Source organism: Xenopus laevis, chromosome 8S (assembly GCF_017654675.1).
Source record: "Xenopus laevis strain J_2021 chromosome 8S, Xenopus_laevis_v10.1, whole genome shotgun sequence".
Classification (NCBI taxonomy): Eukaryota; Metazoa; Chordata; class Amphibia; order Anura; family Pipidae; genus Xenopus; species Xenopus laevis.
Window position 1 is genome coordinate 1,506,754 of NC_054386.1, and position 72,089 is coordinate 1,578,842.

Here is a 72,089-nt window from a genome sequence, read left to right on the forward strand (position 1 = left end):
CTATTATCTATCTATCATCTATCTGTCTATCTATCTATCTATCTATCTATCTATCTATCTATCTATCTATCTATCTATCTATCTATCTATCTATCTATCATCTATCTATCTATCCATCCATCTATCCATCTGTCCATCTGTCTATCTGTCTATCTGTCTGTCTGTCTGTATGTCTAGTAACTTGCCCAGGGACAACAACAGGTGTAGCATATAATGGAATGGCCAGAGAGCAAGGCATTTTGTTCATGGAGACACCAGTACCTTGCAATCCATATTATCACACCAAACATTATTATAGAGAAGCCAGAAGGGGGACCACAGGTTTAACTAGGCCATTGGTTTTGTACAAATATAGAAGGCATTCGTTGTTTAATTAAGCCCTCCAACCCAAGCTAAGTGTTTGGCAACAGCCAGCAGATAAAATGAGTAAGCAAGGTGAGGTCTTCCAATTTTTTTGGGCTCGGGACATGGAACAACTTACAGGTCTTTCACTCCTCATTGCAGAGGCCTTCAGATCTCTTGTATTCAAGCATCTGTCCTTCAACATTTGGTTGGGCTCATTTTATCTCATACCAAGGTTAAATATCTATAAACACATAGTTGCAACAGTCAAGCTTCTAGAGTGTACTGGGCACAAGATATGTTTTTGTCTCAGATCAAACCCTCTTGTGCTTTATGAAACATGTGCCTTATGGTGATAACTGTATATGAAAGGTGGACTGTTGAGATCTAAGTTGTGCATACTAGTGATGTGTGGGTTAGGAAAAACTCAACTTGCACCCAAACCTAACCCTAACCCTAACCTACAAAATGTTGTGATTGTAGGACCTGCTCCCAACCCATACCCACATCTTCTCATGCTGTACTCTACCTCTGGTCACCACAGGTTTAAGGTCAACCTATAAAATGAAATAATCAAAACCTATCAATGACTTTGATTCCATTCACTGATGTCACACTACTTATCTATTCTGGGTTCTGTTCACTGCATTGTTTGTGGAAGTGTTCAGAACCTTGAAAATGATCCATACACCCTGTGAAAATGTGCTCTGTCCCCAATATTTAACATGCTGTGTTTATCTGCAAAGTTGGTCCTGGGCACTGACCAGCCCATCTGTGATTCACTATAGACTGCACTTAGTCCTGTCAATCTCATGAACTGTGGACATCAGTATGTGGGAAGGCCATTGCACTTATAAAGGGCAGGGAATCAAGGGAAACAAGCTCTATGAGCAGAGACAAGTCATCCATCATTATCTGCATTGGCTTTGGGGCAGAAATCCACATTGGTGTGTCAAAATAAATGAATTTATCAGCGCACAGGCAGCAGGTTCATAGCGACACACTAAACTAACATGAAATTCATGTATGTGAAGATGTCGCATTGCAAGGCTTTAAAAGCAGCAATGTAATGTAATATCCATTGGCTACTCAATGGAGTATACCTAGCATGCGGCTTTATGTCAATGTGCATTTCTGTCTTTTTATGTTACCAAATTTTGTCTGGGTGGATCCCCTAGAAATATTCAAGGCCATAAATGAAGGAGAAAAAAGGAGAAAACAGGCTGACTAGGATTGTGGTTAGTTTCACTCGCTCTACTCTACATGGAGATGCACTTGCACCTACGCCCAATATAATGTGTCATCACATTTTCTCCTCAGCTAATCAGTAGCTTAAAGGAACAGCAATGGTGGGCAATGCAGAGCCAGAGTGATATAACTATAGCTTAATACCAATCAGTCTACAACATTTTTCTTGTCAAGGAGCCATAAAGTTAAAGGTCGGACATAAGTACCTTCTTCACATGCAATTATTTTTATAGAATTAGAAGAAGAGCGGAACATATTCAGATAGATCAGCTGACTGCTCATTATATCATGATCTGGCCCTTGTTCGACCATATTACTACTTGAGGCAGTGGTTCCCAAATTGTGAGAGGATAATGGGTGATGCGAGACTGAGATAATAGGATTTGAATGAGGGACAATGTCTATTTGCTTCCCAAAATCAGGCCCGGATTTGTGGTGAGGCCACAAAAGCCCAGGCCTTGGGCGGCAAAATTTCAACGGTGGATGCCATCCAGGCACATTCTAGTGAGCACTAGGGGGTTGCAGCAATCAAATGCATGCTCAGATGCGGTGGGGGAGGGGTGCGTGCAAAAGCAAGCAGGTGCTAGGACCTGGCGGTCTAGAGGTGCCTATTATGGAAAGCTGGGCCTGCCTAAAATACATCAGAACTGGAGTCCTCTGCTTGATATTCTCTGAGCTACGGCCAAAATTAATTATACACCAATGTTCTCCTACATCTGTAGCCTTGTTATGAGCAAAGGGGGCCCTCACCAAAGGTGAGAATTTCAAAAGTGATCTGAACTGATAAAGTCCAACTACTACTGCATTTGTAGTCAGGAAAGATAATGTTGTACCAAAATTACCCCAGAAAAAATTTACGTTCTTTTGCAGCCTATCACCCTGAAAAATGAAAAGTCGCCCAGCGTTTTTTGGGAACTCCTATCTACTCGATTGCACTTCGCCTGGTCTGAGGTGGTGAAGGCAAGTCTGGCACAAGAGATAACGATCAGTAAAACCCGCATCTTGCGTAGTTATGTCCATTCGCCAAAGCACAAATTAGCCAGGCGTTATGGAGCGAAGTACCGCTACAGTCTATCTCCTTTGCTAGCGAAGTTACACCAACGACCGTTAGTAAATCGGCAAAGTACCGAAATTAGTCACTTCACCCTTTAGTAAATCTGCCCCTAAAGGTCTTCTTGCCCATTGATTTATTTCATCTTTAAAGCAGCCACAACAGTAATATTCTGTACTAATGCTGTCCAATATACAGTATATTCTCCAAACATCTCCCTTCTTCATCCCTTCACCCATCGAAAAGGATCAGTAGAGCTTCTATCTCCTGGGCCCTACGTTATAATATCAGTACAGCTTCTTTCCTCTGCATATTATATAATGTAGATGAACTACACATTCAAGCAATTAACATAGACATTTCTGCATTCAGCAGCTGCTTTGTTTTATCATTTGCTTTATCATCCAAGGGAAAAGGGTTATACGTGGACTGAACAGCCTGCAGGCCAAATGGATGGATAACGAACAAGCTTTACACGATCTGTCCAACTTTCTCTTTTGGGACAACAGCACAGATGGTAGAACCTGTTTATTAATTAGGAACATCCAGCCAACATACATGTACCAAAGTGACAGTTTATCAGTATATGTATGACCAGTTTCAGACTTCTTCCCAATAAAGACTTCTGTCCATCTGCTTTTGTCTGACTTCATCTGCACGGAGTCTGATCTCACTGAGAGTCAGGGTTGGAACATTTGTCTGATCCTAATCTAAAATAGAATGATAATTTAAACTCTTAGTACTTAAAATGACATTAGCTTCTCCTCAGTCACATGCAAATCCAATGTTCATCCAGTTTCCATGCAACTCAAAACAGGATTATTGGTTTCCCTGTTTAGGACATTCCATCATTCTCAATATGACACCAAAATGGTTTTTTGTTGACAACATTCATTTTGTATAGACAAACTTAATGCTGAAGTCCAGAGCATTTCTAGTCTAATAGTTGGAGTTCTGCTTAAAATTGTGTGGGATCCCAATAAAATTATGATGAACAAATATTAGTAATTAGTTTGTACAGGATTTGCTTTAATGGGCTCACAGTTGAGGGAAATATATACAAGTGTGTGGGCAAGATTTTGGCACTTACGCACAACTGTGTCTGTTTAACAAGCACATTCGTTATTACTGGAATAAATATTTTATATAAAGTGGGGGTGTAACAAGGGTGTGATCACACATTACAAGCTGATGCTCCGCACCCACCATTACTACTACATTAACCTTCTTCTGAATCTGAATCTGAATATACTGGAACTTATTTTCTAAACAGGCACAGTCACAGGCGCAATTCTTTTTTTTTTTTGCCCTGTTGGTGTCCATATTGTAAATAAGCTTTAGATATCTGATCTGCCTGTCATATGAAAAACACAGCCCATTAATAAGATTCCCAGTTGTGGCCTGACTGTACCGGGGTTTTTTTAAGGAGTTGGCACCATTTAGATGACTGCTCGCTAGTAGTGATGGGCGAACTTGGGTCGTTTCAGTTCGCCCGTTTTTGGCGTCGAATTTTCGCGGGCGTTTCGCGAATTTGTTCGCTGGCAGCGAAACGCGCAAATTCGTGTCTGCCGAATAAATTCGCCCATCACTACTCGCTAGGATAAAAAACACTCAGGGAACAACAAAATGAATGGCAATGTAACGTTTCTCTTTGAATCATGGCATTGGCTTATGTGCTTGATTACATAAACATGTAGGGGAGTATAGAGTTACTTTATCCTCAAAGTGTCATGTCTCTATGTGCGGCAGTTTATAGTGCACAAAACAAGGATCTGTGTCATATTTACATAAAAGATAGAAATACAGTGTATTATGCTGGAGTCGTCTCTTCATTCAATATCTAACTGCTACATTAATGAAATGTTCACTGATGTGATTTTCGCTCAGTTTAACGCCGCCAACATGTAATCTACTTGTGACTTTGTGTACAGGAGAGCAGAACACTAAATCCTTTGATCAAGGTTCTGCCATTTCCACTGTTGATATCCAAGGCTGTGACGCAAGGTCATGAAACCAGAAACAAGATCCCAGTAATGTTCAGAGGAAGCATCACATGATTTATGGCAATCAAATTAGATCTACTGTCAGGAAGTCAGGCCTTTTGGGGATTTGCCTGTGACTTGGCTGATGAGCACGAGGCATTAATAAGGCCGAATGCCGAGAGCTGCCATATATAGCAGAGACAGGGAGTATCTTCTGGAGTATCTTCTCTTTTGATAAGTATCTTAGGGGACATGCAGTAATACCTGCCTGCAGGGACATGGGGATATATCAAACAAGGTGCTCACCACTAATTTTTAAAACCATTAGGCGGGGGTGCAATGAGGCTGTGACCACAAAATACATATAGACAAATACAAGAGTCCTCTGCACTCAACCCATTATCAATATATTTAAGACAACAAGGAGCTGGACACTGCTCCTGTATAAACTATTACAAAGATATTGATAATGGGTTGAGTGCAGAGGACTCTTGTATTTGTACATAGGGATATTTGCCACAGCACAGAATTGTGAACAGCACTCCTGCTCCTACTTGAATGTATGATGAAGGGGAGCATATACTGACCAGGTTCCCTTTGAGGCAGATAACAGGGTCTTTTGCTCCAATGAGGGCATCAGAGTATTAAAAGGGGGACAGAGTAGTAATGTGGAACTACAGAGGAAGCAGAACCTGGAGCTGTAGGGGGTCCAGAAGGTATAGGGGCTCCACGAGGCCCTAATTCATATACAATTTCAATAAATATTGGTAAAACAATGTCAAACTCTAAACATTTTGGAGGCCTGAAAAATAATTTCCTGTGGGGCCCAGTCAGTTTCGGACTGTGTCACCGGGGGTCCACCCAAAAACCTTTGACCAGGGGCCCACCAAGTAACCTTAGACAAGGGGCCCACTCTCACTACTATTATTCTTCCTCTCCTCACTCAACTTCTATTCTCCTAGTCTCTTTTCTTTACATACTATAATCAATTATTCCATCTATTTAGCCACTTAGTTCTCATTGAAATAGGGAATGACCATGAAATAGGCCAAATGTTTAGCAGCACGAGGGGCCACTGACACCTGGGCCCACCTGGTATCCTTGTGGGCCAGTCCGACACTGGGCCCAGTAATATCTAGTTATGGCACTGCTAGAGATGTCCAACCTATAACTATCCTCCCAGAGCTCCCTGTCCTAATGGATGTTCCAAGTTGTAGTACAACAACACCTGGGGCAGCTGTGTGAAATGATACAGGCATGTGAAATGCTTGGGACCTGGCGATTTTCATATAAGGGATCTTTCTATAATGTGGAACACTCTTTCTTAAGGTTATTCAAACATAAAAACATTTCATTGAATACAGTTACTGCCATACTAAAGTGTTAATGCAAAATGAAATACTGCAAATACTCAGAAATATGTCTGGGTATTATTACATGCTTATACATACTGCAGAGATTGCAATAGAGTGTTGCTGTAGGATCATCCCCTCCCTGAGTGTATATATACATAATGCTGCCAGTCTCCCAGCCCTGCAGCCTCCTAATGATTCACTGGGGAGCTAGTTAAGGACAAGTGCTCCCTGCCTTCCCATTGCACCAACTCATTCTCATCAACATATAACCTTTCATTTATTTAAAGCTGGACATGCACCTCAAGGTGCCCATTAAAATAAAGGGCTGTACTAGACTGATCCAGATATGTTCATAAATCAGACCTAAGGTCAAATCAAATGGGAGGGCAGATTCATTAGCCTTGGACTATAGTATTTTGCATCCAGCCCAATTAATATATAATTAGGCCTTGTACATACATCAGTCAGACCAACACACAAGGGCCCATAGGCTGCTGACTGAGCCATGAATGATCACAGTGGCACCTTCATTTACCGATGATTATTAAGTTCCATTTTGCTGCTGCTCTCACAGCCAACCATCTAAGTGCCCATAGCAGTGCCAACAAGCACAATATGAGTTGTTTGCCACAGCAGTGCCTATAGTAAGTCAATGTACCTTTAAATTTGATATATATGATGTTAGAGCCCACTGCACTGGGAAATACCCATACTGTAGACCTGTGCTCTCCAGGTGACCCAAATATTCACTATACTCAATATTCAGTAATGATATTATATATATATATAAAATGATGATGTTTTCCAAAGAGGACAGTGAAGCTTGTGAGCAGTCTGGGGGCCATATGGACCTCTAGTAGATGACAAGACATTCAGAGTTCTATATCATATATAAAAGCAATTGGTCTGGGGCCTAATGCCTTTTTTATGGTCATTTAAAGCTTTGGCACTTCATATATCTGTATCTTTGACAGCATCCCTTGTACTCCATAATAGAAATGTGCTTTATGTTCATGTACATGGATACGATCTATAAAACCTAATATTTAGAAAGCTCCAAAATGCAGAGCAGGTCATTGGACAATGGTTCATTTTTTAATCATTTGCTTTTACCCTGTACCTTGTGATTATTAAATATCACTTGTCTGTGAATTCACTAGAGCAGGGATGAGCAATGTGAGGCTTCAGATGTTGATCAATAAAGATGGCCCTGGCTGTGGCGCACTGAGAAGCCCTTAGACAGTATCTTCAACCATTGACACTTAGTGTCTCCCAATGATGTGTCCCACTGAATAATTTGTGTACACACACAAAAAGAAGAGCAGAGCTACAAAAGAAGGCAGGAACTTTATTATTATAATTCTTATAATTCTTATCATTCTTATTATATCTCCTGAATGTTACATTGTTGCTTTATTGTATGAAACAATTCAATATACAATATACAAAGGTGAGTATAAAATGTCCTGTGACACTGATACTGGATGGAGCTGAGTGTGAAAGCTATGGCACTTAACCCTTTGTCTGCTCAAGGGCATGCAATGCTGTCCATGACAAAGCATACCATGCCCCTTTCAGCAGCCAAGGGATTAAAGAAGATCAAAGATGCAACCAGAGTGCTGGTGATTTTGTTTTTTTTCCCAGAGAAGAGCTTTAAGACTTGGCTGTTCTACAACAAAAGCCTAGACAAATCAATGGCTCTTTCGCCACCTTGGTGGCCAGTGGCTTAGCACCGGTTATTGGAAACGGCCCTACACACAGTATACTTCACAATCAAGTTCACAACAATGACAATATCCCAAAACTGGAGGACAAATAATATTTTACTCCTGATATCAACAGGCATTTAAACAACCACTTCATTCACCCCAGAACCTCCACTGGACCTCCACTAGATACTGACAGACAGGGTGTGATGTATGCTGGGGAGGACCCATCTCACAAACAATAACCAACCAGTACATCATGGTATCATGGTACCTAAGTGAGGTGGAGGCTTACTTACAGTGATTTGATGTTTCTTTGGGGTTCATTAGCTAAAGTGCAATTTATAAGGAAATTCCAACGCCAAGGTGCTCAAGTTCCAAGGCAATGGAAGGCAACCTTTTAGTAGATGCTCAACAGCATCTACCAACATCCTAGATGCTGTCATTAATCAACAAGAGGAAGAGGGACAGTTTGTTTATTCTCATGCCAAGGCATCCGAGCTGAACCCAAGAATCTTTAATGAGAATAAGTCTAATGGTTGTCTTACTGAATCACAGTATGTTTTAGCAACCTATCTGTTCTTGAGCCTACTTCTGTCTATAACGTGTGTCATCTTATCCTTGATTTTACCCTTGGGCTTGCTTCACTTCTGTGTTACTGAGGCAACATTTTGTTCAGCAGAATCTGTCCAGAACTGAAATCATTTATCTTGACATAGGACAGAAACTAGTCTGACCACATGTGCCATCCTGTGCAAGACCACCACAACATGGGAGGATGGGTACACTAAGAGGAAGAGCATATTAATGGTACTTTTTGTTTACAGGCTAATTGTTTTCTCTATCCTGAAAATTTCTCTAGAACATAAAGTGGTACTTGCCATTCCTTGGAGTAAAGACACTTGTGTTTTCACAAAGGCAACACTAACACACACACAAAAAGGGTGACCTTTAGTGATGATGCACAAAATCATCTTACGCCCTCTGTGCTTTGCACATTCCAACTCAAGTCAAGTACTAAATGGCTTTTACATATGTTTTCTGTAATTCCTCCCTTTGTTCTCTGGGTCCTGACTTAAAGTGGCAGCATCAATGTGAGCAGTCATCTATGAGCTAATGGTGCCATAAAAAGACACATTGCAGTTGGGACAATTTGATACAGTAAGAATGTTTTCATATTCATTCATAACTCCTTCTTGTTCCCCCATTTGTATTCAGTGAGTGTTGTCCTATCCATACCATTTCTTCATCAACAATGAGAACAGACAAAAACAAATTCCTGCCCTTATTATTACTGCAGGATTCACACTTATCAGACAGTTGTGCTCAATCTGAGGGTCTTGCATTTCTCCGTTTTCAGCTGGTTGTACCTAATTGTTTCCCTGCCGGTACTAGGTTTCAGGTCATTTTTTCTAGGTCAACAAAGTGGTAGGATTATTACATAGTACAAAAACAGAAATAATAATCCCTGCTAGCCAGTTCCGTGATTCTTGGATGTCGAGGCAGATGTAACAGATTCCAAATAACATTATATGTATACCACAGGACAATTCGCAATAGGATAGGATAAGGGTGATATGATATTTGCTAAAAGTTCAGTCAAGTCAAGCAGTTCATCTGCAAATAAAAAAACATACACTGCTTCTATTAAGATCACTGTCCAAATTCCATTCTTTCTAACCACATAACCAAGCATGGTATAAGACTTCGATGTCTTGTTGACCCCAAAGGTGTCATAGAATTTAGACCTTAGACCTAGAACATAATGTGGTGGTGGAAGAGGCAAAAGTGGATAAAGTCTTATGCATATGCTTGCTAGAGCATGACAAACTATGGCTCATGTTCCTAAATATTTTGCTTCATTTCAAGATGAGATACATATTCACAGTGACTCATAGATATCACGCAATGCCCCCAGCATTGTATAAAGATTTTAGTTCTGCTGGGCATTTTTATCAAAGGATATAAGGATAATGTGCTGGAGGAGAACTCCGCAGCCTGTGGAGAACTGTCCCTTCAGCCTTAATGCATGTAGCAGTGGGTGGGGACATCTCAGCTTCAGGAGATAAACTTTCAATTGCATTTTGGGACCAACAATGTGCCATGCAAAGTTAATAATCAAGATAAAACAACAGACTGCAGGTTTTCCATGTTTGGTTCCCCCAGGCAACAATTGTCCAGAATCCCCAGCACAAGAGGCTACAGCACAAGGTGCATCTTCTATAATTACAATATCACTAATGTTAATAAAAATTAATTGACCTCACTTGGTCTTATTATCAAAAGGCAAAGCTGAACATCTGTTTCCCCCCTTTATGTTGGTTGTATCATCAATGAAACCCATGCAAATCAGTAGACTTCCATCAGACCCTATTAAGCCACTGCTCACTTGGGATACTTTACTAAACAACATTCTTTAGAGCTAAATAAATCTACCAAGATACTCGCATTATATTAAAACTATAACACTTCATCTAAACCAGTCCAAACTGCAGCTTGAACATAAAGTCACAGTCACAGAATTATCTTCAAACTTTTCAGCTTTCAGACTGCTGGAAGCTCTAACTGAAATTGTATAGTGGCTGTAGTTTGACCTTCCCCATTCCAGACAGCCATCATGTGAGTACATGGTACTTACATATTGGTAAAAAAGTAATAATTTCATGTTCTCTATCCATTATGTTACACAAATGTTCCATTTTGTGGGCCCCCAGAAGCAAAAATGGGGTTCAAACATGTCATCTATTCACACCTAGGGGCACATTTACTTAGTTCAAGTGAAGGAATAGAATTAAAAAAACTTCGAATGGTTTTTTTGGCTACTTCGACCATCTAATTGGCTACTTTGACCTTCCACTACGACTTCGACTTTGAATCGAACGATTTGAACTAAAAATCGTTCGACTATTCGACCAATCGATAGTCGAAGTACTGTCTCTTTAAAAAAAACTTCAACCCCCTACTTCGCCATCTATAACCTACCGAACCTCAATGTTAGCCTATGGGGAAGGTCCCCATAGGCTTTGGAAGCTTTTTTTGGTAGAAGAAAAATCGTTCGATCGATGGATTAAAATCCTTCGAATCTAACGATTTAATCGGATCGAACGAATTGTGGTAAATCCTTCATCTTCGATATTCGGAGTCGAAGGATTTAACTTCGGCAGTCGAATATCGAGGGTTAATTAACCCTCGATATTCGACCCTATGTAAATCTGCCCCTTAGAGTCTCAAAGTCCAACTCATCACCCTTTATACTGAGATTTTGACCTCAAGAATATGTATATAAAAAAATAAAACCACAAAGTAAACCAATTTTGAAAGATCTGTAGAAGATCTCATGAGATATGTATACATGTAAGAGGCATGTTTTCATGAAGAAGCCTATGCTAGAGGTCAGATCAACTGTAGTTAAGAGAAGAGCAAAAAACAAGGGGTGTTTAAAAAGATTAACAAAAAAAAATAAGAAGAAATGCGGCAAGGCAGATACCCCTTGATGGTGGAGGGTGGGACAGTGTAGAATAGGAAGAAAAGGTGAGCAAGCATTTCTAAGATAAGGTTGGCTTGTAACCAACGTGTTTGCAATAGATCCCTATGGGAAGTAGTGACAAGCAAATGATGGAATTTGGTCACCCCTTCGGTCTGATTATAGGGGCGATCAAGATGCAACCTGTGTCATTAGCCTAAAAACAGTAGAGGGGTAAGGGGGTGGGACAGAGAAAAAGGAGAGACATATTGGGGGCAGGAATAATAGGGGTAACGGGAATGTTGATGTAATAAATACATTTGTGGCTACTCAAAGATGACTGTCTCCTATAATAAGATATGCCACCCTTTTGTTTTAGTATTCTTTTCTTTAAAATGTGGTTATGGAGAAAGAATTCGTAAGAATTGTTATGTCCTAGTCCCCGGATATCTATAAACCTGTCAGGTTAAAAGATGCGTGGGGTTTATTTTCATGGCCATTGTGCAGAGTGAAGGATGCTGGGAGATGACGTTCAAACCAGCAGGAGAGCCACGGGCTTCAAAGTCAGTTCCACATCTCAGCCAGTCAAAAGAAAGGGATACTGTCATCATATACTTACACCCTTTTATTATAATATATATATATTTTTTTTTACAAAATAATTTTCTTTTATTTCCATTAGAGATTGAGATATGTATAGATATATACATGAATTCAGTGCATTCATTTACTTTGCCTTATACCAACCTGTTTAACTCATTTACTCTCATGTTTCAATCAGCCACAGGCATTAGAAAGGCAGTAAATGTTCAGATAAAGGGTATATGATGCTGAATTGTCCTGTGGGGCACCCTGGCACTGATCCTAAGAGTATATTTAGAATCCCAGCCGCAAAAGCAAGACAGGGCTTCTGTTTTTTGGCAGAAGGTACCTAGAATTAATCACATTAATACCAGTTTCCTCCTCCAAATTGGACAATATTGCACACTGATTTGAGACTTTGTCGACAGTATCCCTTTTAGTCTCCAGCAAGATAGTAGAATGTTGGGACAATTGAATGAACAGTTTAGAAATGAATCAGCAGGTTGTGTCAATATGATAAATACAGTCACAGCATAACTATACTACCATACCATACTAACAGGACACGGTCCTTCCCCATCAGGCTCCTTGACTATTGTCTCGTATAAAAATATACTTTTCATTTCCAATAGCAACAGATTTAATGAAACCCATTGGACCATTGCTGACTATGTAGGTCATACCATAGTTATGTAGCGGAGGCAACTGGGCAATATTCTTGATTTCTTTTTTTAACTAAGGGAGAAGACAAAAGGAACGCCTGGAGACATGTCTAGTCCTCAGCACATATCTTATAAGCATGAAACACGAGATCTCATTTAGCAACCCGTATGTCAAGGTCAACGAAACTTGTGCCATTAAACTGATGCCATTAGAGGTATTTTGAATAGACATCTTTTAGCACCAATTATTAAATCATCCTGCCTTGCATTAGTAAGCAACTAGAAAATATCAGTTTAAACAAGAGCTGCATTAGTCAAGTGGCCCTGCCAATTCCTGACCCTTGGGCTACATTGTTGTCTCTGTCAAAAAAAAAAAAAAGCCATTGCTTTCAGGTCAAGACAGGAACATATTAAATGGTAAATGGATTTCTACATTTAGTGCAATTGCAAGCAGAAAGAAGGATAAGAGTTTAACATGCAACAGAACACGTGCTTAAGGAACCTTATAAACATCTTCCAATATGCCCTTTATTACATTTTATTTTACTTTTTTAACAGTGCATATATGGTCCAGACCAAAAGGCGACAAGAGGATCTAGGGAAGAATGTATTTTGGTTGAGGCTTCTTCTTCTCAATCACCCTGAAGCCAGGAAAAACATTCACCTTTGGCCTGGGAGGTGTTGGCAGGAGCTTTACAAGAGAGAGTCCTGGATGAAAAATGGTTCAGAAAGGGGAAATCTGATTGAAAAAAATAACTCTGCCAGCTTCTCTATAAATATAGGGCATAGATGGCGTCAGTAGGAATTCACCAACAGTTGGATATATTATAATGAAAGACGTCAGACTTTATTTAACTGTATTCCATGTGGACATTTTATAAATAATCACTTTTTGGGGTGCCAGTGCAGTTGCACGTTTGTGAATGTGTCAGCCCCAGTCTTTGCCAGTTTGCCTTTAAACAATATAAAGCTGATTACGTACGTAAAAAAAAAGACACGGAATCTGCAATTTCTAGCCTTGTGCACATGCCATTAACATTTGGGGATTAAAGGATATTTCTGTTTGAGGTCTGATGGGGTAATCACATGCAGTGTGATCGTGAGCTACTCAGCCCATTCTGTGCTCAGGTCTGATCTGTTCATGGAACACGAGGACAAAGCAAAGCCTTAAGGTCTGAGGTTGTATGTCCCACACCACATACTTGTCAACCCATAATCCCTTACTTTTGTATTATTACAGGCAGGCTGTTTAAAGCAACCCCATTGGGCCAGACTGTAACTTTCTGCAAGGACCACGTTTTCTTGGATTTTTTTTTTTGCCATAGTACAATGTATTTCTCAGTGTCATGGAGATAAGCAAGGTTGCTGTAGTTGGTGACACCCTAAATGGCTTATACCTGTTATTCTGTACAAAGTAGATAGGATAGCCCTCAGATTTCCTTACAACTGGATCCGGAATCAAAAGGCATTACCAAACACTGGTCTCCTTATATATTGTGCTCTTCCTATATACAGTGACTCGGCCGTAACAGGAAGTTTTTTTAGGAAAGTAATACTTTCCACAATGCGGTACAAAAGGATCCAATAATAAAAAAAGTTATATTCACAAACATGATATGAGCTACTAGAGCCAGAGATTTTAGCCAATTAAATCACTGGCAGCTACTGCTGATTGATATTAACTATACCAGCCAGCTCATTTCTGCAATGCAATGGCAATCAGGTCCAAGGGCATTCCATTAATCAGACCCCCTCCCTCTCCCCATCATGCTGCACAAGCCCAGTTCTCAGCTGTTGTATTTAAAATGTCCTCAAACATAGGCTGAGTCACTGGACTGAGTCCTGCCAAAGTTGGGCACCCCCATTCTGGGCAAATCCTTATTCCTGATCTCATATATGGATTTCCTTTTCGCCTGTACTCCCCTGACTGCCGTCTTGATCTTTCGCCAGCCCAAGTGGTTCAGCTCTGCCAAATTGAGCACAACGCATAGGCCGCTAACCGCAAACATAAAAACCAGAAATACTGTCTTCTCCGTCGGCCTAGACACATAACACTCCACCTCTTTGATACAAGGATATCTGTCACATTCATACATGGATGGGACATTAAAGCCATACAGGAAATATTGTCCCACTAGGAAACCAATCTCCAGAGCATTTCTGAAGACCACCTGGATGATATAATATCTGGAGATTCCTTCTTGGCGCCTCATCTTGGATTTGGTGGTTCGAATGGATGGGTTTGGGATTTCCTTGATCTCTAAGCAGTCAGGCTCAGCCTCCTTGGTGGAGTTCTCTGTGTTTTGCAGGACACCATTAACCAAGGTGTTCTTAATCTTCTTGCTGTCCTCTCGTTTTACAGTGTCCTCTCTGTCTATCGTTAAGAAGACTGTAGAGTACCGCCTCTCCTTCTGCTTGGCCGACTGGTGGACGGAGTAAGTAATAAAGCAGAGACTTGGTGTACAGACCATAATAATTTGGAATACCCAGTATCTTATATGAGAGATTGGGAAAGCCCTGTCGTAACATGCCTGATTGCATCCTGGCTGAAGAGTGTTGCACACAAACATAGTTTGCTCATCATCATAAACAGTCTCTCCAACAATGGCCACAATAAGGATCCGGAAGATGACAACCACTGTCAGCAGAATCCTAAAGGCAAAAAAAGCATTTTTAATATACAGAAGAAACCATACATATAGGTGGGGATATCGATATTGAGTATTTTGAGAAATATCATTATTTTATGTTTATCCCTTGGGTTTGAATATATTCAGTTATTATATTGTTCTAAAGCAGACAATTTTACACTGTGCCATTAAATTCCAGGTAATGTGCCGCAAAAAAAAAAAACAAAAAACAAAACTGTAAGCTCTGCATATAAATATAATAAAAATATGTTGTGTCTGTCAGCAGAAAAAGGCTAAGGCAGAATATTGATCTCGGCTCAACTTGGAAACAATCGGCATGCTGCACACACGGGGAGAATGCCAAAAATAAACTCAGCAGTTGTAGGGACTGCAAATTTGCATGCAAATTGTCTTTCAACCCGGTCCCCAGTGACACAAATAGGATGAATAAAGGGAAACAGGATCAACGTAAGGCAATTACTTTCTCAGTATTTAAGATTCATTCCTGCAGGAGAGAGAAACTAGGCGCTGTGCTATCCATGCATCTATTCTGCATTTATTTTGTCTTCTTAAAAAATGTCTTCTTAAAAACTAGTATTACTATTTTACATTACAATTCTACTGTACCCACTGTGGGACCCCTGAACCGTTACTAAAACAGCAAAGCGATTCTGAAAAGCCCCCATAATTAATCTATTGTATTGGGCAAGTTAAAAACAAAGACTAAAGAATTTGTGGCTACTGATGGGCGAATTTGTCCCGTTTCACTTCACCAAAAAAGTCAATGGGTGTCAAAATTATTTTTGAGACAATTTTTAGCACCACTATTCTAATGCGCACCCAAATTTTTTTTGACGCAGTGGATTTTTCGCCTAGGAATTTCCCCCGCAGTTTCACGGATTTAATCGCAGAGAATTCGCGCCTGCCAAATTTATTCGCCCATCGCTATTTGTGGCAGTAAAAAAAGGCCAAGAAATTGATGTTATAGTGCAAATTCTTTTAGAAAGATAAACTTTCCAAATTGTCCGACGCCAAATGATATGCAATTCTATTTATGAAACTTGTCATCTTTCCAAAGTTACATTCAGGATAGCTGCAATGATATTTGATATCTCTGGCTTAGACAAAAAAATCAATAATATATTTAGTTTTTTTAGTATAGGAGGTTAATGTCTAACACATACAGGCCCCGTTTCTGCGCTAGTTCAGCTCTGGCAAAGGGATTTTCTCCATTCTTTGCACATTGAAGTCTGTTTCTCTGAACATTTCTTCCTCAGATCAGCTTGATCTCATCATGCCAGAAAGAAACAGAACAGCATTCCATTACAGATACTGTTTGGCAGCATAAGGGTGTGAGGGTTTGGATGGCATTGATCTGGAGGGAAGGGTTTAGTGAGGACACGGGTCCAAGGGGAATGGATTGCCAACATCCTGCCCAGAAAGCTTCTCCTTCCTTATTGATGTCTATGAGGAGCTGTCCAGTGCTGAAACTGACCCTGCAGGGGACTGTATACTGGCGGCACATCCATTCCTACAGCCTGGCAGCCATACATGAGCAAGCTACACTTTTTTAGTTATATTATAAATACTATATATATTATAAAAAAAACTTGGTCTGCTCCCATAAAATTTCAAGGCTTCACAGGCATCTGTATTATATGAGTTGTAATGCATCGCTTTGCACTGTTAGAGCTGTGTATGTGTAAATGTGATGTGTGAGCCCCATGAACTCTCTTATTAGTGCTATAATATTGTTACTGGATGTCTTGGCTTGCTCCGGCTCTGTACAATGTAGAACTCAGCAGCTGAGCTCTTGGTTCTACTGGACAAAAAAAGCACTTCTGCAATACAAGTTGTGAGTCTGCCTTTCCTGAAATATATGTATATGGGTCTTTGCATTGTATTTATGTATGTAACAAACTATTTTTAAATATTCTTAAAAACTCTGCATCTGTTTATGCATGTATGCCTGTGTGGGTTTGTGTATGTCTGTGGGTCTATCAGTACTTGTGTATTATTTATGTGTGCGAAAGAATGTGTATGTCCATGTGACTGTGTATGTGTGTTTTTGCTCGAATGTATTTTTATTTGTTTTACTTGTGTGTTTGGACGCCCATGTGTTTGTTAGTGTCTGTGTCACTATGTGCTGCTAATATATGTGTATATTTAAACCTGTACCACTGAGTAATTGTATTGCATGTGTGTGTTTTTCTGCATCTGTTTCTCAATGGAATACAGTTTGTGTGTGGTTTTGTCCACTTATTTCTCTGTATCATTGTGTGTGTTTTTACAATATATGTGTGTGCATTAACATATGTGTGTTTGTATTTGTGTGTATATATACCTGTATATATATATACTGTATATATGTATAAGAAAAACACACACACACACATACTGTATATTTTTATATACATGAGTACATTTTTGCAGATATATTGCTGTTAATGCTATTATGGATCAGTAAGCCAGAAATGAGAACAGAAGGTGTATGGCCATATATTTTACTGTGGTCATGACAAGTGTTCCCTTGTGGAGCAAAATGCTGATAATTAAATGGGTAATTCATCAATCACCGCCTTTGCTTGTATCAGTTATATCAGGCAGAAACCAATCTGCAAGACTCTCAAGAACACAACAATCAGTTTAATTATCTTGTGCATTTTTGCAAAAGCTGGGGTGTATGATGAATTTCTTACCTATGCGTAGGGCGATGGGTTATAGAGTGTATGAGCAGTGTGGGAATACAGCGTGTGTGTGTTTGTGTGTTTGTAGTAAGAAAGAGCCTTTAGTAACAACTCGCTGCAGAATAAAGGAACATACAGGCGCAAGGCACTTAAGTTAATAGGAAACATGCTCTTCGGCAGTACAGTAATTGCATAGCGTTCGCTACCAGTAAACTCCATTGGTACCCGGCACAGAGCAGCGAAGGTTCCATCTCGTGATCTCAGGGACAAGCCATTTGGAAGTTGTACTGTAATTAGGCTTGACAGGTAAGGGAGATTTCATTCTAAGCCCAGTGTATTGTAGGTCACCAGCAAAAGCCCTACATGTGGGCAGCAACACAATGACCTACACTACAAAACAAACAACACCAAGCAAACCTTAGCTCTAAACAAAGTGTAATGCTTCCATGTCTTACTTTGTGATTAACAATAATCAATGACACTGTATAAAATACACCAGCACACACACACACACACACACACACACACACACACAGCTCATTTTCTGACTCTGCTCGTTGTGATTGCGATGCTTCATTGCACACCAGTATATGCACACACAGTAGCAGCAACATAACCATTGAGATAAAGTAGAAACCAGAATTCCCTGCATTATTCCCCTGCCAGTTTGTAGACTTTGCAGGCGCATTCTCAACTCCATATCCAAGCAGATAGAAATGAGAAAAGACTGCTTTGCCAGACCCCAGTTATAGACCTTATTTCTCTCCTGATCATTTGGTATCAGAAACTCTTAGAAGGGAACATGATGCAAAATCACATAGAATATATGACTTACCTTCCTATCATAGTACTGTGCTGCTGCACAGCAGCCTCCAAAAGTCTTTCTAAGATAGTCCATTCTCCCATCGCTGTACATCGGAGACCTGGTTCTGCGGGGAGGCTTTACACCTTCTGCTGGGGAAGCCACCAGGGGAGGTGACTGGTGCTCAGAATAATCTGTGGCTGAGTAATGAAAGGTGCCCCTACACGAGTAGGCTGCTAGCACTGTCTTACTGCCGGTAATCTCCCTTTAAGTAGTCTCTGCTTGCGTCATGCACACAGGTCCCTGGACAGGAGCCAGAGACAGCCAGTGGGATTCTGCTAAATGTTATTATTGCAAAGAAGGGGGAATCAAAGAAAAAAAGGAGAGCTGCTGTAATGCATAGATGACAGATTAATTTGTCATCAAGTTATTCTCTTTAATCTGTTCCACAGACTGAAAATCCCGAAATGAGAAGAGCAGACAGAGAGATAACAGAAACCTGCCAATGGGTTGGACAGGGGCTGGACTGTGTGTTTGGGAGGCAGGTGAGCAGTGCACTTCTTAACCCTTTGCTTGCAGCCTGGTACTTGCTGTTTGATAGAATCTCTTTTTAACAAGGCTGGTGCTAAGCTGAAGGCACACACACAATCACACACACACACACAATCACACACACACACACACATATATATATATATTACAAGCACACAAAAATAGAGGCAATTACAAGTACATAAAACAGATATACATAGAGACAGTCATATGGTCAAACTCACAGGCACATATACAGTCACATGGGCATAAACACGTTTCACACAATCACACACACACCCATACAGAATAAACACAGACAGACCTAAAAACATAAACAGTCACACACACACACAGGCATCCATAGACAGACACAGAAACATACATTGCCTTGAAAGTGCCCTACAACACACAAGTCTGCAGATCAGATCATCTAGACTCACAAATTGTAGTGCATTTTGTCGCACAAGAACTAGGAGCTGAGATATCCATTCTATAGGGACGGAACAAGCCAAGACACGGAGTAACAACATTATAGAACTAATAAAAGAGTGTGTGGGTCTCACACGTCACAGCTGGAGTCAAAGCAATGCATTATAACTCATATAATACAGATACCTGTGAACCTATCTACTGCTGTAAGATTGCTATGTTTAGAAGTCCAGTTTAAGCATTGGGTGTCAATGAATAACCTAACCAGAGAAGAAGTGGGTGTATGGGTGCCAGGCTGTAGGAATGGATGTGCCGCCAGTATACAGTCCCCTGCAGGGTCAGTTTCAGCACTGGACAGCTCCTCATAGACATCAATAAGAAAGGAGAAGCTTTCTGGGCAGGATGTTGGCAAACTATTCCCCTTTGACCTGTGTCCTCAGTAAATGTAACCCCTTCCCTTCAGTGCCTTGTATTCATGACTATGCCATCAACCCCTTTCATCCCTATGTTATCCCTTTGTTTCTGGTATGATGAGATCAGGCAGAGCAAGTGTTTCCGAGGAACACAATTCCAAATCAATGTGTAGAGAATGGAGAACTTCCCTTTGGCACTGACACGGGAATCGGTCTGTATGTGTCAGAATTAAACTTCATATACTAACAGAACACAATATAAAGCAGCTGTTTTATCTAAAGCAGGAATTTCAAATTTTATTGTCCTGCAGCTGTCATGAATGTTACCCCCCACTGTATAATATTTTCAAGGCTCCGGAAAAGATGACAGCAGATTCCTCAGACACACCAAGTTTGAACATCATCCTGGGCCATAGGATTTGGAAATTTTTGGAGAGGATTCTGGGAGTAGTAGTTTAGCATTAGTTCTTTAATTTGCAGATTAACAGCCCACTAAATACCAATACCACGGACAGAAGTGAACCTTTGAGTTTACATAAGGAGCATTTCTGCCTCTTATTGTATGACCAACTTGTGTATCATGCATGAACGTTTGCAGTCCCCACAACGGCTGAGTTTATTTTTGTCATTCTCCCAGTGTGTGTAGCATGTTGTTTGTTTGCAAGTTGGGCTGAGATCAATACTCCTCATTATAACAGGAAACTATTTATTCAGGATGGAGTGGCATCTTAATGAGCATAATGAGGTGCTATTCTGCATGGCCAGCCCCCACAGGAATGGTATATTAGGGTGATCCCCAACACCTCCCTATGATGATATTATGTATAAAAAATAACATAAACTATTATAGTGATAGAAAATGACTGTAAAATTGGTAGAAAAGCAATAACCATTAATAGTTACGAGAGAAAAGTTAGTAAAAGCCACTGATACTTTTGCAGACAAATAGGATTCATGCACACTAGAAGTCCAGATGGCCACCTTCCGGTCAGCCAGTCATTAAAATGTTGAACACTGCAAATCTACTGAAGAGAAATGCTGCGTCTGCTAGTTAGCCGGGACCAATATATTTTGGGACTTGTTGTAGGCATTGCTGACCCTAGTGTTTCCAAACATGCCACCTGGCACATACATAGGCATACAGTATAAAACAACAGCAAGCATTGTGATGTTCCATAAGAAGTTGAGCTCTTTAATGAGTGTAGGTAGCACTATTTTGGTGTTAAATTACCCAGAATCCCTCATGGACATGTCACAAATTGGTATATGTTTAGAGCATGTTAGAGCATGCATAGCATAGTAATTGTTAGAGGTGACACAATCCCAACAATATCTTTGTTCCATGCATATAGGTTACATACTGTACTTAAGTTGGGTTGAAAAAAGACCAAAATCCATCAAGGTCAACCCCTCCAAGAACCTTTATTTTTTTTCATCTCCTGCTGTTGAAATCTTCAGACTGTTGACCCGAACGAAAGGAACAATTAGAAAGGTGGCCATAGATATAAGTATTAGCCAGTGTATGGCCGCTGTTTCTGCACTGATGCTGGAGGCATTTGGTGATAGAGTTGGAATAACAGGAGGAGAAACCAAACATTGAGGCCAGTGGTGCATGGAATGTTTTGATTCCTGGGGGTAATAAATGCCCTTCATGCAAGCATTTCCCATTCTCTTGAAATTCGCCATTAATTCAGTATCATTTGAGAATGCAGGATTCAGCACTCTTAAGGGACTCTCTCTTAATGGCACTATAGTGCTCCATTGAGCAGCATCTTCCACATTCATAAAACCTAATGGTGCAATTTTAATTTAATACTGTAATTGTTGCATTTCACACCAGTGTGTCAATCACAAGGATGCCATACCATAGCCCTTCTACAGCTGATGGTAATTAATCAAGGAAACTATCTTATTGTCATTTATTTCCCATCTCTATGAGAATGAATAAGCAGCTCATCTGCTGGAATTGTTATTTGCTTTCCTCTGGATAAATGTGTTCAGTGTTTTGGAAAGGCTACAGTTTACGGGCTTATCTTTTTGAACCCAACTTACTCTGTTGCTGTACTACAAAAATAATATTATGGAGTACAGGAGTTTCTTGAGTCTGACTGGGCTGTGCCCTGAACCATGCAAGACTATTTTTATTCTAGTAAAAGGTACAAGAGTGCAGCCATTGCCTGGGCCACAAGTGCCCTGTACATGATCACTAAGTACCACTATTTTGCATCTTTAGTTCACTTGTACTTGAGTTTGTAGCAGTAATAAATAGACTCATATTGCTTCCTAATTTGGGCCATTTTTCAACAAGTTATTTTCCCTTGGCTGATACACCATTAAGTAGAGGCTGCTCGCTTCAAGATTTTCTTGAAAGCCGTTATTCTGCAGGACAGCAACTGAACAGCAACATTTCACACGATACTCTGCTCTTCACCAGGCAAATATGCTAGATGCTGCTCAAAATCTTGCCCTTAAATTGCTGCCATGTGGATTAAAGGATTTTTTGGAGAATCGTCAGGAGTCTTGTCCTCTAATAAAGGTGCACTGAAAGTAATGGAAAAGTGGACAAGTCATGGAAGGGCACCCTGTGAAGTATGAAGACACCAGCACCCAAATGGAGTTCATTCCATGAGTATATGTGGCTATATAACCCCAACGTATTTGTTGTTCCTTGCATATACGTTGGACCTTTGATCAGATACTGGCCTTTGACATTAATAAGTAAAAAAATATCCAGGCTTGGACAGATAACTGGAATTGTAGGAGCTACTTTGTGAATTTTGATCAATGAAGACAGAGTGGGCATCAGTTTCTCTAAATAATAATGAAAGGAATAAAGTTTGTTTTGCTTTCCCCTTAGGAAGACATTGCTGTGTATTGGGCATGGCCAGTTGAAGGGGGTAGGGAGGGCTTTTGTCTTGGTCCACCAGCACCAGAGTGGGTTTACAATGGTGCTGGTGGACCCAAATAATGCTAAAACATATAGGAGGCATCAGTGATGCCACCAGGCAGAAGATTTTTAAGAATAAAGACTATTAATCTAAGGAATATATAAGGGCTAATAGGAAGCAAAGTAAATAAGGCTATGAGGCAGATTTTTTCAACTCTTGAAATGGGTCAGGGCCCCATTTGGCTTCCAACAAGATTCCATAATATTGTAAAAATTGGCATACCAGCCATTCAGTCACAGTTCCAGAATATCTAGCACAGCAAATACATTATCACCACAAATCTCAGCCAAACTTCAAGCTGCCTTTCCCATGAGGGATGGAATTTCAGTGAGAACCAGATTCAGGTTCTGACAATTATTGGGGGGGGGGGGTCTGAACCACAGAAGCATAAACTGTTCAACAAGTTATTATTTATATTGATTTGGGTCAAATCCTGAATACTGCAAAAAACTTTAAGAATTCAGCCAGATCTTGAACATAATCCTGGATTATATGCATCCTTAATGCTGATATATATGGAGATTGTATATGAAATATGTAACAGAAGAGTGTTCTCAAATTGTATTTAATTAAAAAAACAACATTCAATTTGAAGCAGCAATAGATATTTTTTCTGATTTTCTGTTAATTCCATACGAGCTTGTCCCCCCCTCCCCTTTCTCTCTCAAACCAGCAGTTGTGTCTTGGTTTATGCTTGAGATTTTATCTTTCTAACAGATATTCTGTCATGGTGTTCACAGTGTTCACATATCCCACATAAGCCAATTGTTTCCATCACTCAAGTATATAGAGCCCTTGCTTGTATGCGCTAAAAGAGGGCTATTTATTAGCAGCAGATATTGTATATCACATACAAGCAGTGTTGAAACTAGGAGATTTGGTACCCAAGGCAAATACTGCAGATGGTGCATTCATTCCCATGTCTTGTCTGCCCTGAATCTAGAGCCATCTTTAATAGTTTTTATTAAACATTAATAAGTATGCCCATGTGTCCATATACAATACATTGTTCTTCTAACATAATTATTTCATGCTGAGACTACATTTATAGGAAAAGTATCTTACCTCTCAACCTGTCCTCCTCTAAGTCTTCCTCGGTGAACATTCTTCTTCTTTTTACCCTTGTTCCATTCTGCTTTTCACTTCCACTTCCCCAACTGTGTCATTTCACTTTCTTTCCCATTTTCTCTCCTCCTTCTCCATTTCATTAGCCCTCTCCCCCCCCCCCATTCCTCTCTCTCACATTGTCTAACCCCATTGCCACTGTGGTACACTCCATGTGAATCTTAGTATAGGGGAAGGAGATTCAACTTTGCAAGTACTGTCTAAAGGTCCCCATGGATGCAACGATTTTACTTTGATGAACGACAGATTTTAGTGCAATCCAACCAATCCGTCAAATTATCGTGAGGTTAGTGGGAATCAAACGATCATGCATCTAACGGTTTTTCATCGGTCAGAAAATTGATTGGCCAGGTTAGAAAATTTTTATTGGTTGTAGTGAAATCTATCTATTGTCCAATTGTTTGCAGGGCCAAGCAGGCAGCTCCCCTCAGTTTTCCTGGCTTCAACCAGACAACATCACTTGAAATGGTCTTTTTAGTTCAATGGTCTTTCTCCAGTCCATAATGAACACTGCTGCGAGGCTCATACACCTCAGCAACCGCTCCTCCTCTGCCTCACCATTCTGTCAATCCCTGCACTGACTTCCGCTACCTTTCAGAATCAAATTCAAATTAATGACCCTGACTTTCAAAGCACTTCATAACCCCACCCTACATCTCTGAACTCATCTCTATATACTCACCCAACCGCTTACTTCGCTTTTCTCTCATTACCTCCTCACATGCTCACATTCAAGACTTTGCAAGGGCTGAACCCCTCCTCTTCTGCTTTCAAGAAATATCTTAAAACGCACTTCTTTCGAGAAGCCTCCCCTCACTCTGCTTGACTACCAAACGCAACACCACATACAGTACCACATTTCTCACCCACTTAAATTCAATCTTGCCCACTCCCACACCTTGTGTATTACTTCCTTCCCTTTAGAGTGTAAGCTCTTTTGCATAGGGCCTTCCTCACCTTTTGTACAGGTATTGATTGTGATGTATGTAACTCCATATGTTCATGTGATTTAGTTGAATAATCACATTTACTTTACAGTGCTACGCAATATGTTGGTGCTATATAAATACATGTTAATAATAATAAATAATAATGGACAATTCGTACAGAAGAGCTTTTAAAAATCTTTACATCGGTGGGCAGCTTTACTCAGGCCAAACATGCATCAACACTCACTACAGATGTGGAGTGCATCATAGCATTGGTACTGGTCGACAGGGGGAAAAGGTTAAAAGGAAAACCCTGTTAAAGTTGTATTTTCTAGCATGGCATTAGGCAGGCAGAATACACCTCAGGTTTGTATATAGATTCCCCCAGCTTTTCAATGCATAAAGTCCGGAGATGTCATCTCTGGGTGCTCCTACCAGTTGAATCTTAGTAGTAGGATAGAAACAGAAGTTGTGCAGGAGGCCCGATTTGAGGTGACCCATACTTCAGCTCTATCAAATCAAGTGTAATTAGACTTAACTGGGACCTGCAGTTTAATCGTAATTGTATAACTAAAGATATGAATTTGTATGATAATTAATACACCACAGACTCCTGTATAGTTCTAAGACCACCACTAGGCACTGCAAACCCCTTGACAACAGTCAACAGTCCATTCTTTCCGAAACAATGCTGTCTGATTAATTGGGCATGGGTGGGAGTAAGTTAAAGGGGGCCCTATTTTTTTATTATTTTGCAGGGGGACCCAGGAAAGTGAAGTCATCATGATTAGAATAATTGATATCACACACATTGATATCCAGCTTTCCCTTTGATGACTTGCATGTTAGGGAAGTACAATCAAACCAGTTATACAATGACCCTGTAGCTATGGCTCAGCTTGTTGGGGCATCACAGTTCACACTGACAGGAACATTTTCTATTACCATGTGAATAAAATAAACCAAAGCAAACTGACCGGCAAGATATTTTAACATTGATGTACAGAATTCAGAGACAACGCTCTTTGCATCATATATAACAACACCTTTCACCATCCATCTTAAATGAGAACCTTTCTGAATGTCTATTAATTGCATTTAGTCCATGACTATATACATACATGTTTTGCTCTTTATCTAAATGAACATTAGTCAGTGGATCCCAGTGCATCGTGGGAACAGATTTCTGCCCCTCAGGACAGCTCCAATGTCACCTTTGGTTTAAACATACGATCCAGCGTTGGCTTAAAACCTACTGCCGAGAGAGGAGCAGAAATGGCTCAGTAATGCTGTTCCGAAACTCATCTGATTCCATCTACTTTTCATTCGTGGGTCTGGAGGATTAAGGGAGGTTTATCCAGTCTGCCCTACATAAGTGACAATATTGTTTTCTAACAGGGTCACATAAAAAGGAGAAAGTGAGATTATAGAGAAAAATACTAGAGCTCAGTCCAGCACACCGCACATACCATCCCTCTGCTTTTTTGATCCCAATTCAAGCACTGGATACTTTATTGTCCTCACTGGAAGAGATTAAGTATGGGCAACAATATGTCCCTTGTAGCATAGCCCATTAATGGAGAGGTTTATTGGATCAAACAAATTATAAATATGTTCACCAGAAAATTAGACGGGGTCATTTACTTGTGCATTAGTAATAAGGAGCACAAAAGCCACCCCTGCCCACTCCTTATGAATACAGCAGTGTCAAATGCAAGCGTTGATGTATTCATGGGGCAAACGAAGATCTCTGTACTCTGTCTTGTACCACAGAGACCTGCAGCAAGTGCCAAAAACATTGCAGATTGCAAACATTCTTTTCAGTTTTCACCCTGTAAGTTAGTAATTGCCCCCCACAATCTCTTCCACCGTGTCCACTGCACCAAACTACACACCAGAACAACAAGAGATACAAAAGAGCCACCTCTGTTCTCTCAACTTTCATGGAATCTTTTAGGGGGTTATTTATTAAAGCCCAAATGCCAAAAACTCCAAAAATGCAAGGTTTTTTTAACTATAAAATCCGAATTTTTAGTGGAAAAAAACCTAGAATTTTTGAGATTTATTATACCCCGTTGATGCAAAAAATCAGAATCCAAAAATCCGGCATCTCAGGCCTGCCCGCCCTAGCGCCTGGCCATGCAGTCCTAGCACCTGTCCGCACATGCTGCCCCTAATATTTTGCCACCCTTTGTGGCCTCACCACAAATCTGGGCCTGGTTGTATATAAGTCAGTGGACGAGGACCCTATCCTATTTGGAAGTTTCTGTAGTTTACGCTGGAATTAGCTTGAAAACCTGACTATTTCAGGCTTTTAGGGCAAAAATCTGAAAAAATCTGGGCTTTTTGGGAACAAGCCTAAAAAATAAAGCAATTTGGCAAAAACCTCAGAAAAAAAGAATCTGGCTGGAGTTAGATATGGAATGGCAGAATTTGGCTGGTGGTATAGACCTATTGCTAACAATCAAATGCTTCTATGATGTATAATATAAATAATGCAACATTTAGCTGGGTTACTGGAACTCAGACGTTAGATGGGACTGAATTAGTGATGGGCGAATAAATTCGCCAGACACAAATTCCACAAGCGAATTAATTCACAAAACTGTGGTGACAATTTGCCGGTGAAAAATCTGCCGAGCATTTGGACCAAATAGTCACACGTATAAAGATTGTCGCTTGCGGCAAAATTGACAGGCAGCAAAATTATTTTGACGCCCATTGACCTCAATGTGTTTGCGAATTTTTCGGCGAAGCGAAACGCCACAGATGCGCCCATTACTAATCTGTCTGAAGTTAGGGGTAAAATTCCACAATCTGGCTTGTGTTATGGGTATAATGCCAACATTTAGCTGGAGTTTGGGGTGTAATACCAGAATTTGGCTGGTTGTAGGGCATTTATGCAAGAATCTGGCTGAAGTTTGGAGTGTAATGCCAGAATTTGGCTAATGATGAGGATATATTGCTAACAATGTGCTGCTGTTAGGATGTACGTATAATACAGACATTGAGATGAAGTTAAAAGGTACAGTGACAACATGTTGGGTTTAGTTGAACTAATGGATCCCATTTATAGTGTATTGAAACGATCCCCAATAAGACAACCATTACATAAACCATCTGGAATATAAAAGAAAGTCACACTAAATAGTGAGGGTGCAACATCTGTAGGTTTATTATATCTGTCCCAGTTGTATTTGTGTTGCCTACAATGGGTATGGTAATATATATCAATACTATTATATAGCAGCCCTCTAAGTTCAACATAAACCTCTACAAACAAATAATTCTAAGTACATGCTAATAAAACAAGAAAACCGGTCCCATTTGTATAAACTGTAAAAAGATGCTCAGGGTTCTTTTTTTATTCAAGTGAAACATTTGGCCACCTCCAGCTTCAGCTTAATCAGATGATTTGTGGAGAATTCTCCGTGCAGTTAATTCCAGGAGTATTTCAGGCCAGGAATCATTCACTGTTGTTTATCTTCTGATTTGACCCCCAGCCACAGTTTAGAAGCCTGAGGATAAAATCAATTGTTCAGGCTTTTCCGGGTTCCGAATTCAACGTTAGAAATGCATAAAATGACATTATAACAGTCAGATTCCTCAAGTATTCAAGCAGTGAGCAAGACAACAAAGTAGCCTTCACCCCAAATCTCATATTTATTTCTGTTCAAGTTGGTCCCCAGCCACAGGGCTACCTACGGATCATACATCACATTAGTAGTTTTGGGCATGAGACATGAGTGTTTTTTTGTACAGTATACTGCTCTATATAATTGTAAAGTGTCATTATATAACTTGCCAACATACATGGGATCTTGGATTAACCACAGCTGGAACTGCAGGTTTGCTAATCCCCAATATAGATAACCATCACTATTTCCATGATGCATTTTAGGAACCAGTTTATTGATGACAGTTTTCATTGTTTAATTGCAAATAAGGCATTTCCTTGTGCAAATAGGATGTATCTAGGGAGGTGCAGAACTGAGGGCACAGATCTTTAGGGCCAATCCATTAATAAGAGCTAAGAGCATAGACATCCCATAGCACATTGCAGATAGGAGTATGATTAAGAACTCATTATATACAGACAGGATGATAGATATAAATATAATAAATTCACATATTAATAAATTAATGTGTCACATATACATAAATATAATTTTTCACATCAAAGTCATCCCATATCTGGCCAGTCCTACACTCAAATTGCATCTGATTCATTAGGGCAGGGGTCCCCAACCTTTTTTTACCCGGGAGCCACATTCAAATGTAAAAAGAGTTGGGGAGCAACACAAGCATAAAATAGTCCCTTGGGTGCCAAATAAGGGCTGTGATTGGCTATTTGGTTGCCCCTATGTGGACTGGCAGCCTACAAGAGGCTCTACTTGGTACTATACTTCGTTTTTATGCAATTAAAACTTGCTTCCAAGCCTGGAATTCAAAAATAAGCATCTGCTCTGAGGACCCAGAGAGCAACATCCAAGGGGTTGGAGAGCAACATGTTGCTCGCGAGCTACTGGTTGGGGATCACTGCATTAGGGTTTTAGGGTTTTACCCTAAACTTACTTGCTGCTTTCAAAGTTAAAACTCCCAAACATGGTTGCCCTTTTATTGGTCACCAGTGGGATCACCTGACTATAGCTGGGTAAGGAGGAGGCTACAACATGGAGCTGGTCACTGCTCCTGTATAAACTAGAACGAACAAGGGAAAGTTGTGCTCACCACTTATTTTTAAAGACATTTTTTAGTAAATATATTGATAATAGGTTGAGTGCAGAGGATCTCTTTGTACACCCATCTTCACTTTTGTGGGGGGCTTTATCATATCCATCAAGCCTGGAATGCGTTTGTGCCCCATGAACACGGACCATGAAACCGGGAGTGGTGCCATGAGCAGAGACTATTAATCTGTGGAAGGTCTTCTTACAGAATACAAGATCTGTCGAGGGATCTGTGTAAAAGTGGCCATACACGGAGAGATCCAAGAGATGTCGCCAAACGAGCGGATCTCTCTCCTATATGCCCACCTTGAGGTGGGCAATATCGGGCTGATCCAATCGTGGGCCCTAGGGATCCTAAACGGTGGCTTTCCGGCGGTTGGATCGCGGGACCGCATCAACGAACAAATACGGTCTCGATCCGACGGGATTTTTAGTTCCATCTGATCGAGATCTGGCCTTCTCGATCGGGGAAGCCTGTCGGGGGACCCCATACAGGGGCCAATAAGCTGCCGACTCAGTCTGTCGGTAGCTTTTATCGGCCCGTGTATGGCCACCTTCATTCTTGACACTGTCTCACAATTTCCATGACATTTTGTACGAGACAAACATATACAGCTCTGCTGGACTAGGCTCGGAGGCACTGCTCAGGCTCAGTGAGTGAAAATCTTGATCTTCCAAGGGGCACAGTGGAGGGGGGAAGCATTAAACTAAATTAAAAGGTAATCATGCCAAGTAGAAATTCTATACAGCACCTCCACCCACTTGAGAGCAGCCACCTTTTAGTCAACTTTTAGCATGACTTATTCTAAGCGAGTTTTCAATTGGCATTCATTTTTTCTTTTCTATAGTATTTTAATTATTTGCTTTCTACTTTTCAAATGGGGGTCATTAACCCCATCTAAAACACAAAGATTGCTGCAGTTCTTTAAATGGAGGTCCATGAGGCCTATTATTCTTGAGGCTTAGTGTTGCTTTCAACCTCCTCCCTTGGTTTAAGGCAGGTGTGAGGTTTAGGAGTCCCAACTTTTTTATTGGCGGAATGTGGCAGGACAGAGCCAGAGGGTTGGGTCCGATGCCCAGGCGGTGATCGTATGGTCAGGGTTAAGCAGAAACCTGGAGTATGGACCACAATTGAACGTGCTGAGAACGTGCTGAGCATCCTAATTGAATGCGCTTAAAAAATTAGATGTGATGTCAACTGGGTCACCTTTGGCGGAGGGGACTTAATATGCTAAATGCTACATCAAGCTGTGACCTCAAGTCCCTTTTATGTTCCACAAGTTTTGTCATTCAGTCTAGTTATTTAATTAGTAGGATTCTTTGGTTGGATGGAGATTTTGTGTTGCAGTGACAATTAATAGCGGCATAGAACATTAAGGGCTCATGATCTTTAAGGCTACAAATGTATTATTATTGCTACTTTTTATTATCCGTCTCTCTACTCAGGCCTCTCCTATTCATATTCAAATCAATGCATGGTTGATAGGGTCATTTGGATCCTTCTCTTGGTTAAGGGAGCGCTCCTTGTAGGTTTATGGCTCCAAGGCCTGAGGACGGCATCCATGCAAAGACCAGATTGATGACTGTAGTCTCACCCCCTGCATGTAATAATCTAATATCTTTTCAAGGGAAAATAAACAGATGACAGTTCCTATTTATGTTGTCAAATATGCAGCTTATTTTCCTTTAATGAGTAGTCCAGTTTTGTGAGCTTCCTGTGCCTCATCTACCAAATCTTGGCAGTCAATGTCAACGCATTCAGATTGATGGATATGTATTCTGCATAGAGCTCAATATAAGAATAAATATGATCCCTTTGGGGAAAAACATGCAGTTTCTATTTAAAAAAATTAGAAAGAACTGCCTGCTGCTCTATTCTTACAGTAAAAAGGCAACTGGAGGTTACATACAGCCAGAAATCAGATGCATTTCCTGATTGATATTAATCATTGAATGGAAACTGTGTCAGGGGTCAGAGATCATTTATCACATGTCCACAGGAAGAAGAACAGGGTTCCACATATAAAAATCCCACTCCAAATTATTTCTGAATAAAATTATAGAGATCTAAATGTGTTTGTTGACTATCATAGTATTGTGTCTGGGTGAGGTATGTAGTTGCAATTGCTGTCCAGTGAATTAGTTAGGTCCATAAATATTTGGACAGAGACAACTTTTTTTCTAAGCCATCACACTGCCTCCGCCATGTTTTATACATCACGTGCTATGCTTTGGATCATCAGCTCTTCCACGCCTTCTCCATATTTTTTTCTTGCCATCATTCTCCTAGAGGTTGATCTTGGTTTCATCTGTCCAAAGAATGTTTTTTTAGATTTTTTTTTTTTTTTTAGCAAAGTCCAATGTAGCCTTTCTATTCTTGATGCTTATGAGTGGCTTGTACCTTGCAGGTACCTGACTCAACAGTTTTTTCTCTGTAATGATAAAACAGTAGCTTGTACTTGAGGGTAACTAAGCTGCATGAATCCATATTGGTGGCAAAATAATCCTATTGGGCTTATTTAACTTTTCAATGATTTTTAGCAGAGTTTAGGTGATGCAAATTATGGAAAGATACCTTATCCAGAAACCCCCAGGTCCCCAGCATTCCAGATAATATATCCTATACCTGTATGAATGTTATCATCTGTGTAGGTGTTTAGACTAAGCAAGTGGTAAATTAATATATGGCCTTTGTAATCATATACCCTGACTGGTATACTACTGTGTATTTGATTTGTAAAATGCTTCTCCTACATCAACATAATTACGCAAGACCTTTGAAATTGCATGTGAGGTATAGTATAATGAGATAGCATGTTTTATGTGCATATATTTATGATCTGATGATAATGTGTAACTTCTGAAATTGCCATTATTTAGTGTTTGATAGAGGCAAGGTTAATATCTGATAGATTCTCAGCTTAAACTTTGCCCATTGTTTGCACTTCTTCATCATGGTGCCATTGTATGTGGCAGAAGGTGCAGCATCACTTCAATGCTTGGATTGCTCTTGTTGATACTGTGTATGCCTGGCAAGTCAGTATTGTCCAAACTTTTTTATGTAGTAAGCTGAATATCTGACTTGTCACATGTTTGCGTGAGGGATTATTTAGAAATGACTATGTGATATATAGAAGCCAGAGGAGAACTTGGATAGGTAGAGAGTCATCAAATCCCTTAGATGGTTGGTCATCTCTGCTCAGGATAAACCTCATAAGGCGTTATCTAGTTTAAAATAATATGGCTAAAACAAGGTTGTCAGATTAATAAGTAGAGAAGTTTCTAGGTGCTAGCTAACCTATAGTAGAGAAGAGATGGACAGAATTCAAAAGAGAATGATAGTTTGAGTCAATGTAAATACTGGTAAATATAATAGATTTCTGCAAAGTGATAGTAAATCAGATTATGAGGTTGTATCCTTTTATGATAAGGCGATGGATAAAGAGTAATCACAAGGATAAAAAGACTGGTCTCATGGTCTCATTCCACAATAGCTTGCCAAGCATGCTCCGCAGAGGGAAATATTAGGGCACCAGGCAGGGGTGCTGCTGCCATGAGGCAAATTGAAATAACTTGAACTTGAAATAACTTGAACTTGAAATAACTTAAACCTGAAATAACTTGAACTTGAAATATCTTAAACTTGAAATAACACGGCAGCCCCAGAGTTACCAGGGGTAGCAAAAAGCTCCTGGAAATTTCATGAGCCGAGTTTCCAGTAAACTGAGAATTCAGCTCTTCAAGGGCAGTAGAGATGCACTAGAGATGCAGCCCCCTGGTAAGCTTTGAGGAGTGAGGATGGCGGCATCACAGGAGACATCTCAAGTGGCAAAGAATCACCCCTGGCACCAGGAGGAATCTGAGAGCTTGGAGCATTAACCATGTAGGGATTTGTGTGCAACAACCTGGTCGTTCCTTAGCATTAAACAATAGTTCACTTCACACCAGTGTTCTAGAGAAACGGTAATTCAAATCAGATAAAAAACGTTTCTCAAAGGAGTTTGCCAGCTCATATATTTGCAAGTAGAATGTCCTTAGGGCACCCTGTGATTAATAAGTAAACACAATCACATTTTTTTTTATATAGGTGAAATTTTAACACCACAAATTAGAAGTTCCTTATGTTCCTGAAGATGCCAAAGACCTTTTTTTTTTTTAGGGCCAGATACAGGCAGCCATATTTCATTATTAGATCCCTTTAGGTTTGCTCATAGTAAGGACCATGTATGAAGAGACACTATACTTAAATTGTGTCCACTGGGAATTAACCTTGTCCTGAGTTAACCCTGCTCTCTGCTTAATCAACCCCATTTGTCATTTCTAATCAATAATAAGCATAAACCTAACCCAAGCCAGCCCCTTGCCACCTGTCAACTATTATTTCTGACTCGACTTTACATCATCCGACCTCTGTTGTCTGCAGACGGTTGTAAAGTGGACGTTATTTACAATTCTGTTTCCACCTCAGCTCACTTCTCAGTTGTTTTCCTGGTGTCTTCATGGAGTTGCATTTATGGCCCACTCAGCACAAGTAGCAAGCAAGGCCATGTTACCATGCATTGTGATCATAAACTCATTAGGGTCTTCATTGGGCTGCAAATGTAGCCTCAAGGTAATTCTTGTCTTGTCTTTTTATTTCTTGTAATGGGTAATGAGAATTTTTAAAATAGAAATAATATTGACTATACCTATAAACTAAATTCACAATTACTTGCAATAAAGATAAAAATATATATACACAACAGAAATGGGACTTCTCCCCCTGCCCATGTGACCCCAAATTGCTCAATTATAAATAAATGCTCCTAAATGTGAAATAAAAGGCAATATTTATTCAACACTATGCCAATATCAAAATTAAAACCAATTAAAATAAAACTAAGCAGCGCTGCATGTGCAAAAGGGATCCCTTGCTATAGTCTATATGCATACAACAATATGGAGGGCAATTATATGCTGTAGTATGAGATAGCGTATTTAGGATTAGACCAGAACGCTCCAATAATGAACAGTAATCTCAGTTTTTTGAGTAAGTAAGTGGTCTCAGACAATCCGGTGTTAATATTCAATCAATTGTAGCAAAAGGGTGATGTTAATACACCCCCAGGTCTGAGGCATGCCAAGTTCGCCAATTTGTATGAGGCACCCCCTGTGGAACAAGTCTCCTCGAGATGTAGGTGTACTACACCGTTAAATGTTAATGTCAATAGGGTATTGGTTTCTCCCAACGTGGCCCGCTCAATTCAAATGTAAAAATATTACCGACCAAGTGAACGTCCATGAGCGGCCCCACTGTGACTCCGTGTGATGGCGTGTGGTGGCATCTCCACTGCGGCTCCATATGGATTACCCGCGACAGTCCTTGCACTTCAGACCTGCAGGAGGGGATCCGCACATTCAACGCATACGCTGCACCTCGACAGCCGTTTCGCCACAAGCGTGGCTTTGTCAAGAGGCCGGAGAGCCGGAAATGATGTAAAGATAAAAATATAACACATCGATATACTCATGGAACTCATAAATATAGGTTTGTGTCCTTTATTTTAATCTTGTGGAGCACTGTCTATTTACCCTTTGAAAAACATGATTATGCAGTTGAATCTAAATAGGAATATTTTAGCCCATTATGTCTCCCCTACTCCCCTCCTTCCACCCTCCTGCAAATAGGAAGATTGGCTCTCATAAATACTGGCACTTCCAAAAAGTTGCCCTGAAACTCCCTTAAGTAAAAGTTTTTCGCACCTTGGTAGGAGATGTTGGTATGAAAAAATCCACTGGTCGCATTCTATATTGTGAAGTCTGTGCTGTTTGGGGAGGCTAAAAGGAACCATACGCAGCAAAAAGTCAGCAACTACTGGGCATGCCGGTTGAATAGTTAATTGGTGCATTTGACCATGCATGTCAATTTTTATATACAATGTTTTATAAAGTTTATGCTTTACTTATTGTGCAATACTTTATACTTCAACAATCAAAATATGCAAAATAGGGGAAAAAATATCAAGACTTGGTTGAAAAAGTTCAAGCCCTGTGTTGTCTGGCAAGTCAGTATTGTCCAACCATTTTTTTCATGCTTTGTAAAATGCTACATCATTTAATGGTTCATGTTTGTTTCTTAGTGGATTGGGGAATTTGGAGACATTTGGGAGAATTTGACTGTACCTATTGTTTCTAACTAGTCATGGTCACATTCTGCTGAACATGCAATGAGAGAATCAAGCTTGAAAGATTCAACGCAGAAAGAAATCGTCAGAGCTCAGTCTAACCTATGCAGTGGCGTGGACCAGTTGCCATAGACACCATTGTCCCGGCACTCGGTGTAACCCACATTCTGGAGTTGACCAGCTGCTGTAAATGACAAAAAGCCAATATTTGTACACAAAGAGAAACAGAAAATTTGCCTGTGCTCAATTTGCCTTTAAAAATAATTACAAAAAATGAGGTGTTAGTACCACACTTTGGCCAAAATTTGTAAGCTCACATGCCACACCAAGGCTCCTCATTATACGTGAGTCCTATACGGTTTGTGAGCATTATAAGTTTGTAGTGCATTTAAAATCAAGTCCCACAGCAACCAGTGTGACTGAGTAGTAAGACCATTGTGCTCGTACCCAGGGAGCTTTTAAGCCCAGCCAACAAACATACACCTGTGAATAATTTGAAAGATTCAAGATGCTTAAAGGAGAAGGAAACCCCCTGGGCTCAAAACCCGACGTCTTGTGGCGCATGCGCAGTAGAAACATTTAACGGTACGGCTCTACTGCGCATGCGCCGAATGTCACGAAGTGAAATCGGAAAACTTTGTGACATTCGGCGCATGCGCAGTACAGTCGTACCGGTAAATATTCCTACTGCGCATGCGCCAGAAGACGCCGGTCAAAGCAGGAAGAAGACGCGCATGGGAGAAGATGGTGACCGAGAACTCCGTGGACAGGACCTGCGCAGAGGGGTGAGTAACAAGTTGGGGGCATTTGCCCAGGGGGACAGGTAGGCCAGGGGGGAGGAGGGAGGGGGGGAAACACAGGGGAGGGGTTTTGCACCCAGGGGGTTTCCTTCTCCTTTAAAGATTCAACATTGTTGCCAGAAACTTCAACAGCCTTTGAGATGCTAATAAGCATGGGCGGGTCAAGCTGACCGGGCACCGTAGGCAACCAGGTCAGCTAAGCCCACTCCCTTGCATCCATGCATATGCGTGTGCGTGGCACCATAACATAGGTGCAAAGAAGGGGAAGCAGAGGGGCAGTTTGGGGCAGGAGAGGGAGGAACGGACAGAGGAGGGAGGGACAGAGGGGCGAGCGACAGAGGTGGTAGGCAAGACCTGCACAGGGGAGTGAATCCAGACTAGGAGTAGGCAGAAGGCACTTGCCCAGTGCGTTGCCCCCTAGGGATGGGCCTCTTCTGCCTACTCCTAGTCCCAACCCTGCTAATAAAGCTATATTCACAGCAAGAAATGAAGAAAATCCTGAAGAAAGTTAAAGTGAAGAGTAAAAAGATGGCACTACAGCTAGATGTTAGGAAATCAATGGAAAGAAAGTCAACTTCAAAGTTGATGGTGAAGACATAAAAGTAGAAGACACATTTTGTCTCATTGGATCCAATAATAACACCAAATCATCTAGCAAAAAATCTAGCAATAAATAGAGCAATTCGAATGTTTTCATGAAAAAATCCTGAAAATCGGAAATTGACGCAGAAACGCAGAAATTCGTGCCAGGCGAATTTATTCGCCCATCACCTGAATTGATTTACTGGCCTCATGTAAAAAAAAGAAATGCATATCAGGCTACAAATGTACATGTATTTCTCATCTTATTATCTCGGCCCTCTCCAGTCTGAACGCTTGTTGACACCATGTGAGTTTCATATGTGACCAGCTCTCAAGGAATGAGGTGGGACCACGAATCAATGTCGTTATTGTCCAACATTCAGGCAAGGTTTTCATTCATGTGATGGATTTTTTAACCAGATCGGTAGGCTGGAAAGTTGCAGATCAGTAACTAGTAGTGATGGACGAATTTGTCCCATTTGCAAAATGGTGAAAAATTGACGAAAAGTCAATAGGCGAGACAATTTATTGTCCAAATGCATTAAAGTCAATGACGCGCAACATTTTTTAAACGCGCAAATATCCTGATGCCCAAACTTTTTTGATGCGGCAGAACTTTCGAATTGTCTCAGCAGTTTCGGAATTTATTAGCCGGCATCGAAATGTGGGAATTCGCCGCAAATTCCTGTCTGCCGAATTTATTCGCCCATCACTATTAACTAGTGCAATCCGGCTCTTCACTGCTGTGTGTGCCAGATCCACTGCTGTCTAAAGGTGGCCATCTCTCTTAGTCCGTTTGCTCCAGCGGGGAGTATAGGGCCTCAACGACACTCCTCCAACGAACTCGGATCGCAGCGGTCTTCTTCAGCTGAGCCCATGTCCATCCGGCTGCCTTCATTTCAGCCTCCATGCACCTCCTCCATGTCTGTCTTGGCCGGCCAACTTTTCTTTTCCCTTGTGGGTTCCACTCAAGGGCTTGCCTTGTGATGTTGTCTTTCTGAGGGTGTGGCCTATCCAGCCCCACTTTCTTCTTCTGATTTCTCGGTCGATGGGGATCTGTTTTGATCTTTTTCCATAGACTGATGTTGGAAGTTTTCTCTGGCCATCTGATGTGCAGGATGTGAAAGGTGGCCATAGACGTTACAATTAGGATCTTTCTTGGAAAACGTCTTTCCAAGAAAGATCGTTGGTTCCAATACACACGTGTAGAGCTAAATGGTCAGATATACAATAGAAACAATAGAATTCTACCTGTATCTGATGATTCAGCACTAACAATGGCCAATGTTTGGGTCCCTTCAAAGGTGTCCGATCAAAATTTTCTGTCCAGCCGATTAACAAATATCCAAGTCTTCTGCAGATATCAGTCAGCTTGTCTCCCACCCTACATGCACCGAATATCGTACGAAAATTTGTTTCGTTAGATATCAGTGCGTCTACGGTCACCTTAAGGGTTTAATTTAATTAAATGAAATAGTCTAGCTTCAAGTTTCTGGCTTTGATAAATGAGTCAGTCACTTTTCTATCAGAGATAATTCTTTCTTTCTTTCTTTCTTTCTTTCTTTCTTTCCCATTAACCTTTTTGATAGTGGCGCCACTATTGCTACATCAGCACGTGATTCCCTGGTGATCTGGGGCCTGGCGGGTTGTGAGAGAAGACACTGCTGAGGCAACACAAGTTCACGGGAAGAAAATCATTGATCTGTTGAAAGGAAAGGTTTGTCTTTGTTCCCTGACGCCTGTGGGAAATGCCTGGACCCGGTTGTGCTGCACTAGTTGTTGTGCTCACTTACTGTGCAACTGCCACTTCTCTTCTCGGTTAACCTGCGCCATGCCACAGACTTTTTCGGATTGTCGCACAAAAACAAAATCTTAATTTTTTTTGATTTGACACCCGAAAATTCGACTTTTGTTCATGAAATTGGAGGAAAAGCCAGAAATGTTTGAAATGTTTGGATTATCGTACGAATCCCAGTGCAGATAATAATATCTTCAAACTGCAAATAGGACTTCTGCTACAGGACCTCGACAGGTTGAAGATGGAGTATTTTTTGAAATTCTAGGTTTTTTTTCCACTAAAAATCTTATTTTATAGTAAAAAAGACTTTAATAAATAACCCCCTTAATGTCAGCTCAGAAACCAGTGCATTTTGCATCAGCATCTAAAATTCGTCCCTGTAGCATTAACCTCTATGACAGACAAGCCTAATAGATCCCTAGGCCTATCTTATCATAAGCCAACAAAAGCATTCTGAGCATGTGCAGTGCCACTGACTAGGAATGCACTGAATCCACCTTTTTTGGGGATTTGGCTGAATTCTAAAGCATAAAGGATTTGGGTGAATAGTGAACCAAATCCAACCATTGATTTACATATGCAAATGGTGCAGGAATATCTTGTGTAGCATGCAGAAAACATTGTCTGATTTCCATGATTGTGTGACCTAAATTCACATGATTTTAAAGGACAAGGAAAGGCTGCTGTTAAATTTATAGAGGCCCCTTGCAATGTACCATGGGTAAAACACACTTCTTTCTTCTTTAGCTGTCTGTGTTACCATGGCAACCATACTGGGCCGCTGCCATTGGTGCAAGCTTGAAGAGGGAAGGCCTTGGAAGGGTCGGGCTCATTCTCCAGAAGTAGAAGGCTCACTCCTAAAGTTTTGAAATGCACATGCGCATGGTTGCCACCTTTCCGTGGCAGGGGGCAAAGCCATGATGTCAGAGGAGCGGGCCAATGCCATTGAGGATGGAACGAGCGATGTCACTGGGATGGGACTATGACCCAATGATCAACAATTGGCTGTTCGCAATGACAATCAAGGAAGATCCTTCCCGGTTTTCCTTATTTGGAAAACCAGGCAGACTGTCTTGAACCAGGCACTTCTTCTGTCCGGGTCAAATCCAGATAGGTGCGACCCTACACATGCGGCACCTGATCCTTCATCATTCTGCGCATGGCCAACATCTTTGTCTTGCCAAAATTGAGACGCATCATGGGAATTTTTGTTACTGAAGTTAGCGGCTTTGCAGAAATTGCAGGGACTTAATTGAAAACGAGCTTAATACAGAGGGGAATGGCAAGGGCTGGTAGTATTACTATAGGTCTGGCTTTAGATAGATGTTAACTCTTTCATACACTTTCCTTGTCCTTTAAGGGTTCCCATGTGGCTCAGCCAGGCATTTGGACTCAACTAAATCTGAATCCTGCTGAAAAAGGCTTCTTTTAATTTATGATTTAATTTAGACTTTTGGTCGAAACGCGTTGGGCTGCAATAAATACTCCTTATTTTTAATTGGAGTGTGCAATGTATAAACACACACATCACATATATTTACACAAATACACACACACAGCCTTCCTAGCAAGCAATATTCATTTTAGGCTTTAATTCTCTTTTAAATGGAAAATACTTATTGTTTTTACACCTACTATATTGAGCTATACTGCACAGTGTTACTTATAAATACTGTATATGATGCAGTATATGTTTATTTGCATTGCTCAATTGTTTCGGATTTGTAAGAGTAGATCTGGCACTGCAGCATTGCCTCAATGAATTTATTATATATTATATATAAGGCCCCCTGCATCCACCAAGAACGACATAATATCGTCTGGGCAAATGGTAACTGCCAGGTCACTAATAAACAGTATCACTGATCAATATAATACTTTAGAGGGGCCACATCCAACAATAAACATTTCATCCCTAAAAGTATTACCCCCAGCCTAAGAGGTAGGGATATTGCCGCAATACACCATGATAGCCCATGTGCCTCTATATGGAACGTCAGACAGAATGAGTGAATAAATAGGATTGTAATCAGAGATATGTGGAGTGAGTTTTATTCCCAATTAATAGCCACCCACTAATCAAATTATTTGGAACTGGAATTGTAAAAATGTACTTGCCATAAGAAAGTAGTAATTACTAGTGGAGGGACAACTTCCTTTGGCCTAACACATTTTTGGACATCACAGAGAATCAGTTGGTTTGGACTCCAATGAGCCCTATAGATTTATATTTTTTATTTTTCAGAAGGGGACACAACTGCGGCACGGCTCATATAGAAAGGCAGTATATCAGGGCTGTACAACCTGCAGCCTCTATCTCTTGTTGATCTACATCTCCTGGGGTTGCTGGAAGTTGTAGTTCTGATATTGCATGTGTCTTGCTTGAACCCTGAAGAAGAGAGCTGTTAATCAAACCTTACCAGTTAGATGGATGAGATACGCATGCCAAGGAGGCTATAGTGACCCAGACCCATGCTCTTACCTCTTTGTTGCCCTTGTTGCCTCCTCAGTGCACTTTTGCTTTGTGCAGCCTCTCCATGTGACATGGAACAGCCCTTGTGCCGCTTACTGAACCACTTAATTGAATTAGGGCTTAAACTTTAATCTCCCGTGAAGTTCCTGCAAACAAACATTTGCTAATATCCATTCTTGGGGTATTTAATTATTCAAATGGACACTGTCCAAATTAAGATGCACCATCCTCAGCACAGGGACACACAGAGGCCAATAAGCACTTGTCATTCACTGTGCCGTGGCTTATACAATACAATACAAAGGCCAACTAATTGTCAACTTACTCAGCAGGAATTCCAGGAGAACCAGGTCCCAACCGCAGTAACTCCTGGGGATAATAGGTTCAAATTGAGACTCATCATTTTTTTGGCCCTCTAAAGGCCTAAGGCTGAAAGGGGTTCTGGGCTAAAGGATGCCAATGGCAGGAATGGGTAGTGTGAATATCTTTGTCTCAGAGCTTTAGAGCTGGGCAGGGGGGGGACCATTTATGTACGACCTGGCCAAAGTTATAAAAAGCACATTTCTACTTCTTGATTCAACTATTTAATGTCCGGTTATGTTTTTCCCAGCAAAGATGCCATTGTGACAAACAATACTTCATAATAAATGAAGGCTTATAAAAGCATATTAAACATTTACATAAATTACATGGACGGCCTAGACCTAGAGAAATAGGTTGGTCCCAGAGACTGATCTTGAACTTACTACACAACCATCAGTCCTTGTAGCAGCACCAAGGTGGGCAATTTAGACTGGACAGAACTCCTTGTTGTACAACTGGAAGTCCATCCCATGGGCAAAAAATCCCAGGTTGGTCTTGTATAAAGGAATATGTCCAGAAGAGACCAACTGCAACTGGGCAGACTGGCTGGATAACTTTAAAGTGATATGAGGCCCCTCCTTTACTAAACATTTACTAATGTTTTGTCTCAGTCTTCAATCCATCATGATCATAATTTTAAAGTTCTTACTAAAGCCCAGACACACATGCAGAATTCTGGCAGGGTTTTAGTTTTAGTTCAGTAACAGATAATACGGGACGGACAGTCCTAGTTTATAAAAATAATATGGGCCTTGTCTGCCCCTGAGCAAACACAAAAGGCAGCCATTGAGCTATAGATTATTAAATCCAGCACATCACACATTGGGGCAGATTTACCAAAGGGCGAAGTGGCTAAAGCATTTCGCCAGAAATCCCATCAGATTGAAGTGTAAGACGACTAATGACGTTTCGCTAGGCAGAATCGATCGCTAGCGTAATTTTCGTTTTTAAATACTCGCACTGCAAGTAACGCTAGTGAAATGTCACCAACGTTTGGCATCAAGGACGCAACTTCGCATTTTAGAGAATTAGCAAAATTGTAAGTAATTTTCACCTGGCGAAGTGGTGGGAAGTGTGCGAAGCTGTCGCTGTCGCCCTTTAGCCCCAAACTATTGCTTCATATAAGTGAGTTAATGCTGTTCTGATAGAAATTGGTGTTTATAAGTTACAGTTAAACAGTGATATATATAATATTCTATGCAAAGGCTGGATTGTGTAATGAAGGTTGTGGGAAGTAGTTGGGTAATTATCATGTGAATGGAACATTGGTTACAGCTGCAGAAAACTAGGCCACAACACCAAACTGCCAGTTGGCACGGGCTCTACATCTATAGGGTTTTATAGTTCTGGTTCAGCTTTGGCAGGAAAGTGACACTGCTGGTAAATAACCGGATTATCCCTAGAAATCCAGAGTGGGAAGGTTTAGAACTGGAGGGCCATCAGGCTGGAAAGCTATAGTGAAAGTATTCTTTCCTTGTAAGTAAAAAAGAATGGAAATGCTTTCATAGTAACAGAGCAGTTGAGTAGTGATGGGCGAATTTGCGGTGAATTTCCGCGATTCGCCGCCAGCGAATAAATTCGCAAAACACCCGAGAAAATTCACGGCAAAAATTCGCCTGCGTCAAAAATTTTTTTTAAGAAAAAACGGACGCCGGCAACAAAAACGGGCGCCGACGCTGTTTCGTGATTTTTTTGCCGTTTCGCGAATTTCGCTTGAAATTCGGGAATTTTTCAGCGAAGCAAAACGGCGCAAATTCGCCCATCACTACAGTTGAGAATAAATGCATGAAGTTCAACTTTATTTGCATTCACAGATAAACATAAAGGGAACCACTAGCAAACACAATTTCCAAAAATTAGTTTCTCAGCCCTTTTTACTTATATTTTTTATGTACCATCACTTCCTACCTTTTTGTATATGGTGGAATTTACAAGCAAATGTCTGTAAAACCTTGATGATTCCAAGAGATTCTCCCCAACACTGATACCACATGACTGCGCTGCTCGGTTCTAGGCGCATCATCATAATTGACATTGATACGACTCTAAATAATAATGAGTCGGAATTCAGAGAAAAGGTTAAACAGCTGGTAACATGGGGTGCTGACAACAATCTGTCTTTAAATACTGGTAAAGCAAAAGAGATGAACGTTGATTTTAACAAGTCACATCCAGTCCCTAGGGATCTCCATATTAATGTTTCTCTTGTTGAAAATGTCAGTGATATTATATTACATTGGCAGCAGAGAACCTAGTCCAGTTAGGGTGAGAGGGGCTAAAAGAAGACAAAAAGTCCTCCACAATGTATGATAAAGAGTGGGACATTCACTAAGATTTGTAGTTGCGCCAGGCGTAGTTTCACCAGCGCTCCGCAAATTCACTAAAATCCGAAGTTGCGCTCAGGGGTAGCGTAAGGTTGCGAAGTAGCGATGGTTAATTTGCATACGGCGCCAAATTCAAATTTCAATGGAGGAATACGTAGAATCACTACAAATGCCTGGGAAACCTTCAAAACGTCAAATAAAATGTTTATTTTGCCCTACACATGGGCCCACTGTATAGTTAAGTTGCCATGAGTCAGGAAATGTAGGGGGGAAGGAGTGGAGCCCCAAAACAAATTTAGATCCTTTTCAGCCTATCACCCATAATATAGAAAAAATGCCAGCGTTTTTTGGGACTTAGAAAAAATTGTAACTGTTTTTGAAGAAATCCCTATCTACTCTATTGCGCTTCGCCTGGTCTGAGGTGGCGAAGGAAGTCTAGCGTAAAAGGTAGCGTTCAGTACATTGCGCGCGTTAGTGAATTTGCGTAGTTACGTCTGTTGTGCAAATTCGCCAGGCGTAAGGGTGCGAAGTTATACTAGCGAAGTTACGCCAGTGTCCATTAGTGAATCGGCGAAGTAACGAAAATGCACAACACTAGCGAATTGACGCTAGCGTTAGGCGCTTCTGCGCATAGTGAATTTGCCCCAGAGTCTTCTGAAAACAGAAGGTATTTACGTACCTTGTGCCATATACATATCACTGCCTTAATAACCAAAATAAGAGTTTAACACTCACATAAGGGCAGAGACATGCAAATCTTACTTTTATGTGCCTTTTTTATATTTCATTTTGAAATCTGAAATGTTCTCAGTTTCCCAGCTGACCCCAGTCATGTGACTTGTGCTCTGATAAACTTTACTCTTTACTGCTGTACTGCAAGTTGGAGTGATGTCACCCCTCCCCCCCCCAGCAGCCTCACAACAGAACAATGGGAAGGTAACCAGATAGCAGCTCCCTAACACAAGATAACAGCTGCCTGGTAGATCTAAGAACAACACTCAATAGTAAAATCCAGGTCCCACTGAGACACATTCAGTTACATTGAGTAGGAGAAACAACAGCCTGCCAGAAAGCAGTTCCATCCTAAAGTGCTGGCTCTTTCTGAAATCACATGACCAGGCAAAATGAGCTGAGATGCACCTACACACCAATATTACAACTAAATACACTTGCTGCTTCAGGAATGACATTTTATATTGTACAGTGAATTATTTGCAGTGTAAAACAGTGTTATTTAGAAATAAAAACTGCACAATAAAAATCATGACAGAATCCCTTTGAGTTTCATATAACTAGTGATGGGCGAATAAATTCTCCTGGCATGAATTCACTGTGAATTTCCATGTTTTTTCGCGAAAATGCTCGAATTGTTAGATTTTTTTCCGTGAAACAGATAGAACTGCTCGATATTTTTCGTGAAAACGTTCGAATTGCTTGATTTTTTAGTGAAAACGTTCAATTTGCTCGCTTTTTTTTGAAAGCGTTTGAATTGCAAGATTTTTTCGTGAAAACGTTTCAATTTCATGAACTTTCCAATTTCACGATTTCTCACAATTTTTTTTGCCGTTTAGCGAATTTTGTGAGAAATTTGCTAATTTTTCAGCAAATCAAAATGGGAGAAATTCGCCCATCACTATATATAACCAAACTTGTAGACAGCCTGTTTCTATGTTGTTAGATCTCATCGGCGTAAGATTTTGGAACAGAAAATGAAGTTTATATTTCAGCGCAGACTGATCTATCTGAGGGGAGTGACCAGCAAGTATAGCAAAACTGCGTTATATAAATAAATGATGATAAAGCTTTGTCTGACCATAGCGGAGGGGAGGAGATGGTTTTTCACAATCAGCCAATGGAAAACTCCTGATTTCTGCATAAAGTGCCTCCCTTATTAGCAGAGAAGCATTTATATCTAGCGATCCGCAAATTTGGGGTGTTTCGCTGAAAAATGTGCGAATTTCCCGTGAAATGGCGAAAAATTTGCAAGACGGCGCCAACGTCTCATTTTTTCGCTGGCGAATTTTCGCATCAGATTCAGGAATTTATTCGCCGGCAGCGAATCGCAGGAATTTGCCTGCGAATTTGCTCCTGCTGAATAAATTCGACCATCACTATTTATATCGTTATTCACAGCAACCAATCACATCTGGGCAACTTTCCAGCCAGGGCACTATTAAGAGTTTGCATGTTCTGTTTGTATGGGGGTTTTCTACCTCATTCCAAAAACGGATTGATAAGTAATTCAGCGTTGGACTGGCCCAGTTAGGAGGTCGGGTCTTTCGAAGAATACTTGAAATCACAAAACCCGCTCCCTCGCCCTCACGTATGTACGAAGGCTCCACTGTTACAGGGACTGATGTGAATGAGAAATAATCTCAGGAAAGCACAATGGAATATATCAATGCTACATATATAGTGAATAAAGTAGCCCCTTTTGTAAAATATAAGGATATTATAAGTTACCGAGGAGTCTCATGACCATATAAAAGTACGAGGCTGAAGGCTGAGTGTTTTTATACAGGTCATGGAACTCCGAGGTAACTTCTAATATCCTCATATTTTGCAACTGGGGGTACTTTATTTATTATAATACACAAATTTCAATGAGTCATGTGACAGAAATGACATCAGAACTCACCGTTTATAACTGATGACATCAGAACTCACCGTTTATAAGGATATAATTTACAGGATATTCATGGCTTTTGTGTATTATATATATATAAATACAGCTGTCTGGTTCCTAGTGTAACTGATCCTTATATATAAATTAGGGATGTGCTGTACTGGCCATTTTTGAAACTAAGGGGCCACTTACAGTGAGCACAATCCTCTGAATGCCCGAAATCTGAGCTGAGCACTGATAGCTACTAGGGTTGCATTGGGCAACAGGACTCGGGATGAAATTGAACCTACTAACACTACGGGACTGCAAAACCATTCATAACACACACACCACCCATGGCATTTGTAATCTCATCTCTACGGGATCTTGGAAGTAGAACAGGTTGACTGGATTGGATGTTTTCTGGGTGGAGGCAGGGATTCAGGCTGGAGTTTCTACTGCTGTGGGGGATCCAGATCACTAGCTGCTCTTCCTAATGTGTATCCCAAAACCATCTCCACAGTAGTGCAAAGTATAAGTGGTTTGGACTTGAATATTGTTGCCAGTTATCTACTTCATTGATCGGCTGGGAGGGTAAGCCAATTGTGTTTGCAAATAATGCTTAAAGGAACAGTAACATCAAAAAATGAAAGTGTTTTAAATTAATACAAATATTATGTTGTTTTGCCCTGCACTGGTACAACTGGAGCGTTTGCTTCAAAAACTCTACTATGGTTTATTTAAACAAGTTGCTTTGTAGCCATGGCTACCCCCATGGCTACACAGCAGCTTGTTTATATAAACTATAGTAGTACTTATCTGTTATCTACTGTGTATCCTGTGCTTGAATGGCTGCCCCCATGGCTACACAGCAGCTTGTTTATATAAACTATAGTAGTACTTATCTGTTATCTACTGTGTATCCTGTGCTTGAATGGCTGCCCCCATGGCTACACAGCAGCTTGTTTATATAAACTATAGTAGTACTTATCTGTTATCTACTGTGTATCCTGTGCTTGAATGGCTGCCCCCATGGCTACACAGCAGCTTGTTTATATAAACTATAGTAGTACTTATCTGTTATCTACTGTGTATCCTGTGCTTGAATGGCTGCCCCCATGGCTACACAGCAGCTTGTTTATATAAACTATAGTAGTACTTATCTGTTATCTACTGTGTATCCTGTGCTTGAATGGCTGCCCCCATGGCTACACAGCAGCTTGTTTATATAAACTATAGTAGTACTTATCTGTTATCTACTGTGTATCCTGTGCTTGAATGGCTGCCCCCATGGCTACACAGCAGCTTGTTTATATAAACTATAGTAGTACTTATCTGTTATCTACTGTGTATCCTGTGCTTGAATGGCTGCCCCCATGGCTACACAGCAGCTTGTTTATCATCATCATCATCATTTATTTATATAGCGCTGTCAAGATACGCAGTGCTTATATAAACTATGTTTATATATGTTTATATAAACTATAGTAGTACTTATCTGTTATCTACTGTGTATCCTGAAGCAAACACACCAGTTCTACCAGTGCAGGGCAACAGCACATTATATTGTCATTCTTTTAAGACACTTTCATTTTTTTGTGTTACTGTCCGTTTAAGAACCTGTGGCTTCCCTTATATCTATATTGTGCAGCTGAGAGCTGCAGTTACTCAACTCAAATTTACTTTCTTTGCCAAGACAGAGGTAGACTTTCTTTCTGAGCAGTTCTGTAATTTCCTCCCATGAGCAGTTGCAGGTTTTAAGCCTATTAATTCTATTGAAATCCCTCCCTGACTCCCACCAGTGTGATATGACTTTGGATGTTCAGTAAAGGTTGTCTGGAACCATTGGACTAAGCTCTGGCGCATTCAGTTAAGGACGAAGGCAAATCCATTGCAACCAATAGAAGCTGAAGGGCCACGTACCAGTTCCAGTTATTTGGGCTCAGCTATTGCAGTGTCTGGGCTGTGTCAGTTGTGAGCTGTACATTTACTAATCTGCACCACTAGGTTAATCCCCTTGTGACCTACATAGTCCAGACTCTACTTCTAGGCTCCTTCATGGAGACAATGTCACATCTGGATTAACTCTTTCACAGGGAGTGACCAAGATCTCATCTGTATCTGATTGGGCAGCAGCCGGAGAATTCCCATGTTTAAAGGGGAGCTGCTGCCATGAGGCTTCTCCTGGTAACTTTAATACCCAACATTCAGTCAACATTTGAAATCAGAATTTCAGCTCTGCTAGTGCACAAAGATCACTAGAGTTGTATTCCCCCCTCGGCCCACACCGGTGCCTGGAAAATAGAGAAAGAGAGAGATTGATAGATAAATAGATAGATAAATAGATAAATAGGCAGATAAATAGATAGATAGAGAAATAGATAATAGATAGAGAGAGAGAGAGAGAGAGAGAGAGAGAGAGAGAGAGATAGATAGATAGATAGATAGATAGATAGATAGATAGATAGATAGATAGATAGATAGATAGATAGATAGATAGATAATAGATAGATAGATAGATAGATAGATAGATAGATAGAGATAGATATATAATGGATGGACAGATAGATGGACAGATAGAATGACCTGTAATGGCTTTACTTGATATAAATCTGCGGTGCCAGGAGAAGTCATTGGCGATTGGCAGAGGTGAATGAGCGACACCCTACAAAGTCCCCTGTCAGGGTCACATATAAGGGGCAGTTATAATACCCAGTTAAGCTGAAGCAGAAGGCTGGACAGCTGTGCTGGAAGGATAGAGTTAATGTTTGCCGCTCCTACTAAACACAATGTTCTCTCTAACAACTTTGCATATTTTGTCCCATAGAGACATCGAATGTTTTTTGTTTTTTTTACACTGAGGATAAAACGATACACTACGATACATGATTTATAAATGGAATACTTTTGATATTTTCCGGGGATTATTTTTATTTTCAAAATAATTGTAGTTTCGTTTTAAAAAGCAACATACGTAGTAGCTGATAGTACATAGGGGATTGCAATTCTATTCTCTGCTGTATTAACTCTATGGACACACAGGCTGTTGTCAGCGGCTGCGTATTTGGGCTGATCTCAGTCTATATGTGACCGCACTCGGGCTGATCGGATTCAAATCAATGGAGCACAATCTGCTTCTGTCGGCCTCCAAATGTACTCATTATGTGCCCATAGCCTGAGAGTGCTGAGTGGCTGGTGCTTTGGGTTCCAATGCTGAGCGGCAGAGATACAGTATGTGAGTTTGGCAGCTGTTTTCAGTTTACATAAAACATTCCTGCCTTCAAGTGCCACGCGGCAATAAAGGTGATGAATACGTTCAAAGGGCAAGTGGGACTTCATTCAGAGATGTAACAATAGAGGTAGCAGTGCCAGAATCTTCTATAGAGGACCCACTGTGAGCTCTTACTCATGTTACTCAGTATGTGTGTATAAAACAGTCTCCCCCCAAAAGTTTACAAGTAGTGATGGGCAAAGTTGTGCCGCAAAATTCACGAAACAGCAAAATATTCACGAAACGGCACCGGCATCTAGTTTTTTGATGCAGGCGTCCATTTTTTTATGCCGGCGTCCGTTTTTTTGGACGCTGGCGCACATTCGGTGGCAAATTGCGCAAATTTGACGCGATTTCACGCCTGACAAATAAATTCGCCCATCACTATTTACAGGATTTGGGGGTCCCACATTGCACACTTGCATGTATGCTAAGAACTGACTGCCAATGTAGCTTAGGTGCAAAGGTCTGAATATAAGGGTAACAGATCTGTAAGTGCCAATGGAGAATTGCCTGACGCTGGTATACATACATATAGGTCTCAACCTTACGTGAGCAAGGATCTCATTCATACACAGACAAAAGTAACACTTTGCTAGAAAACGCCATACACCACCCATCGTCTCAGAACTCGGAGCACCAGTCGTTGAACCTATGGAACATAATATAGTGAATAAAGTACCCCCTCTTGTAAAATATAAGGATATTATAAGTTACCGAGGAGTTTCATGACCATATAAAAGGACGAGGCCGAAGGCCGAGTTATACAGGTCATGGAACTCCGAGGTAACTTCTAATATCCTCATATTTTACAACTGGGGGTACTTTATTTATTATAATACACAAATTTCAGTGAGTCATGTGACAGAAATGACATCAGAACTCACCGTTTATAACTGATGACATCAGAACTCACCGTTTATAAGGCTATAATTTACAGGATATTCATGGCTTTTGTGTATTATAATAATAATAATACTCTCCATCAAGCGGAGTGTTTCTAATATATTTCTACATTCTTGCAAGTCGTTAAGACGCGGAACACTGACATTATTAAGTGTGTGCCTTGGACGAATCAATGGCAGGAGCTCATAAAATGTCACTTCTGTAATATATCAACACGTTCACGTGAGCAGGGCTTGAAGGTTGAAAAAAATATACATCATATTCTATAAGGCACAGCCTCACCCAGTTAATAAACAGTTTCAATACAATATGTAGAGTTTAAACTTTAAACTAGGAATGTGTTGTAGGTATAGGAATATACAAATGTAATTGGTGCCTCTGAGCTGTTTATGTGTTCTCCCCGTGTGCGAAGGGTTTTCTCCCACACTCCTATACAAGCACCTTAAATGTCTCATGATAATATTGACCATCATATATGTGTGAATATTTGTAGGGAGATTATAAAATCCGCCAGGGCAGTTACTCATATGAATGATATATAATCTCTGTACAACGCTGCAGAATATGTTGGTGCTATACAGGTATAAGACCTGTTATCCAGAATGCTCGGGACCTGAGGTTTTCTGAATAACGGATCTTTCTGTAATTTGGATCTTCATACCTTAAGTCAGTGCTCCCCAACCAGTAGCTCGCAAGTAACATGTTGCTCTCCGACCCCTTGGATGTTGCTCCCAGTGGCCTCAAAGCAGGTGATTATTTTTGAATTTCTTGGAGGCAAGTTTCAATTGCATAAAGACTATCCCCCAAATGTAATAAATGGCATAATGTTTGCCCAGGAGCAATAACCCATAGCCACCAATAAGATGTCTGCTTTTAAACAGGTGACCAGTAAATGCTACCTGCTGATTGGTTGCTATGGGTTACTGCACCAGGGCAAACTTAGTGCCTTTTATTACATAACCCCCTATGTATAGTGCCAAGTAGAGCCTCCTGTAGGCTTCAAGTCCACATAGGGGCTACCAAATAGCCAATCACAGCCCTTATTTACATGCTTGTGTTGCTCCCCAACTCTTTTTACATTTGCATGTGGCTCACGGGTAAAAAAGGTTGGGGACCCCTGCCTTAAGTCTACTAGATAATCATGTAAATATTAAACAAACCAAATATTCTGGTGTTGCTTCCAATAAGGATTAATTATATCTTAGTCGGGATCAAGTACAAGCGACTGTTTTATTATTACAGAGAAAAAGGAAATCATTTTAAAAAATGTGGATTAATTGGATAAAATGGAGTCTGTTGGAGCTTTCTGGATAACAGGTTTCCAGATAACAGATCCCATACATGTATCCATGCCCGTATCAGCTGTATGAGATCAAACCAAATTGATGTAGATGATTTTTGCTCTTTTACTGGTTGAGCTGACAACTTTATGTGTTAAACGAAGGTGTTTATTCTATCGCCTTCTATAGTTTGTAGGGTATTTGATCCTAGAAGGTTTATTGTTCCCTTTGTTTGTTTAACTCTTCCTTGGCATCCCTTAGTTTTGTTATGTGTGTGCATTTACCCACCTATTCTATTGTGCACAGTGTTTGTCACATTCTTGTTATTCATTTTGGATTTACTTTGTTGAGGTTCTTCAAAGGAATATGATGGTCCTAATGAAGTGCTCACACTCACATATAATATTTTTCTCTTCCAAATTTAATATGTTTAAGTAACTGTTTCTTTCTCAGAGGCCAGCCAAGGCTTATGCAGAAGTCGCCTTTTATTGTGAAAGTGCTGATCACGTATTGCCTGGCTTAGTTCTCATGTATTGTTGCATGTATTTCACAATAAGCCCCTTGGTTTGATCCTAAACACCTTTACTTATTGATCCCTTTAAGCACATTTACTTATATATCCCTACTCAAAGAGTTTCAGCCCCCAAACCTCATCATTAGGGATGGGCAAATTTGACCCGTTTCATTTCGGCAAAAATTAGCCATCGGCGAAATGTCGCTGACGTCATCATCTAAACTCCTATTTGCTATAGAAATATTCACACGCCACTGCTAAACCATGGAGGAGCAGATGGTTTCTTTTATTGGCAAAGAAAAGCATCCCAAAGAAGACACACCCTGATGAACTTAACCACATGTGTTTTATTTAGAAAGTAATAAATATGATGGCGTGTATACAAACTGTACAGTGACTGTCCAGGTCTTGTTTTCTTTGACTTTGAGGTACTCTGTATATGTTGCTTGGAGGAGTGTGAGAGTATTGTTTAGAAGCACTTCCTGTGCACAATGGAGGGTCCAGCCTCATCGTATTCCTGTTTGCTGATCCACATCTGTTGGAAGGTGGACAGAGAGGCCAAGATGGAGCCACCGATCCAGACTGAGTATTTACGCTCAGGTGGGGCAATGATCTAGAGGAAAGAATTGAGAAAGTGATGAGCAAAGACCTGTTGAGAGGCAAACATCTACCCCAAACCCTTATCAAGTTATTCCGTATTGCACTCATCTTATTTACTATGTTACTGTATATGAATTTACTCATGATACAGTATGTCCTGATGGGTCACCATTATCCCCTGTCTCTATTCCTGATACAATAATCATTGTGATCAGAGGAAGAGAAACATGTACATAATATCAAGTGATTATTTGTATTAATGAGTTACTCAATGCTCTTTATATAGAAGAGGAGCGGAATATCTCCTGAGCATATACAGTGTAGGAAATGTCAATTGCAGGTCTGTCGTTTGCTCAGCTCACCTTGATCTTCATGGTGCTGGGGGCCAGAGCAGTGATCTCCTTCTGCATTCTGTCAGCAATACCAGGGTACATGGTGGTACCACCAGAGAGGACATTGTTGGCGTACAGGTCCTTGCGGATATCAATGTCGCACTTCATGATGCTGTTGTAGGTAGTTTCATGGATACCAGCAGATTCCATACCTTGTAGTAGGAGAAGGCAAAACAGAATGCATTAGAAAGGCATAACTGTGGAGGGAGTGGGTGGAACAGATGTAGACGGGAGTGTGAGGCTGAAAAAACAAGGCCAAATGGAAAGCAACTGTTGTGTGTGTGCATGTCGCTGCAAACAGGTGTTGGGGTCTAACGAATAAAAAACAAGGCTTTGTTAAGAGGGTAGCACCAGCATGTGTTGGTTGGCAAGAGAAGATGCTGTGAACAGTCTTACAGAATTTAGAATGAGACCTTAAATAGGAGTGTATTGAATAATGCATTATTTCTTAAACACATTTTGTCTGCCCAAGCGTGTTCAGCTCTGGTTAGAAGAAGTGAAAAGTTAATGAGAAGCTGATATAGGCACACTGTGATCTAAAAATCATATTGCCCTATGATGTGGCTTTCTAGTATATGAAGCGGTATAGGGAAAGCTGAAGAGCAGTCTGCGCATCTGTGTTTGTGTATGTCAGGTCTCACTGCCATAGGTATGGCTGCTCACCAATGAAGGAAGGCTGGAAGAGGGTCTCAGGGCAGCGGAAACGTTCATTTCCAATGGTGATGACCTGACCGTCGGGAAGCTCATAGCTCTTCTCCAGGGAGGAGGATGAGGCAGCGGTGGCCATTTCATTCTCAAAGTCCAAAGCCACATAGCAGAGCTTTTCCTTGATGTCACGGACAATTTCACGTTCAGCTATATGGGGCAAAAACCACAACATAAAGAGATTAAACTCTGAAATACTGAAAAATAATAAATTCATCATTTTCGTTAATGTGGTGATTTCCTTTCCTATTGGTATCAGGGTAGGTCACACTTAGGAAGTTATGTAAGATGTTCTGTTCTTTGTAGTCGAAATAAACATCTACATTCACTGGCTCTACATGAGATTCTCATTTATAGGGAAGTTATTTCACTGTCTCTGCTAAAGGCTCCTATGACTTTCTTGTTAGACATAATTGCTACAAATCACAAGATTCAATAACTAGAGGCTAGGCTGGTGTATGAGTCTTGTGACTGTCACTGTTTATTGTTGTCTTATAAGGATACAATGATATAATGGTTCTTGTGTTCTTCTGCAGATGTTATCTAAGTCTGTCTTGATGGATCTAGCATGATAGAACTTACCTGTTGTCACAAAGGAGTAGCCACGTTCAGTCAGGATCTTCATGAGGTAATCGGTGAGGTCTCTACCAGCCAGGTCCAGACGCATGATGGCATGGGGCAGAGCATAACCTTCATAGATGGGGACATTGTGGGTGACACCATCACCAGAGTCAAGAACGATACCTGGATGAAGAAGAATAGAAGGATGTTTAGGCCTAAGTGGGCGAATATTAATTACTAAAGGTTATGGTACAGATATCCAACATCAACTATATTGTGTGCATCTAATTCATATAAATTGCATTTAAACACAGAAACCTTCTGTCCTGGAGAGCAGGACACATAACTCCAATGAGCGGAAATAATCCAATGTATCTGCTGGCAAGCAATCTCAGCCTGCAGACTTCTTGTATGAGAGGACTTATTACGCTCAAGGCGCTTTTCCGCTTTCTTATCATACCAATAGCTTTAAGGGATTTAACATTGGAGAAAAATGTGCAGAGATCACACAATGCCACTTTTCCCTCTATTTATATAACAGGCAGATGCTGATGCCCCTGTGCTCTGCTTTAATGAGAGAAAAAGAGGTTCCTTTTATCCCTCAATCCACCTCCCCCCCATTGGAGAAGTGATGTTCTGATACATATAAGCCCAGCATTTCAGTACAACTAAATAGGCTGGATTTATAGATGAGATGTCTTCATTACCAGTGTAAGAAGATTAAGGCCCCCATCGCATTCTGCTTGAACTTGGATGAATTAATGTGACTTTGATGTATTATTGGGAAGGGAGTTCATAGCTAATTTAAAGCCATTCTCTTCGAGAGAGGGATGAAGGGCAGAGTTGCTATAAATGTTAACCAGAGACTTCAGATGCAGAATGTAGATACCAGCACGGGCAGCGCAGAAGGATTTATGGTTCTTTGTAGTATCTCTGGGGCGGCTGCTTAATATCACTGCAAAGGAAGACCCACTAGTTGTTTGACTTTCAAGGCAGGTTTGAGATAAAAATTCAACCTAGGAATACATTTTTTGTCTCTGTTTCTATCCAGCTTTGGAACTATTGGTAAGAGTGAGGGGTGTACCAAAGCAGCAGAGTAAAATTTGCCTCTTCCCTCCTACAAAAGAAAACCATTGTAGGCTTATGATGAAGCAAGAGGCAAGAGGATGAAGTTCAAAGCGGGGACAAAAAGATCTGAATTTTCCAAATGGTAAGATCAACCTAATCAACAAGATTGTAATGGAAGTGTCTATGCTCACCTGTGGTACGACCAGAAGCATACAGGGACAGCACAGCCTGGATGGCAACATACATGGCTGGGACGTTGAAGGTCTCAAACATGATCTGTGTCATCTTTTCACGGTTGGCCTTGGGGTTCAGTGGGGCCTCAGTGAGCAGGGTGGGGTGCTCTTCAGGGGCCACGCGCAGCTCATTGTAGAAGGTGTGGTGCCAGATCTTCTCCATATCATCCCAGTTGGTGATGATACCATGCTCAATGGGGTACTTCAGGGTCAGGATACCTCTCTTGCTCTGAGCTTCATCACCTACGTAGGAGTCCTTCTGACCCATACCCACCATGACACCCTAAAGAAAGGAGATGAGTTAAGCATGAGGAGAAGCTGCTCAAAGGCAGAACCATCACACGAAAGTAGAAAGTAAAAGCATTCCTCTCTTGCTTAAAATCATTAAATAAATCTAAACAGAGTGAGTGATGTCTTCTTGCCCTGGCACTGATGGTGACACAAGGTCATGACTCACTTGGCATCATAATTAGTTGGCCCTTTATGCAATTACTCTCCCTCCCAATGACCCAGTTACAAGTGGGCCCAATACATTCCCAGAGGGGGAGCTGGCAAGACCCAGCAGAAAGTGATACTATTAGGTAGTTGTCAAAGTTGTAATTGCGATGTGTTCAGCTTTCACTCACAACTGCCTGGACATTATTGATGCTTCTGCTAAAATGTCAACTATGGGCAGAACCATTCAGTGGCTGCCAGTGCTGACAAGGCCTAATTCACAGTCTGTCTCTTCTATAATTAACAAACTCTTATCACTGGACTCGGCACCGGTCTCTATTTATAGCTCCTGATAGGGGAAACAAAGCATCAAATAGAGGGGTGAAGGGCAGGGATTGGCAAACCTGATCCTTCAGATGTCTCTGAACTCCCAGCATGCACTGTAAATCTTTACTAGCTGAATATGGAAGAAGATCTATGGCCTAAGGCCTAGAAATGGGAAGTTAGAATATTTGGAGAATAACATTTGTGTCAGATTTTAGGCTGTCAGAATAGTGTATTATACACCTGGACTACTTAGGGATTCTTAGTTTTCCTGATTTCTATTAGGTTGTAAGCTTTTTTTCCTTTGGTTTTATTGTCTATCAGTGCCTGTCCTGTTTAGAAAAGAGCTAAAGGTGCTTATGATAGATACCTGGTGACGGGGGCGACCAACGATGGAGGGGAACACAGCACGTGGGGCATCATCCCCAGCGAACCCAGCCTTCACCAGCCCGGAGCCATTGTCGCACACCAAGGCGGTAGTCTCATCGTCGTCACACATAGTGGCAGGTTAAGTCCTGTGAATAAAAGAGGGATTTATTGAGTGCCCATCTGTGGTTTTTACCCTTTGCTTTCCAGAAACTACTGCAGAATTTAAGATGTGTGTTTAAATTAAGCAACTTGGCTTTTGTAATACAAATAACTGAGCACATTCTGAACCTTACCAGGGTAAATGCTAAATTATAAAAGGTGACCAACCGAGGGGTTCATATGATAGGGTGTCACATCAACAGTCGCTCCGTGTAGTTGTGGAATCAAGAATAAGAAATACACTAGGGTGATATTAGTGTAACTGAAAGGGTTAAAGATCCCCCCCAAAAAATTTTTGCCACCACCCTACAGTCTCACATGTCAATGAGCAGCTGTCTCCTACACACAAACCTCACCCTGTCCCTCCTCCCCAAACACATGTTGGTAAAACAAGTTTCCTATGACCGCAATGAAAAAAGATGAATTCCCTATCCCCCCCCAGCTGTTGGTGGAATGAGGGGGGTAAGGGTTGATGTATTGAGGTTACTATTAAGTACATTGCTGTCGGAGGAGCCTGCGGAACACATTTGGGAGTGTGTTATGGGCTTCAACTAGTTCTACTGCCCACGTCCTACTGTATAGTAACACCGTGTATCACTGGGACACACATTTAGTAGGCTTCAAAGTTCTAAGAAAGTTTTTGGAATTCTGTGCCTCTGTAGTATCCAGTCCATAGCTTGACTATACATTGGAGCCATGTAGCACCCAGGGGCTTTCCTCCTCACACAGGTCAATAAACAAGGAATATACTGCTCCCCTATATACAATGCACTGCCCCCTCATATTAAAAGGAAAATGTAGATTCCTCTGCAAAAGAAGAAAACAACTGGAAGGTCCTTTAAAGCACGAGCAGTTAGGCTGCCGGCGGTTGAAGCCATTTCTGTTTAGAGAAGGAAGGAGCTCAGGAACTATTTGGAAATCAATGATAATCCCAAAGGAATGATGGACCACTGGAATCTTGGCTTGTCCCAAAAGTGAAATGGCCGAGATCCGTCGAGCAGCAGCAAAGAAGCAACTGGTATATCCCAAAGAGTACTCACCTGGTCAGCACAGGAGAGCTGCTTGCTGTGGTTGAATTGGCTGGGTGTTGCTTTGGGGACTGAGCAGTCAATTTATACCCTGCCTGGAGTTGAGGAGTCAGTGGGAGCTCCGCAGGGAAAGGCAAGCTGCCTGCCCTTATTTGGTAGCTTTGGGGCCATTGAATAGCAAAGAAGCCATTAATGGAGTAGGTGAGGGGGGAGGGCAGAGTCTTTGGACCCCTTAGACCATGTATGGAAAGTATGGAGGTGGGGGGAGCACTACTAGGGATGGCCAAATAGGGATTCCCAAAAAAGAGCATGTCTGTAATGCTGGGTGACAAAAAAAAAAAAACAGCACAATGAAATAGTTTACACAGGCACAGGGGTCTGCAATGGAGGAGACAGGTGCAACACAATTGTGCAGGGGGGGAGCATCTCCAGCACTGGGACTTTTATGTCAGGGAAGAAAGTTTGATATACTTTCTAGGTTCAGATTTAAGAAATATAAATAATGTGCTGTCTAATGTCCATTCTCCCTGAGCTCTGCACATATAATCAGTGCTGTTAAGGAGAATTTAACAATTCAAATCTGTGTGTGTGTGTCTGGCATGGGAATAAAGTAATGACAGGGTGATTAACCCTCAGAGCTTACACTTTGATAGGAAACAGCCAATGTGCACAATTATCAGGACAGAATACAGTGAAATTAATTATTATTTTGTCAGAATTATGATTAATACACATTGTAAACTACAATTCCCATCATCCTCCAACAGCTCTTGACAGTTTGCATTTCTTGCGTTCATCACATATTGCCATGGGGCCGGTTAGAGTGCCAAGTATTTGGGAGGAATTCCCCCTTTCCTCCCCCCCTCTCCCAGGAAGGTGTGTGGGTAATTGTGTTATTCTGGGCACATGTAGCCCCATGTTAGTAACCGACGTGATGTCTGTGTATTATCTGAGCTTGTGCTTTTCTAGCATTTCATTGTAAACTCAATGGGGCACATTCATTGCTGTATCTTACCTACTTACTATACAGGGGCAGAACTACAGAGGAAGCAGAACCTGCAGCTGCAGAGGGGCCCCAGGAGATATAAGGGGCCCAGGAGAAGCCTAAATAATGAGCAATATCAATTAGGGATGCACCAAATCCAGGACTTGGCCTTTTTCAGCAGGATTCGGATTAAGCCTGATCCTTCTGCCCGGCCGGACGAAATCCGAATTCTAATTTGCATATGCAAATTAGGGTCTGGGAGGGAAATCACGTGACTTTTTGTCACAAAACAAAAAGTAAAAAATGTTTTCCCCTTCCCATATACAAATTAGGATTTGTTCCATATTCGGCTGAATCTTTATAAAAGGATTCAGGGGTTCAGCCGAATCCAAAATAATGGATTCAGTCTATCCCTAATTTCAATATGCATTGGTCAAATAGGACAACCTCTGAATATGTTGGGGGTCCTAAAATAAATTTGCGGTGGGGCCCAGTAGATGTTACAGTAGTAGTTACACCACTGCTACTCTACACCTTCCATAACTACATGGAACATTCCTATAACATGGCCAATTACCAAAGGCAGTATGAGTATGTACGTGTATATATATATACAGTATTTATAAGGATGAGTGATTTTTTTTGCAGCGTTTTGCTGCAGAAATGACGCCCATATACTCCAATGGGAGAAAAAAAATGTAAAAAAAAATACCCCACGTATCAAATAAAATTGTTGCCCATAGACTTTATTGTATTTTGGCAAATGACGAATTTTTGGGCGAAACGAAACGGGTCAAATTCACCCATCCCTATATATATATATTTTATTAACACTAATAAAATACTGTGCAAATGTAATTTGTTTATAGAATGTTAGAAATAACAGAAAACAAAGGTACAAACAGCTGATATTTGCCCACATATACAGAGCTCACTGGTCTATGCTCAGAATGGCTGCAAATTCCAATTAGACTCGACCATCATTATTGATATGTATCTACAATCGATGGCTGAATGGATTAATGAATTGTCCATCTGAACACTGAAAAATCTGATCAGGCTTGTACTGAACATACATTTTGTCTGCTGTTTTAGTCTTGAAAAAAACTATGGTTTTAGTTATTTCATGAGCTAAACAGGTAAATTGAAGCTCCTCCAAGGTAGATAATGAGACTACACACAGATAATTCCCCTGCGTAATGGACACACCAACAGATAAAAAGAGGGGTTTGTTTATACACAGGGATGATCCTGCAGCGGCTGCTCCGCTCTTAAAACGTTAGCGTTGGAGCTGGTCAAAGGGGGGGCAGCATCACTAGTGCAATGAGCGATTTACCTGTCACGGTCGGCACCCTACACCAGAACTGATGCCAAGCAGCCTGGTCTCGGCTCGACTTCACCAGTTAAGTGACCGCCTTTGGCCTCGGGAGGAGCCCTCAGCTTACTCAGATGCCACCTGGACTTAACGAGAGGTGCAAGGTGTAAGTTCTGGCAGGCAATGGGGCACGACTGTTTACAAGGATACTGGAAGATAGGAAGCCACCAGGAACCGGCAGGCCAGGCCAGCACAAGCAGGTAGAATAGTCAGACAGGCCAAAATCAGGATAGAGATCGTAGAATAGTCAGAGGACAGGCAAATGTCTCAGGATTGGAGAGGTCAACGTAGTTTCAGACAGGCAAGGTCAGGATTGGAGAGTTCAGAGTAGTAACAGGCAGGCAAGGGTCAAACACAGTAGATCAAGACAGGAATCACAAGAATAACACCCAGGAACAAGCTAATTGAACCTACAACGGGCAAGGTCCTGTAATCTGAATGGGCTTTATATACCCTTGAATTTCGCGCCAATTGCGCGCTGGCGTCATCACGCCAGCGCGACTGCGCCTTTAAATAACGGTCGTGCGCGCGACGCGCGCCCTAGAGGAAGCCGGCACAGGAGAAGGAAGCAGCGCGACGGGCGTCCACGCCGAGGATGCGGCGTGGACCCCGCTGCCGCTAGACCACCAGGGTAAGTTCCTTACATTACCTCTGAGTCAAGGTTCTCACCTCACTGCAGGAGCAGCCCTGTTTGTGCAGAGCTCAGTTTTAGTGATGGTCAAATAAATTCGGGAGGTATGGATTTGCGGCAAATTTCCATGTTTTCGCGAAATAGCGTTGCAAATTTACAGGTGAAAATTACACAGTGACAAAAAAAATTGTTGAGCATCAAAATTGATGTGCGCTTAAAAAATGTTGCGTGTCAAAATTATTTGGACGCCCATTGACTTTAACACATTTGGACAAAATAGTGGCGCTTGTAAAAATTGCCACTCGGGTCATAAATAAGCGCGTCCAAATGATTCTGATGCCCATTGACTTATTTGGCGAATCGCCATGTGACATATTCGCCCATCACTACTCAGTATCACTAATTAAACTAACTCAGCTAATTACTCCTAAAATAATGTAAAAGCAACATCATTCTCTGTTACCGCTTAATAACAAAATATACTGTCCTTTAAGCAGTGTATCATTTAGTGCATATAACACATGTACTATAACACATAACTGTGCATGTTGTGCCATACGTAGTCTATAGAGGAGTAAAGAATTCCTTCAAATGGAATAGGTTCATAGGACCAAGTTGAGCTGATCAAATCAGATAAGATAGAATCATTCAATGGGACCTATTAAGGCCAGTTAAACAAGGACCACCTCAATGTACTCAATGTACTGATGAGCTGCACAAGTTTTGACAAAATGTCAGTGCCCCATACACAGGCCAATTAGAAATACCAAGTAGTCTTTTATATGCCCGTGTATGGCCACCTTGAAAATTACAGGATAAGTAGCCCCCCAATAGCACAGCCACTTAACTGACCAGCACCTCCCCCCCTTCATTTGGCTGAAAGGTCCAAGGCTGGGTGGGTGGCAGCCATTCTTACTACTAATGAAGGTGCTCAGCACTTTTCTATATTAGGGTCATCTTCCCATAACTTCTCTTGCAACAAGCTATTTGCTGCCCTTGTAGAAGTGTTGCCTGAGGCCAAGTTCTCACCTGAGGCCTCCTTCCCGCTCCCCTGTGTGCAAAGATATACAATGTGCAAATGGTTTTTATCACATGGCTTTGGTTGCAGTGTCTTGCAGTTGCACACGGCTTGTACAGGGCATATAGGGATCATTTATCCCCCAAACCTGCCCTGGGTACTGTCATTTGCATCTTAGGAAGTGTTTTTTTATTTCCAAACCAAAACAGAGAGCCAACATGGTCCTATAAGACATACCAGGATCTTGTTAAGTCATAGCATTTGGCATGAGCTTGATTAGTAGTGAAATGAAGCCTCACACAAGTCCTCGCTGATAGGCTTGCAGTGAATGGCTCTACTGGTAAGTATCAAGGTGTATCTGCTACCGTTTGGCCAGTATCAAGGTGTATCTGCTACCAACATTGGGCATTGCCATCTGGCTTAGAGTCTCAACTGGACAATTCTCTGGCCTTTATACAGTAACCTAACTAGAGGGGGCGGGCCCTGGTACGGAACATGCAGCCAGGCCCCCCGCCCCCCTCTGTACGCAATTATCTACCCGGAAATCGGCGGGCACGAGCTGCCGGGGGGCCCTGGCCCAATTGCACCCTCTGCTCCTCCGGTAGTTCCGCCACTGCCTTTATAAAATCACTTAACCTGCAGGTTTGTGCCCAGTATTGTCTAAGGGTTCCTTGAATCCAGGGGCATAACTGTAAGGAAGGCAACAGCCGCAGGGGTGCCCAGAAGCTCTTAGTCACCTTGCTCCTAGATCAGGACTGTCATTGTCTCATTGCCTTGAAGCATTTGTGAACTGCAACTCACACTAGTCTCCAAACTTGGAAGTTTGTGGAATAATGGATGTTGTTGATCCCTGCAGATGCAAATATATGTAAATGTAGTAAAGCATAATAGTGCATTCATGTACTTGAGGCTAACACTGGACAGGGGCACAGTTTAAAGATGTTTACCATGATGTGCCCCCATGATACCCCCTTGACACCCTTGTTATTAGCACTGGAGTTGTTAAAGGACCCAAAGCCCATTTTGATCTTTCATATCAGTTGAACTCATGTAAAGTCCCAAAGGCTAAATCAGGCACCTGGCCTATAATAAACCAATGGTTATTGCATGTTACAGAGGGAATGGCTGTTACTGCACAAAACACGATTGTATCTGTATCTTCTCTCAGGCCAGACAATATATATGTGCATATTATAGGCTGGTGATTGTGTTCCTCTCACATCTCTGCAGGACTCAATAGATCCGTTTATCTGTAGGCATTTTTTTCTCAGATTATAAATAGCTTTCGCTGGGGCAGCATTCCTTGTGGGATGTTTGGCTATATCTAGGTACAGATTGTCAGCTAAAAACCTTGCAGGAGCGGTGAGAGATTGAGTTTCTGCTCCCGAGGTAAATGCTGGAGGTGAGACGTTGTGTTGGAGGCAAGGGGGGGAGGGGCTGCTCTTTGCTTCCAAGTCAGCAGTTCAGGGGTTAAAGTTAAGCAGGAGGGTTCTTAATTGGTATGTGAGGCACCAAGATGGTCCGAGGGGCCCATAAATGAATGCTAGAACAAGTAAGGATAATTTGCTTTGTTTTAGAAAAAGCCACAAAAACAATGGCTCAGTCCATTGGAGGTGGTAAAGCTCACGGCACTCTGGGTACCTATTATCTGCAACCTTTCAACCAGGAACACTTGGAGTGTTGCTGAACTACAACCATTGGTTGTCCGGTAGTCACTAAAAACCTGAATTGTAGTTTAAATAAAGCTTGAGGCTCCAGATTGGACAGTCCAAAAGAATGTGGTCCTTACTGTACCCACAGTTAAAGTCCCTACTCCCTGGCACCATACAGTTCCACTATACACAATAACCCAACTCCTTATCAATGCACCACACTGCTCTACTATACACATCAACCCTTCCCTTAGACACCGACCTGTCTTACTATACACACTATCCAGAAGTTGTAGCCCCTTCCCCTGGCACCATCTTGCTTAACCAAACACATGGCCCCTTCCCAGAAAAGATATATCTGCCTGCACCTCTCTAAAGGCAGCTCAGGTTCCCAGCATGCTTGGAGCTATAGTTGAAAGACAACTGAAGGGTCTCATGCTGGACATTCTTGTGTAAGACGCTCCTAAAGGGAAAGTACACATGTAGCTGCAACATTGCACCAGTGACTTTACCTTCAGTACCCAATCAGATATCGATTTTTATTAGTAATGTCAGGAATTTTAACCCGTGGTCCTCCAGCTGTTATGGAACTATGCTTGTTTGGGGGTCCCTGTGCTAGGCCAATGAAAGTGTTTGGTTACTATGGGATGCTGCACCCATGTATAAGAGTCCCAAATATTACTTGCAACTCCTACATTTCTTGATAGTTAGCTTACCAAGTTTTCTTGATTTCATTCAGACTGACAGCTGGAATCTGGCAGTTGGGCCGTGCAGCCACCATTACTCAGTTGCATGGCAGATGCAGTGTTTTGCTAGACTAGGCGGCACTGGCGGGGTTAAGAGGGTGGTGGTTAGAGAGGGCTCATTGTGTTATCGCAGCTGTCCCAGCAGTGGGGGTGTGAGCAGATTCTTATACAGGCCACCAAAATTTTTTTCCCCTACTTAGAAACATCCCAGTCCCGAACTGCATTCCCTGGGAGGGGAGAAAGATAAGGAGGGCCCAGAGAGAGAGAAAAGAGGAAAAAATAGAAAAGCTAAGATCTAAAAATGTGCCCAAATGTCCCTTGCAGAGGCACCACTATAACTCCAAATTAGTACAATAGTCTCACTGGACACCATCTTGCCCAAACTTTCTCTCCCTCCAACATGGGACCTACACACTGTGACTTTCTAAGCTAATCATAAACGACAGCTCCCATCGTCCTAATATATAATTGTATCGGGAACCATTGTTTTCTTATCAATAAGAGCACCTTTAATTATAACCCTTTTCATTTACTAAATCATTTCCTACTTGATTAGGAACTTCCTCTCTGAATAGGAAATAAACATTGTACATTCCAGGTGATAAGTTATAAGAGGGCTGGATGGTAGACATAAGGGGAACCCAATAAATCAGGGAAGTTCCCAATAAATCAGGGAGGTCCCCAATAAATCAGAGAGGATGACCCTAGAGTTGTAGTTTGATAGCAGCAAGGGGGCTGCAGGTTGGACATCATTGAAATATATAAGAACTTGTTACAAAACATGGATTTTAAACTTTACTTTATTTCGGAGGCACCCAATGGTGCTGGGGTTCCTCATTGTCTACCCTGCTGCCTGTAATGCGATAGAGATAACCACATTAACACAAAGGAGATGTAATTGTGCCACAATTGTGCCCATATAAGGCAAAAACAACAAAAAACTCCCCCGGGACTGCAGAGTGTCAGCCCATCAGTCCCACATGGTAAATACCGAAAGCGGCCAGAGACTAGGAATGACATGCTAAGCCGATCAGCTTTGTAATTGGTCATTAGTTTCATTATTCTGATGACAGTCTATTAAAGCTATTTTCTTATTGGTTGCTATGGGTGGCTGCAGTGGGGAAAAGTTTTATCATGATCGTGCTGCCCGTGTTTATTTTGTGCCCCTCTGTTACAGTTCAGCCTATCAGCTGCCTGCAAGGAAAATGGCTATTGGGGCTGGTTTTTCAAGCACAGAGTTGGCATTGACTAAATGTGCCCGTATTGCTCCTCTCCCACCACATCATTGCTGGGTTCATGCAATTCTTTTATGTGTAGGCACCAACTCTCCAATAATTGTAGCCGACAGAGACTGAAATGCATTACTGCAATTGGTCAGGGCATGAAAATAAATCGCTTTGAAAATTAAAATTAGGGTTGGACAGAGAAACCCCTGAGCCTTTCGTACATGTTTTTTTTTTTTTTAAAGGTTGATTTTTATTGAATTTTAACAACATAAAAAAAAAATTTGAAGAAAGTAAAGCTAGGTAGAAGGAAAGAAAGAAAGGGGAAAGTAGAAAAAGAGGTACGGCTGAAAAAGTGACTATCATTGGTTAGTCGTTGTGGCTGGCGACTCGAGCCAAGGGCTCCAAATATTCTCAAATTTCTTCGGGCATCCGCGTGCTAAGTAGGTGAGTTTGTACAGTTCCAGTTGCGAATTAATTAGTCCAATCCATCTATTCAGAGTCGGTGGCAAGGGGCCCACCCAGTGCAGGGCAACAACTTTTTTTGCGTAAAAGAAAAGCAACCTCATCAGGCATCTAGTGTTTACTCTGGGTATCACGGAGTCAAGGAGACCCAGAAGACAAGTAGCAGCGTTAAGTTTCTGGGGAAGATCCAGTTCAGTAGCCATGAAGCTCACAATTGCCCTCCAATATCTAAATATCACTGGGCAATCCCACATTAAAGGAGAAGGAAAGCTTATTTAGATTAGCTGCAATAGTGCAAACTAGAATGCTATATTTATTCTGTAGAATGTTTTACCATACCTGAGTAAAAAGCTCTAGAAACTCTGTTTGTTTAGTATAGGAGCTGCAGTATTAATGTGGTGTGACATCACTTCCTGCCTGAGTCTCTCCCTGCTCTGGGCTCAGATTACAGTAGAGAAGGGAGGGGTGGGGTGAGAGGAACAAACTGAGCATGCTCAAGCCCTAGCCCTGGAGGTTTAAGCTGAAAACAGGAAGTCTGATACAGAAGCCCATGTGTACACAATAGAAGGAAAGAAATGCAGTGTTTCTTTTGACAGGGGACTCAGAGCAGCACTACTTTGGGGGTTTACTGGTATATTTAGATGGACCTTTCTGATAAGGCTTACTTAGTTTTAACCTTTCCTTCTCCTTTAAATGCATGAAATTTGTGACAGAGGCACCACATCTTGGACAGCTGGGTGAAGCTACTTTCCCCATCGTAAATAGTTTCTGAGGGGTGAGCCCTTCGTACATGTTAAATATAAACCTTGGCTACTGAACTACAATTCCCAGAATCCTACCAACAACCTGAATATTATCTGACCATGTTGGAAGTTGAAGTTCAACAATAGATGGAGTGTTACAGTTCGCACATTTCTGATTTGGATGGTTGGATATGATGTTAGATGTGAGATATGTCTAGTCTGCCTTATTTCCCGGAGACAAAGGAGTATGATTATAGTAGCAAGCTCTATACATTTGCCGGGACTCTAATAAAATGCATCCCTTTGTGAAACTCAAGTCATTATTAACAGGCAGTTCCATTTGTTCCAACACTTGCCCTAAACACATGTCTGCACCTGGGCCCCTGGGTGGCTGTTTATTCAGCTGTACAGGAGCTTATAGCTCCTCAATGACCCACACCTACTTGTTACCAGCCTTAGCCTGATCTCATTGTAGGAGTATTATGGAATGATAAGGAGGATTTAGTTATTTGGAGCGATCACATGTGCTTTGTAAGTGATCTCATTGCTGCTTGGCTCTGGGGGAGGCACAGAAAATAGTTTGATCACCTCTGTAGCTGAGATCTGTAGGGAAACAAAGTTTCATTTAAAGGGTCCTGCAATCCAGGATTTCTTTTTTTTGCTCTTTTAATCTAGTTCTTATTATATTGAATATTAAAACCTTTAAGGGTGACATTAGCTCTAGGGTTTTTTTTATTAAATTAGGTTAAATTTTGCATTAATTAGGTGTAAGCAGGGGTATATTTATATATATATATATATATATAGGAACCTGAGGGTCTGTGCCTAGGGAAGCAGGTTTCGGGGTCAGCCCTCAGGTGCCCAAATAATTGAATACATCTGTTTAGTGATGGGTGAATTTGCGCCGTTTTGCTTCCCTGGAAAATTTGTGAATTTCGCACGAAATTCGCGAAATGGCGCCAGCATCTCGTTTTTGATGCCGGCGGGCGTTTTTGACACCGGAGCCCATTTTTTTTACGCCGGCGCCCGTTTTTTGACACCGGAGCCCATGTTTTTGACGCCGGTGTCCGGTTTTTTTCGACGTGGCGCATATTGTTTTTTGACGTGGCGAAAACATTTTTCGACGCCGGCGAATTTTTTCGGGCGAATTTTCGCGGGCGTTTCGCGAATAAATTCGCCCATCACTAATTGTATGCTTGTGACATCCCTTCCTCTTTCCACATGTCTATTGGTTTCATAAACAAGTATGAGATAGTACAATACAAGTGTAAAGATTCTATATTTACTTTAAAAGTAAACCACAAATAACTTCAGAGTTATAGCGTGAATTTCAAATTCCCAATTTAGAAACAAACACAAATTGTTTCAGTGACCTCTGTACAAACAGCCAAACAGGAACATTGACTTGTCATTAACTTGTGATACCATTTCTGATAATGCAGATTCATTTACATACTCAGAACGGACATCTGAGTACAAAATCAATAGCTTTGATTTCTCGTGTAATATCCAAGCAATACAATACAGTTTCCATAGTCAGAGTACGGACGACTGCGGCTGGATTCGTTTAGCAGAACAAACCCTTCTACACAATGGGTCACATTATTGAGTTAAGCAACATGAAGTTCTGCATAAAGTAGTTGGTTGAAGCTGTCAATTGTAGTCCATTAAACCTAGGTATAATATCTCTAATATTTAGGCTGAGCTTTATTATAAGACAATAAAGAGAAATTAAATAATAATAGGAATTTAATGGGTTTCGTTTATTTAATAGAGGCAGCATAATACATGATGCAATGCTATTAAAGCTAAGAAGTAGTGATTCCTTGTATCTAGGGTCATGGACTTCACCTTATATAAATAACTGTTCCAGATGCAAGTGGTGCAATGTGAAATAACCCCCTAGCATATCTAGTGGGAGATCAGGTACCAATGGGACATGGCGTGTTTTTGTTTTTCAGAGTTGCTTAGTTCCCCTTGCCTGCCCATTTTATACTTCTACATTTACATTTCAGACCAAGTTAAACCATGCTAAAAACCTTGACATTTATTCTATTCATCATTAGTGCAGGGTCTTGCCAGTCAAATGAGAATTAAGGGTTTTTTTTGTGCTGGACTTGCATAGATAGAGACATGCCTGGAAAACACCCATGTTATTACCCATTGAGTATAATGGGAACCAACTCTGGTACAGACAGTTATCAGCCAAAAATGTTCAAATGTGCATTTTTTTCATGTTTCATAATCAATGGGAAGTGACCAGGGTTGTTTAAGGTAAGATATCATTCTACTACTATCATTTTAATTATCAGGTCAGCATTTATAATACAAGTATGGTAGCGATAAGAAGAATAGCCCAATTGCTGGTTGAGTAGGGCTGAGTTGAAGAAAATGCATGTTAGGATGGGTAATCCTTCCATGGAACAGACTAAATCCTTGAACCTTCTTCCTCCAATCCCAAGTGAGGAAAGGAAATGCACATTAGTCATGATGCTGGTGTAAAGGACACGTTGGGGTTGGTTTGGGTTGTATTTGTTGCTGAGCCTATCATCTTTACAGTGTGGCCATAAAGTGTATACAAAGAGATTCACAAGCTTCAGAATTTGCTGAATTCAGTCTTTACAAAATTAGTTGGTAGATGTGGAGTGAATTTTCTTGGTAACATGAATGGGAAAAAATGACCAGCTTGTGACATAGGGAGACCCTAACTTTTTGCCTTTCATATAAGTTTAGGCCCATATTTATGAAAAGGCAACAAAGGCCCAGGCCTAGAGTGAGGCTGATCCTACTCTTTAAAGAAACAATACGATTCCAATTAACAGCTTACAAGGGAGATGGGCACAAGGGACTGGTCTAGTTTTAGTGCCACTGCTGTTTAGGCAGGTCATGTTTACTGGCCATATGGCACAAATAAGTTGTCACAGGGTTCCTTATTGCACAAACACCACAATTACAGTTTGCCGCAGATTCAGCTAAGGCAGAAAATGTTCCATAAGAAGAGGAAAGTTGGTTTCCATGGCTATTTAATTGACATTCCAACAAAGGAACATTTATTTCACCATGTTCATTATGGCTTTGGCACATCATCAACAATTTATTGCGACACAGGTAACTTGAGTAGAAGGAGGACATTTTTAAGCTAAACTCAGTTCATATGTTATATACCCTTGCATTCTCAAATCCAAGCCATGTACATGTTAGAGTTTATATTACTTTTCTATCCAAATCTTCGTTTTCAGTTCTGCTGCAGGAAAACCAGCACCAGAAGAAAGGGCTTCCTCCAAATACTGTTCTACACAATGTGTTGTGTGCGCTAGTGTCAAAATGTGTAAGTGCTGAAGTGCACAGCTTAACGGGAATATTTCACAATAGATAAGTAATTATCATGTGGACTTTTCAGAGTGAATTTGGGACTGGATGATGTGCTCCACACACTCAGCATTGGCCCTTTCCAGCATCTAAGTATCTGTATCTAAGTATTTGCCTCAGACCTGGCGAATTGAAGAAACGAAGCTACATCCTCCTCAATCTTATGTCAGTGACATCATATCCTGTATGCCGAAACATTATAAAAAAGAGAAAAAATGCGGGCGTCTTTTCATTTTTCAAAGTGTGATTGTCTTCAAAAGTCCAAACTATTAAAGATTTTTGTTTTAACATTTCTTTCCCAAACATTTGAAGTCATTCCACATTTGTTTTAGTATAGGCTCATGTCTAGGACATTAGAGGATCTCTTCTGTCTTTATTTTGCTTCCTTGGACATGTGTAATAATAAGTGGCTTCAATTAATTGCACCAACATCTCTAATAAAGAAATATATATGACTTATATGTACCTGCCCTATTCAAATTGACCTAAGCGTAGGAGTACTAACAACGTTTCACTAGGGACAATGAATGCTAGCGAAAGTTTGCTATGAAATGCTTGTGATGACGAAGTAACGATAGTGAAAAATCGCCAGCATTCGGCTGCAGAGACACAACGTAGTGGTAGGGAATTTGCGCCTGGCAAAGTGGTGGGAAGTGTGAGGGATCGTTTGCTGATGCAAATTTGCACGTTATTGAATTTGCCTTGATGACTGCTGGCAACTGATCAAGGTATAGGTGGGCTGGCAATTTATATGCTCAGTGGCTTCTCTAAGGCTAATCTGGAAATAAAGAAATGTGCACACACTAAACACATTTTCATTATAACATACAACTTTTTGCCATTGAGTGTTTTAGAACTACTCCTATATTTAGAACTACTCCTATATATTATTTAGGAGTTTTTACCACCTAAATAATCTGAAGGACTGAGTGTATAAATCACTAAATAAATGCATATACCGTATATACTCCAGTATAAGACGAGTTTTTCAGACCCCAAAATATGCTGAAAAACTCTACCTCGGCTTATACTCGGGTCAAGCGCGAAAACGGTCGCCAGCGTCTAAGAATAGTTGTCGGCATCCAAGAATAGTCTCCAAGAATATTCGCCGGCATCCAAGAATGGTCACCGGCATCCAAAAACGAGACGCCGGCACCTCCAATGGGAGCCGAAACCCTCAATTTTTGGATTGGAACTTACCAGAAGCTGCTGCATTTCTCACCCTAGGCTTATACTCGAGTCAATAAGTTTTCCCAGTTTTTGGAGGTAAAATTAGGTACCTCGGCTTATACTCGGGACGGCTTATACTC

General features: G+C 41.1%; 2 protein-coding genes and 1 long non-coding RNA gene across 3 annotated transcripts; 1 reads left to right on the plus strand and 2 right to left on the minus strand.

The window, feature by feature from the left end:
• Positions 1 to 12,884: 12,884 nt before the first annotated feature.
• Positions 12,885 to 18,739, minus strand: LOC108699709 (gap junction delta-2 protein). Its single transcript, XM_018232199.2, has 2 exons — positions 18,544 to 18,739; positions 12,885 to 15,043 (listed from the first exon to the last, which is right to left on the minus strand). The coding sequence occupies exons 1-2, from the start codon at positions 18,612 to 18,614 to the stop codon at positions 14,203 to 14,205; spliced, it is 912 nt and encodes a 303-aa protein (XP_018087688.1). The 5' UTR covers positions 18,615 to 18,739; the 3' UTR covers positions 12,885 to 14,202.
• A 125-nt stretch (positions 18,740 to 18,864) lies between these two features.
• Positions 18,865 to 55,112, plus strand: LOC121397667. The gene is made up of 2 exons (XR_005963815.1): positions 18,865 to 19,055; positions 54,932 to 55,112. It is a non-coding gene; the product is annotated as an uncharacterized LOC121397667 (long non-coding RNA).
• Positions 53,026 to 58,739, minus strand: actc1.S (actin, alpha, cardiac muscle 1 S homeolog). The gene is made up of 7 exons (XM_018232200.2): positions 58,585 to 58,739; positions 57,387 to 57,531; positions 56,216 to 56,540; positions 54,978 to 55,139; positions 54,354 to 54,545; positions 53,661 to 53,842; positions 53,026 to 53,311 (listed from the first exon to the last, which is right to left on the minus strand). The coding sequence occupies exons 2-7, from the start codon at positions 57,513 to 57,515 to the stop codon at positions 53,168 to 53,170; spliced, it is 1,134 nt and encodes a 377-aa protein (XP_018087689.1). The 5' UTR covers positions 57,516 to 57,531; positions 58,585 to 58,739; the 3' UTR covers positions 53,026 to 53,167.
• Between the last annotated feature and the right edge of the window lie 13,350 nt (positions 58,740 to 72,089).

Bases quoted from the DNA above. Each gene is read 5' to 3' on its own strand.
- LOC108699709 (XM_018232199.2), bottom strand. From the start codon at position 18,614: ATGGGAGAATGGACTATCTTAGAAAGACTTTTGGAGGCTGCTGTGCAG. The intron at 15,044-18,543 runs GTAAGTCATATA...TTTTGCCTTTAG, and splicing joins CACAGTACTATGATAGGAAG to GATTCTGCTGACAGTGGTTG.
- actc1.S (XM_018232200.2), bottom strand. From the start codon at position 57,515: ATGTGTGACGACGATGAGACTACCGCCTTGGTGTGCGACAATGGCTCC. The intron at 56,541-57,386 runs GTATCTATCATA...TCCTTTCTTTAG, and splicing joins TTGGTCGCCCCCGTCACCAG to GGTGTCATGGTGGGTATGGG. The intron at 54,546-54,977 runs GTAAGTTCTATC...TGCCCCATATAG, and splicing joins CTACTCCTTTGTGACAACAG to CTGAACGTGAAATTGTCCGT.